The 72,089-nt window shown below is 33.7% G+C and overlaps 1 protein-coding gene across 1 annotated transcript; it reads right to left on the bottom strand.

Annotated features, from left to right (window-relative positions):
* Nucleotides 1-36,952: 36,952 nt before the first annotated feature.
* On the bottom strand, nucleotides 36,953-39,319 carry LOC123545595 (uncharacterized). The gene is made up of 2 exons (XM_045331919.2): nucleotides 39,159-39,319; nucleotides 36,953-38,015 (listed from the first exon to the last, which is right to left on the bottom strand). Exons 1-2 carry the CDS (start codon nucleotides 39,163-39,165, stop codon nucleotides 37,354-37,356), a joined length of 669 nt encoding a protein of 222 aa, XP_045187854.2. The 5' UTR covers nucleotides 39,166-39,319; the 3' UTR covers nucleotides 36,953-37,353.
* Between the last annotated feature and the right edge of the window lie 32,770 nt (nucleotides 39,320-72,089).

The raw sequence follows: 72,089 nt of genomic DNA on the forward strand, positions 1-72,089 counted from the left end.
ATTTTACTGGATTTTAAACCATGTTTAATGGTATGTGCATCCAGTAGTGTAATTTGCTTAGATATTGAAATAAATTATGCAACAAAACACCTGATTTTATATTTGAGCTTTACAAAAGACTCATTACATCTGTATAACGGATTTTTGTTATCATAGTTTGATAGTGTTTCACTGTCGTTTATCTTAAATCAAATGGAAAAAAATAATACTTGGTGTCAAGGTAATTACGTTAGCTTTACAATGACACTCTGATCATTAAGCTGATTTGATTGTATAAGCCATAGTGGCTTGTGGCCATGACACTTTTGATGAGCCCAGGTAGCAGATTTTAATAAATTATCTCAGTCATTGATATTTCATTCTCTATATGACGATAGTGTTAGTAAACATTTAAGAGTAATGAACTTATCACAATTTCTTGCAATTTATCATACTATGACTTTCTTGTGTGGGTAATATACAAATCATAATATCCGATTTTCTGTGTAATATCCAGGCATTTTAGAACTATCAGAAGTTCAAACAATAATTGACGTATATTATGCAACGGATCAATTCACCCGCTTCAGATACATGAAAATGAAATAATTTACCATACAAGGACATGCAAAACAATCTTTATATAGTGACGCATATTGCTGATTTTGAAGAATCAATCCCCAACTGAAATCGGCAAGCGCCAGTTTTCGTAGGTTTGGTCAATCCGGTTTATCCGAGATGTATTTCAAAGACACATACATCTTATTAGTTATTTACGATTGTAATATTTGTAAGTATTCAGTTGGATGAGCACATTTTAAAATGGTGAAAGAAATTAACTGTATGTGCAGAGATGGTCGAGGCTTAAATATTTTCCTGATAGCAGACGGTTTAAGTAGTAATACATTCGTCAGCTAAAACTTAAGAAAATAAATGAAATAAAGCTGCAATTTTGATTTGTGTAAATACAGAATGAAATGGAACACAAACAAACTAGTGTTACACATGCTGTATATAGACAAGCTCCTACAAGCAACGCTAAGGTGTCTGGAAATTTTTACATTTCGTATATTGACATTGAGAAGCATGTGTTCAGTTACAGTGTAAAGCTTAAATATGTAATTTGCAAGTTACTTGCTTAGATATTGAAGTGATTTGCGCAGCAAAACTTCTGGTTTTATATTTAAGCTTTACTAAAGACTAATGTACATCTGTCTTACGGATTATGTTTTAATCAAAATTTGTTGGTGTTGCACAGTCGCTTAACCTTACACAAATGGAAATATTAATACTGGTTAAAATGTGGTAACGTAAGCTTTACAATGACACCTTGCTCATGAAGCTGTTTGTTTTGTATAAGTTATAGTGACTTGTGGTCATGACACTGTTGATGAGCCCAGGTTGCAGAGTTTATCGAGTTATCCTACCTACATTGATATTTGATTCTCTATTTGACCATATTTTAGTAAACATTTAAGAGTAATGAATTAATTACAATATCTCTATAAGTCAATGACAAACAAGACAATCTGTATTTAGTAACGCAATCCCCAAACTAAAATTGGCAAGCGCAAATTTTCGTAGGTTTGGTCAATTTGTACAGGCGAGTGGATGACTTTTTTTTCAAAATATGAGGTTATTCGTAAGAACTGCAAATAACTTTGTCATGGCGTTATCAATGCAGCACAAGTAATACACTGAATACAACGAATGACGGCTCGCCTTGAAGACTAAAATGTGTTTTGCTTTACAAGGGGAAGTACATTGCTAAGAATATTTCTACTGGAAAATGTGTATCTTCATAGTGATTTATTTTATTGGTGACCTAATGAAAAGCAACATAACGATAGCTGCCCAATAATGTTGTAGCTATAATTGTACAAACTATATGCTCACGAAATCAGGCAAACGGAAATCAGCAAACAGACATTCAACGTAAAACCGTCGACTGGTGGACAGTCAGCAGACGACAATTGGCAGACGGACTGTTAAGCAGACGACAATTGGCAATCCTCGAACGAAAAACATTTGTGGTCTACCACCTAAGAAACATTTGTCTAGAAGTTAACGCAGCTAATGTTCTGCTGCTTTTAGAGAACTTCATAACTGGAATTAAGCTGAGATTAAACTGTGTATATAAACAACACAACCGTTGATCTTTTGACTTGTCTATTTTCTGGAATTAGATAAGACTGGTGGAATGCCGTGCCCTTATTTTTAGCTCACCTGAACACAAAGTGCTCAAGGTGAGCTTTTGTGATCGCCCTGCGTCCGTCGTCAACAATTTGACTGTTAACACTCTAGAGGTCACAATTTTAGCCCAATCTTAGTAAGACTTGGTCAGAATGTTACCCTCAATAAAGTCTTGGACGAGTTTGATTTTGGGTCATCTGGGGTCAAAAACTAGGTCACCAAGTCAAATTAAAGGAAAAGCTTGTTAACACTCTAGAGGCAACGTTTATGACAATACCACTATGAAACTTGGTCAGAAATCTTGATGATCTCTAGGTCAAGTTCAAATCTAGGTCATTTGGGGTAAAAAACTAGGTCACCAGGTCAAAAATTCAAAGGAAATGCTTTTTAACACCCTAGAGGCCACATTTATAAATGTATCTTCATGAAACTTGGTCAAAATATTTGTCTTGATGATATTTAGGTCAAGTTCTAATCTGGGTCAGGTGGGGTCAAAAACTAGCTAGTTAACACTCTAGAGGCCACATTTATGACCGCATCTTAATGAAACGTGGTCAGAATGATAATCTTGATAATCTTTATGTCAAATATAAATCTGTATCATGTGTATTCAAAAACTATGTCACCAGGTCAAATCAAAGGAAAAGCTAGTTAACACTCTAGAGACCACATTAATGACAATATCTTAATGAGACTTGGTCAGAATATTAATCTTGATGATTTTTAGGTCAAGTTCAAATCTGGGTTAGGTGTGTCAAAAGCTAAGTCATCAGGTCAAATCAAAGGAAAAGCTTGTTAACACTCTAGAGGCCACATTTATAAAAATATCTCTATGAATCTTGGTCAGAATGTTAATCTTGATGATCTTTAGTCAAGTTCAAATCTGGGTCAAGTGGGGTCAAACACAAGTCACCAGGTCAAAAAAATATCAAAGGAAAAGCCTATTAACACTCTAGAGGCCACATTTATGACTGTGTCTTCATGAAACTTGGTCAAAATGTTAACCTTGATGATCTTTAGGTCAAGTTCGAATCTCGAATCTTGGTCTTGTGGAATGTGACCTACTGCCATACTTTCTTGTTTTTTAAGATACAGCCTTGAAATTTGGATGACATGTACAGTTTTGCACATCGATCTTAAAACCGACTTTCTGTGACCATGAATGTGGCCTACTGACCAACATTCTTGTTTTCTTTTAAGATACAGCCTTGAAATTTGAATAACATGTACAGTTTTGCATACCGATCTTAAAACTGACTTTCAGTGACCATAAATCTGACCTACTGACCTACTTCTTAATATTTGAGAATCAGTTTGACATTTGAAACATGTAGCTCATATTACCCTGGTGAGCGATCCTCTATTTTTTTCTGTAGACATTTTAATATGCTCAAAGGGACATATGCCTTGTATCAAGCATAAGCTTCGGGCATATTTGTATATGCCTAAGCGGTATTCTTGTTTGGTTTAGGTTTGCTTCGGTCCAATTGCCTTGGATGATGGACTCGATGATATATTAAAAATAGATTCCATATATATATATATATACGATGTCATTTTGTAAACTTACATATCTTTCAGAAGCCAGAGAGATTCTGCATCTTTTGCAAAACGGTGGTTAAAAGGTTAAAGTTAAAGAGACACATCAAGAGGAAACACAAAACAAATACAGAGGTTAGCGAAGTCATGAAAAGTTCGAAACAGATACAGTAAACTGTCCTTGACAAAGGTTTTTGAGTTTAATGTAAAATTTAAAGGAGAAAATGAAAGTTGTGAAATGCGTGAACGTAGGCCAAAATCAGGTGATAGGCTTTGAATATGTTTGGACTGTAAGGGCTTCTTTTCTATTAATTACTTTTCCAAACACAAAAGTTGTTTTAAGCAGAAAGTGCCTATTAAGCCTGTGCTCATAAAAAAATTAAAAATTCAAATGGATCAAGATGAAGAGTTTAATGTTATTTTAAACCAATTCAGGGATGGACCTGTTGGCGATCTCTGCCGCACACACTTTTTCATTAAAATAGTAGGATACAGGCATTTTAATCTAAGAAAAATAAGTCTCCAGGATGAAGTCCGGAAAGAAGTGATGACCGAGGTGCGCACTTTGGGAAGACTCTTTTTTGAATTTAAGAGTGTACTGGACGTTGATGTTACTGTAGAATCCATGTTCACAAGGAACTTTTTGCAACAATTACGTGAAACGATTGATTGCTTGTCCAAAGCAGAGGATGGCCAGAGGGATGAGAAGCATGGTCTGAAACTTTCAATAGATTCAGTTTTGTTGCGTTCAATCAAAATTCAGAATTAAAACAAGATGAAAAGTACTACGAGTTGAAAATGTTTCCTAATAGTTACAAGCATAAGGGGCCAGAGATGTTGCGTAAGCCCGGTATCAGTGTAGAAAAAATTCAATGGAAAAATCTCGACATCCTAAAACCAAGGGATTGTGAATTGAAAAACTTTAAAAATTTCATATCCGTTTCTATTAAAAATAGTCACTGAAAACTTTGAAATAAAACACAACACAAGGTTACGTACTTTGCTTATTGGCAGGCTGACGTTGTTTAATGCCCGGAGAGTTGAAGACCCTTCGCGGATGTTGAAGTCGGAATTAGAAGATACCTTGCACGATGCCTGGTATACACAAGATCTGGTATCACCAAATATCTTGGTTTCTTTCGAAAACTGGCTAGACCCCATTGTGGATTCCCAAGGTATGGTCCATAAAACGTCAAAAATTTACAATTTCGGCTTTTGCAGCCATATAGAGACTTCATTTATGCTTGATTTGATACAAACCTCAAAAATCTTTTAAAAACAATAGATCTTGGATTCCATGATGGACTTTCAGATCCAATCATAGGATCCTGAGTTATGGCCCCTGACTGACCCCAGAAAGAGCCAAAATATGTTAATTTTTACCTTGTGAACTTGATAGAGGTGACATTTTACATTTGATCTTAACCAAACTGACAAACAACTTATATCACAATGAGATTTTGGTTCCTTTCGCAAACCGGCTAGATTCAATCACGGGTTATTACTGCTCCTGAATGACGTTTAATTTTCTGTTTTGGCCTTTTCAGCCATATTGAGGTTTCATTTATGCTTTGATTTGATGCAAACTTGCACAAAACTTTAATTTTTAATTTACGCAAATCATATTGCTCGATTTATTTTGTCAGATTACGAACACGCTACTTACTTATTGTAATCATTTCACAACAGCAAACATAATTTTTATTCAGCTAAAACTTAAGAAAATAAATGAAATAAAGCTGCAATGTTGATTTGTATAAATACAGAATGAAATGGAACACAAACAAACTAGAATGTTACACATGATGTATATAGACAAGCTTCTACAAGCAACGCTAAGGTGTCTAGAAATTTTTACATTTCGTATATTGACATTGAGAAGCATGTGTTCAGTCACAGTGTAAAGCTTAAATATGTATTTTGCAAGTTACTTGCTTAGATATTGAAGTGATTTGCGCAGCAAAACTTCTGATTTTATATTTGAGCTTTACTAAAGACTCATGTACATCTGTCTTACGGATTATGTTTTAATCAAAATGTGTTGGTACTTGACAGAGGTGACATTTTACATTCGATCTTAACCACACTGACAAACAACTTATATCACAATAAGATCCTGGTTCCTTTCGCAAACCGGCTAGATTCAATCACGGGTTCTTGAGTAACTGTTCCTGGAGACGTAAAATTTTCTATTTTGGCCTTTTCAACCATATTGAGGTTTCATTTATGTTTTGATTTGATGCAAACTTGCAAAAAACTTTAACAACAATAGATCTTTGATTCCAACAGCAAACATAATATGTCTTTTATTTATATTATTTAAGTCATTTGTGTAATCTTATAAATAATCTACAATCTTGGATAAAGTTGTAAAGTTCAGCTAGTTGCCTTATATTTTATTTCAGAAAAAAAACTTCTTTAAAAAGTTGTTTTCCTTTTAGATATTATTCTGCTATTTTCATAAGAAGTTTTGATAAATTATCTTTATATTTCCATATACATATATGTGCAAATAATCTACTGTTACTTGTAATGGAGTCGGTAAATTGTTAAGGTAAATCATGGAAGAGACAGGGGCCTATTGCTTAATCCTGAGGAACAGGTAGAAGGCATGTGGGACAGCCGTAAACAACGACACTTTGGGATCTGTCTTTGAGTAATGACTTTGTGCTCTCTGGTGCTAATGGATGGACTCCCAGTGGAGTTTATGTATTATTTTAAGGTGGCCAACCTTTTCGAAAGTACATTCCCATAGTTGTCAATTTGCTGGTCATTCTCTAGATTCTCGAAGTCCTCTTGTGTAAAAGGATAAGTTTTGTTTTAGAAATAAGCTCTGAAGCCAAACAATATTGGTTTGGGACTGAAGAGATTATTTCTATCAAAGCAGGACGTGATGTTAAAAGCTAGAATATGTTCCATTATTTCATAGGCAATGCATGTTAAGGATATATGCCGATGCCTATAGTTGCTAGCCTCGGACTTTTGGCTTTCCTTCTAACTGGATCAAAGAGACTGCATTCTTCCATCTACTGGGGCTTGATCAGTTTTAAACGATAATTTGAATAAATCTTGTTGCTTAACCCTGAAGCTTTATTAGGATTTCACCCCTTTAATGACTTAACCATGGTATTTCATATTATATTTTTTTGTAAATTGGGATTACGCACTTCGTTGTCATAAGATGAAAGTTAACCAAAGAAAAATGATATCTGAAAGAAGAGGACCCGGGTTGGGGCTTAATATTGTTATATCGTAATGTAAGTAGTTGGCCTTCTAGGACCATCCCAGTGTTGACTGCAAAGAAAAATTTTATGTCCCGAATTCGGGTAAGAACCGTTATCTTCTACGCATATATGCATAGAATGAAGTATAAGAAATATCCGTTTTGGCACTATAGTGAGCGTACTGCTGCTCCCCTTTTCAGTTATTAATAATTTAATATTGTCATGTCGTAATTGTGTAATTGTAATTACTTGTTTTGTTTACTTACAGGTAGTCTCTAGTACCCCATTTGGGTTGAACTTCACTGACCAGTCCTTTTCCTGTTCTAGGGAACGGAGATCATTTTACAGAACTTAACAACCCTGAGAAACTGGAGCGAGAACAGGTAGAGTGCATGTGGAACAGCTGTTAACAACGACACTTTGGGATCTGTCTTTGAGTAATGACTTTGTGCTCTCTGATGATAATGGATGGACGCCCAGTGGAGTTTATATATTATTTCAAGGTGGCCAACCTTTTCTTGTTTTGTTTACTTTCATGTAGTCTCTAATACCCTTTTTTATCTGGGATGAAATTCACTGACCAGTCCTTTTCCTTTGCTTCTAGGGAATGGAGATCGCTTTGCAGGATTTGTGTAACAAGTTAGGATTTCCGCAAATTAAGACACACAATGGTGGTATGTGCAAATAATCTACTGTTACTTGTAATCGAGTCGGTAAATTATTAAGGTAAATCAGGAAGAGACAGGGTCCTATTGCTTAACCCTGAGGAACTGCAGCGAGAATACTTGTTTTGTTTACTTTCAAGTAGTCTCTAGTACCCTATATTTATCTGGGTTGAACTTCACTGACCAGTCCTTTTCCTATGCTTCTAGAAAACGGAGAACATTTTGCAGAATCTGTGTAACAAGTTAGGATTTCCGCATATGAAAATGGTGTTATGTGCAAATAATCTACTGTTACTTGTAATTGATTCGGAAAATTGTTAAGGTAAGTCAGGAAGAGACAGGGGCTATTGCTTAACCCTGAGGAACTTCAGCGAGAACAGGTAGAGTGCATGTGGGACAGCCGTAAACAACGACACTTTGGGATCTGTCTTTGAGTAATGACTTTTTGCTCTCTGATGATAATGGATGGACGCCCAGTGGAGTTTATGTATTATTTTAAGGTGGCCAACCTTTTCGAAAGCACTAGCAAAGTGCATTACAATAATTGTTCGTTTGCTGGCCATTCTCTAGATTCTCGAAGTCATCTTGTGTAAAAGGATAACTTTCACAGATAAGCTCTGAAGCCAAACAGTATTGGTTTGGGACTGAAGGGATTATTTCTGTCAAAGCAAGACGTGATGTTGAAAGCTAGAATATGTTCCATGATTTCACAGGCAATACATGTTAAGGATGCAGCCCTATATTTGCACGCCTCGGACTTTTGGCCTTCCCGGTATACTGGATAGAAGAAGCGATTGCATTCTTTCATCTACTGGGGCTTTACCAGTTTTAAGTGATAATTTGAATATATCTTGTAATTACTAGAGCTGTCCTTTGGTGAATCTCCTTGAGTAGTCTCGCTGAGTTTTTATTAGGATTTCACCCCTTCAATGACTTAACCATGGTATTTCATACTATCTTTAAATTGGGATTACGCACTTCGTTGTACAGAAGATGAAATTTAACCAAAGAAAAATAAAATCTTAATAGAGGACCCGGGGCTTAATCTTGTAAGTAAATGAATGGTCTTCTAAGACCATCCCATTGTTGGTTGCAAAGGGACATCCCGCTTGCCGGATTCTGGTAAATATCGTTGTTTTCTATGCACATATGTAATTTACCGACTCCATTAAAAGTAACAGTAGATAATTTGCATAGATTCCGTATAGCAAATTTTTTAGATTCCTTATGGGTATGATATTATAATGATAAGTCCTTTTCCTAATTTGATAATTATGCTATGAAATAACTGTGTAATTGTAAATACTTGTTTTGTTTTCTTTCAAGTAGTCTCTAGTACCACATATTTATCTAGGTTGAACTTCACTGACCAGTCATTTTCCTATGCTTCTAGGGAATGGAAATCATTTTGCAGAATTTGTGTAACAAGTTAGGATTTCCGCATAAGACACACAATGTTGTTATATGCCAATAATCTAATGTAACAATAAGAGCTACAACTTTGAAACTTTGCACACGAATTTATCGTTATTAGGTGACTGTGTAGGCCAAGAACCTGAACTCAAATCTGCATATTGTCAGAGTGTTGACCCTTTTGGTACTTAGAAATTCTGAACTGTAACTCATTTCTTACATACTGTCCAGCACTTACAGACTAGCGATGACACCCGTAGGTGGTGCTCTTGTTTTACATAAGTAATTGTATAATAGGCAGGTCCGGATCCAGAGCTAGGTTCAGGGGTCCTCAGCCCTTCTGCCTCCCTCCCTTACACACCCTACCTATGCTCATCAAAGTTGCACCCAACTATTTTGGAAAAGGAATAATATTTTCTCATAATTCAGACCCACCATAATATTACCTATATTTCAAAACTTACAAGAGTGGATTTCCGCTGAGCCCAATAAAATGAGTGCGGTACCCCTTCCCGTACCTCAAATATATAACAAAAATGCACCAGAGGCCCCTATTTCATACTCATATTTCTACAATTACCCCTAAGCACGAGCGGAGGGCCCCTCCCGTACATTGTCGATGACACCTTTTTATCTCTAAATGTTCGTGCCCCCACCCCCGCCCATTCAAATATTTCTGGATCCGGGCCTGATAAGTTCGAGAGGAAAAGAGTGGTATAAATAATTACTTCAGTCAATATGTATGCAACGGTTACGGTTTAAAAATACAAATGGCAGTTTCTTAACTGTACTTGCGGGAAAGTTTATTTAAATTCCATTAAAAAATTCATGTAATTCAAAGGAGAGAAGATAATTTTTCATGCACATTGCACGTCATCTGAATAGCTAACGTTTCCGCAAGACCAATTCAATGGTTTTTGAGTTATGCTCTGGAGACAGTGAAGATGCATAAGGTCTTTCATGAGAATAAGTTATTGAAAGGTATTTCTAATTTTGCTCAGGTGGCACCTAAAGGGGCTAAGCGTCACCATTTGAACAACATTGGGAGAGGACATATACAACAAAATGTGTACAAATTGTACACAGTTTGATGAAGCTCTATAAAAATCATGAAAAATGTCATTTAAAGGTATTAATTTTATCAGCTCTAGCTGCCCTTAAAAGGGACCTTATGCACGCTTTTGAACAAATTTGGTAGTGGATTTACCGTGATGCTACAGACCAAACTTGATAAAGATCCATCATGCAGCTCATGAAAAGAAGTAATTTAAAGGTGGCCCCCTTAAAGAGACATTGAAAAATGAAAACTTGGCAGAGGACCTTACAGTGATACTTAAGAACAAGTTTGATAAGATAAACCAAGCGGTTCATGAGAAGAAGTCGTTTAAAGGTTGCACAATTGTTAGCTCCATTGGCCCCTTAAAAAGGGACAAGCGCCCATATTAGAATAAAACTTTGAAAGGGCCTTATAATGATGCTACAGATAAAGTTGGATGAAGATAAAAGAAGCGGTTCATGAGAAGACGTTGCTTGTTTAGCTCTAGTGGCCCTTAAAGGGACCAAGTCAACGCATTCGAACAAATGTTAGAGAGGACGTTATAATGATGTCACAGGTAATGTTTGATGAACATCACTTTAAACTTTCCTGAGAAGATGTTGTTTAGAGGTATTTTTATTTCTAGCTCTAGCAGCCCTTTAAAGGGTCCAAGTCAAGCATTTCTACAAAATTGGGAAAAGACCTTACATGTATATTGATGCTACAGACCAATTTGGTGAAGGTCATCAAGCAGATGATGAGATAATGAGTTAAAGCCGTTTAAATGTGTTTTTTTTTCTATTTTAGCTCTATTGGCCACAAAAAGGGGCCAAGTGCCTCAATTCGATCAAATATTGGTGAGGACCTTTTATTGATGCTACAGACAAAGTTTGATGAAGATCCAAGTCGTTCATAAGAAGAAGCCATTTAAATGCATTTCTGTTTTTAACTCCTACGGTCCCTAAACGAGGCAAGCTAAAACATTTGAACAAACTTGATAGAGGGCCTTGGTGTAATTCTGGTCAATATTTTCAGATGTGTGGACGGACGGACGATAGACGGATGGTGAGCGATAACAATAGCTCACGCACCGACCACTTCATAAGCTAAGTAATAACCAAGGCAGGCATATGAATTATCAAACATTTGTCGTTCAGTTTGTAATATAGTATGGAATGTATGTCTGAAAGGATATGTGAAGTTTTCAACTTAAAAGTGTAGTTACTAAAGAACTAACTTATAGTTCGTTAAAACAAGATACACAAAGGGACATAATTTCATTAAAATGATAATTAAAGTTCTGAAATTTATGTTTTGCAGCTGGTATGATCATGGGGGAAGCCACGTATGACGTTTCATCCAGTTGCGATGAGTAATGATCCAGATATTACCTTGTAGGGTATAGTAAACATAGCGTTGATACACGCCGCCGACGACGACGGACGTAAAGCTATAGGCCCACAGACGTACGTCATGTTGAGCATATGCGTTTAACTACAAAAAGAACACTTTTCTCAGTTGAGCAACGATATAGGGGAAAACTTTATTTCGTTTATTAATAATTGAATTCATACCTGTAGCTATTTAGATACTTAGCTTATCTTTAATTTTTCAATAAAAACATCCAAGTGCTAGAATGAGAATTATTTCATAAAATGATGACCTTGGCAATTCTCTTAGTAGTACCCTTGGGAAAGTATGTGTGAAGTTACATTCAGTTTTGACGAGTAATGACCCAGATATATTATTGTCGGGCATTTTAAACATGTTTTTACACGCGCCTGCGACGTTGAGAGATGTATAGCCATAGTTCTTCGTTGTTACTTCACGGCTATCAAAATTTCTATTGCAGGCAATTGAAAATTAGATAAACTTTAATACACTGCTTACTCATTAAGTGCATTACTTTTTGACGCTCCCCCATTTAGTCGCACTCACCTGCAATGAAAGTGTCATAGCTTAATCTTTTGTAGAAAATGCAAATCCGGCCTTCTCCCATTGTGTTAAACTGTGATTTTGAGATTATAGACTTTCATACACTTCGGACATTCTGAAGAGTGCCTCTTGTGAAAAGTATGGATATCTCGGAATGCTTTGGTCATTATTATGCTTAAAGATATCGATTTGAATTAAAACCACATTTATATTAAAATTATACATTTATTCATAATAACAAGTATTTTACATTATATCTATCACACCCTATAAACGACTGTACCCCCTCTTCCTCTTGCGACTGATCAAAACAATAAACAGACACGCGGAAAGTAAGAAATTGGCTTGAAATTATTTATTTTGCTTTACATTGTATGTATATTTAGGTTTAACAATAAATCTAACATAAATATATGTATATGGTGATATTATAGATAAAACTGACAGAAAATATTTACAAAATGCTTACAAAATGTTGCCTGATCACACTCATTGCATGAAAATTCACTCGACCAAGTCACGAAACTGGTAAATAACACGTCAAATTGATTTGTAATCCAGTAATCCATGATGTTTTCTGAAATAAGCATGCATATTCCATAAATATATGTAAATAAGATGTTGCGTATCTGTTGCGTTTTTGAAAGAAATTAATTTTTATCTAGTCGGTAAAAAAACATTCACTTGCCAATTTTGATATTTGATCTGAACGCATATTTGCGACTGACAATGTGCATTTTTGTATTCCATTTTGCGACTACAGTAGGTGATTTATTTCCTTTAAAGGCGTAAATAAAATAATAAATACGTCCCAAAAATTGTCTCTTTTGACAGTGTCTGTTTTGTTATATAAGTCAAACCCCCTCGTGCTAGCATTTACTATCCATGGGGGTGGGAGTGGAATTTTCTGTGACCGCTTCCATTTTTTTTATTGATAAATTGAATTTCAGTCGTTTACAGCAAGTTTCCTGTTGGTTTTACAGCTATCAAATCATAAATACAGAATTAAAATTGGGGATCTTTATTAAATTTTGTGTACCTTATGCCGTGTTAATTTTATATGAAAATCGATACAGAATCAATTATTTACTCTCAAAATTGAAAATTATTTTTTACTTTCATTGTCTCGTTTGGCTACCGGCTAGAAAACTTTTTTGTTTTATATTTCGACTTCATCTCTTTGCTCTGATTATCTTGTTTCGAAAAGGGAATAATTATAAAAAATTTAATTAGCCTCAGAATTACGTTGTGAACAAAAAACTTGGGTTAAATTTTTTAATGAACTTTCTTTTATTATTTTTTATTTGTGGATTACACAGATTTAAAAAATATTTGTTCCTCCCCCATTTCATAGGCCCAAAAGGGTATAACATTTGCACCAATATTGCATAAAATTACCCCCCCCCCCCCTTTTTATTTAGAATTTTGGGTTTAAAAGTTTTGGCGCACTTTCCTTTTCTCATTTTAACAAGTGGTGGGGAAGACATACGATTTTCTTTTGTGTGTCTGCCTAGGGGTGTGTGTGTTGTCTCAAAATGCTAAACGAACTTTTCTCTCCGATCTTCACTAACTTAAAAAAAATATGTTTAAAAAAAACCCCGGGCCAAATTTTCATAACTACCCAAATCGTCAAGACATTCGGTTATGGCCCTTTAAAATATTTTCCCACAACCAGCTTTGTTGGTTACTTCTCTAGTACCTCAAAAAGCCGTCGCACTCAAAGTCAAAAATTTCTGTCCGTTTCCATCAAACTTGAAAAAAGTGTCTGATTCAGACCTGGCCCAAGTCTAACTAGCCAATTGGCCAAGTTCTCAAAGGGCCCTTTTTAAAATTTAAAAAAAAAACCCCCGGGCGCAGCATTGCAGGGGTTACTCCATTCAGACGTGAGCGCACTCACACCGAAACACATTGTGAACGGTTATCAAACATTTCAATCCCAATGACCACAAACGTAACAAAGACAGACTACTTTTCGAGATTGAGTTGTGGGAGACGTGCGTTTTTTCTAAAAGGCACCGTATTTATAAATGGATTTATTCAAATTTAAAACCTGTTAAAACATATCACTCAATCATATTACCAAGGGCCATAACTCTTGCGCAAGAGTTTTGCTCATTTTCATGGTTTCCCATTTTTAAATAATTTGGGTTTAAAAAGTTTTGATGGCCTTTCACTCAAGTCAGTTTTATTTTAAAATAGTTGTTCCACCTTATCACCCCATCATATGGGTCAATAATTTGACCCCCAATTTTTCATGATTATCCCCCTTTTACTTAAAATTAAAGGTTATTTTTTTTCTTTTCCGCTATCCAATTTTTACAAATGGATTTGATTAAACATGTCAAAAGGTGCATCACTGTTGCCCAAAATTTCATAATAATGCCGTCTTTTTGCAAAGAATTATACTTAAATATTCATGTTAGTACACTTACCTTTTACCTCATTTACTTAATACCTTTGACACGACTCGAGTTGTTTTTCCAATGTTTCATCCCTTTGGAGCTTTTAACACTCCGTTTAAAAAAAAGGGCCCATTTCGCCTTTTAACCAAAATATCCGCGCGATGTTCTTGGACAGCTCTTTTTACCCCCGCAGGGGTTTTAAAATGTGTTAAAAATGAGGCAAAAAAATACAATATATTCAAAAAAAAATTTCTATTAATTCACCAATATTCAAATTTTGACAACGTTAAAGGAAAGTAATCAGAAATATCTTAAACAAGAAAATTAAATGTATTTCATGCCAAAATTTGGCAGAAACGCTTTAAAAAAAGGGCATTATGACTTTAAACATCAAAGAAGGTCGTTTATTCTGCCTAAAGGCCTGGTAATCCCGCAATTTTCAAAAAATTTGTTTGACGCTTTATTATTTCCCCCTAAGGATATCGTCGCAGGCTTTTGCTTCCCAAATCAATAAGGTGCCCCTAAAAACCCTGTCAATTTAAAAGATTTCTCAAAAGCTAGCAAACCCATATATCAATAGCAAAATAGTGACGCCCCTTTCCCATCCTTAAGAATAATTTATGTGCTGTGTTTAGGATATCGACCTTTGAAATATATATTATAACGATGAAAAATTAAAAAAGTGACTGGGAAATATCCAAAGTGTTTAGATACAGGCTCGATTATGCGCCTTGAAATGCTTTTGGAATTTTATTAATCAAATAAAAAAATTGCATCAGTTGTCCCTGCGAAAAAAAATATGATTTTTTGATAACATTGAATGTTTTGAGTAATGTTAGTACTTCTATCATTTAATGGACCTAAATATCAGTATCGTGTTTAAAAAGATTTTTTGTTTAAAAATTAAAAATGGGCTTATTATATTTAAATGAGGACTTTATTATATTTTCGGTCTTTTTTGGTTTTTTAAATGGGGAGACGTGTAAGTTTTTACATTTTTTTATGAAATAATTATGACGCTTTTTCTTTTAAAAATTTCATTCTTAACACTTCGAATTCCTTTTTTGGGCTTTCAAATTGTGTCGAGTTGACGAAGGTCATCTAGTAGATCGTTAAAGTGAAGTGAAATGAATAGCGAGTTTTAAAAAAGAAACACCCGAGCCTAACTACAAGTTAGCACTATAATGAAACTCTCGTAAAAACAAAAAAAACATGTTGATAGAAACTAACTGTTTTAAACACTAATTTTTTTTTTTTTTTTTTCCTATTTTAAAAACAGTTTTCGGGGAGTTATGGGGCATACGATAGATTGTTTATTGATGACAAATACTACGGACGTCCTTTCAGGGGCCCTACTAGGTGACTGTAACGTTACCAAAAAGGTTTCCCATATGACAAAGATACTTTTCTACTTTGATGAGTTTCACTTAGGCACGTGGAAAACAAATAATTGTCCGAAGACGTTCCTCACAGTGTACTATGGTCAAAATCCGGAGTTGCAAAGTGATTTGTTTTCATAGAAATAAAAAATATCACAGGCCAGATTTAAAAAACTTCATCAATCTTTTATGAAAAAATTTTTTTTATGAAAAATTTTTTTTTGTCATTTAAAACGGGAAAAAGCTAGTTTCCAATATGTGTTTTTTTTAAATTACACGCAGTTCGTAAAAATAAATTTAAGCAAAAAAAATTATAATAAAGATATTTTGGAAGGCCCACTACAATTCATGGTGTTTTCTTCTTTTCAATGCGAAAATATGCGAGAAATTTCTAGATAACCCGGTCTTGAAATTGATGTTTTGATGATGTTTAGTTTTTAAAACAAATGTAAACGGAAGGTTCATGGTTTTAACAACCCAGCAACAGAAAAAATTTTTCATTTCGATATTTCAACCCGAAAAACCCAAATAACAAAAACCCATTTTGATATTTTGTCACGCTTTCAACAAAAGTAGGATCAAATTGTTTTATGTTTTTTTTTGTTTTTTTTACTAAACCTTTAGTAATACATTGTGCTACACTTTAATTACAGCACTGCGGTCTTTAATAATTCTAAAATCTTTTATTATTCACAAAAAAGGCTTTTAAAAGCTTTTTTTTTTTTATTCCGTCGACTAAATTTTTTAAATTAAAATTTTATTGAAACGTTTTTTTTCTTCTTTTCTTTGTTTAGGTTTTGAAAAAAACTTTGAGGGACTCTCTGTGTTGACGGCTCGCACCGCAGTACCGGATACAGTTCTGATTCAGGAACTAATATATTTTATATTATAATAGGCTTAGTGTTCTTTTTTGTTGTCTTCTCATCTTTGCCATGTTTTATTTCAAAATGCATTAAGTACTTTTTTTAAACATCTTACTTAACCAGTGGATCATAGGTTGTAAATCGGTATTAATCATGCTGAAATTTGAATATATTGCAAAAACATTACCCCTATTTTTTTTTTAAATTTTTTTTTCATTCGTGTGAAAATTTTATTCAATAAAATAGTTGCAGACTTTCAAATGGGCCCGGATGGGGCTGATCATTAAAAATATGCGAAAAAAGCAACGTTTTATTCATTCTCTCTTTCAAAATTGTTGTGAAAGAAAACAAAAACCAGCCTGGGGGCCCTATTTTTCCCACCTGATTTTTAGCTGCTTGCTTGAACAGTAAAAAAAAAGTTTCAGTAAAAAAAAAGGGACCAAAAGCTAACATTTGACCTTTCGAAAAAAAATTTTTTAATTTTTTAAAAAGATTTCTCAGATTTTCGTTTTATCTAGCCATATATTGCCCCTGTCGGCGGGGCACTTCTTTACTTTTGTCTTTTAAAAATCAATTTGCATTTCCTAAGTTAATTCTTCCTAAAATTTCCCTTTTATCTTTAAGAAAATCATTTCACCATGACAGATGCATTCCAGGTCTATGACTAAAACATGATTTAAAATGCTTTTAAAAAAGTTTTCAGGTTTGTAAGTGCTTTTGAAGTATATTTTTTATCATATAATTACGTTAAACGTCTAGAACTCAAAACTTTTTTACAAAGGTTTTTCAACTAAAACTTTTTCGATTAATTTCGGACTATTTTTTCACTATCTTTTAAATTTTTTTGCGGAAGAACTTATTCCGGGCGAATTTGGGAAATATATATTTTTATAATTTTGAAAACCCGAAGTATAATTGTCCATAGTTTATTTTATGGTGGTGATTTCTGCAATTTAAACTTTTCGCTTTTTCGAGCGTTTTTTTAGTATTGACGCTTTGTCCCCTTTTTCACTTTCCCGCAGGCGAAAGAGCGAAAAAGGCGAGATTTGAACGATCTGCAAAACCAAAAGCAAAAAGGGCAAAATGCGAGTTTTTAACGAGCTGTCGACGGGGCTTTAAAAAGCTCGCTTTTGCCATTTTCCTTTGTGCTCGGGTACGCGAAAAAACGACAACCCACAATACCAGAAATCTATCCTTTGTCGCCTTCCTGTAGCGCATGCGCTTTATAAAATATATCTCATAACAATGGTGTGCAAATGTGCTACAGGAAGGCGACAGGGACACAAAATTAGATTTTTAAAAATCTCGCTTTTTCGCTTTGTCGCCTTGTTTTAGGTTGCGCTGCATGAAATATACATTCTGTCACATCTAAAAACATTTTAACGAAACAGTGCCATATGATTTCGAAATAATGAAAACCCTTGGGATTCAGCACCCCGTACAAAAAAAAGTCTTGTTTTGGATAGAAGCATGTTAAGTCGAATCAGAATAAGAACGTGAAAAAAAATTTTTGCTGTTTCAAATCAAAGGCTGACAAAAAAATTTCATTAATGTCATCCACGAACCACTAAAATTTCTGCTTCCCTTTTTTAAAATTTTATATAAAAAAATGTCTGTTGCGTCCGTCGGATTTGTTTGTCCGCACTAAACTTTGAAATGAGGGAAAAATTTTGGTTTTATTTAGCATAATTTTAAAACCATAGTAACATGGGCCAAAACCCAGGTTCCTATCCAAAAGCAAGGCCACAGTTGGAGGTCAAAAGCCATGTCAGATATTGTCCGGCCCATAACTTTGAAATACATTAAAGAACAGGCTTGTGCCTAATTAGAATTAGAATTTAATTTATTATAATTCATTAACAAAATTTGAAATAATTGAAAGTAATTGATAATTGAGACATAAGTCAATTTAAGTAATTGTAATAAATGAATTATTGACTCAGATATGACCAATAATTGTTAATTATTATGCTTCAACTGTGAGCGCTCAGGTGAAATTCCACACTGTAAAGCAGTTATAGTTTATACCTATTGTTCTCAAAATAACAAGGTATCAACACCTTTTGTATTTTTTCATCACTTACAGCTTTCAGGTGCATTTCTGGTCTGTAAAAAAAATTTTAAATTTGGTTGCTACACAAAAGTTTCATTTTGCTTTATTTTTTGAAAAAATATTGTATTGAAAAAATAACGTACAGATCTGAGGGTCTTTTGAAAAAAAACGGGAACAAGTTTTTTTTTTGTCTGGTACTGTTTCCCAATTAAAGATTTTTAGAACTGAAAAGTGATTTTGGAGAATACAGTGTTCCCCTCTATAGTCAAAGGCTAACTTGTGGAAAAACGCTTTATTAGTCTTTTTTCTTAGGCCACCATGAACGTGGGTGCATTGAACGTTTTTTTTTGCGGAAAGATGCCAGAAAATTTTTTTAAAGGGCATGATTTTAAAAATTTTATTTAATTGATAATTTCCTAAAAATTTTGTATTAAATTTGTTTTTTGTCAAAAAGTAATTAAATTTGTAATTTAATTGAAAGATTGTAAAAATAATTGTAATTTTTAATTTTTTTATAAAATTTTTTGGCAATCCCCGTTGTAAAATTTTTTCATTTTGGCAAATGTTAACCACGTGAGAACATGCGTAACCTCAGGTTCATCTAAAAAGTCAAGGTCACGGGGTTTGAAGCCCCAAAAAGTCTGTCGCTATTTTTAGGCACATAACTTTGACATGCTTTTCGGATTCATTTTAAATTTTAGCATAATGTTTAACACAATGAGGCGGAATGTCATGTGCAAATCTCAGGTTCCTCGTAGGTCAAGGTCATATTTATCGTTCAAAGGTCATCGTTTCATGAATGTTAATCCTTTTGACAGCTGGCGGGCTCGACATGTTGCCCGAGGGCATCTAGTTTTATAAAAAAAATCACTGTGAATTTACGCAAAAAATTTCTCGTATGAAAATTTACAATTTTGAGTCGGAATAAAACCCTCCCAAAAATTTGGTGCTTGCTGTCGATGAAATTTTTAAATCTTGCTTTTAAAAGGGTGAAATAAAAAATGTTCCTCTGGATATATAAATTGACGAAGCGCCACCGAAATCTTTGATCATATTTCGAGAGGTGAACATTTTCATATCACCCTCTCAGGAATGCAATATGTATTTCATCATATCGAAAATACATAAAGGTCGAATAACTACTGGAAAATAAAACATAATGATTTATGGGATACAACCTACTCCGACCTGTTTATTATGCTTGTTTTAAAAGTGTCACCCTTAACTACAAGTTACAAATTTTCATATAGATTGTACTGAATGATGCCGACAGAGGCAATTCTAGTAGAGCTGCGTATTTTCCCCCCTTTAATTTTAAAAAAAAATAAAAACCCAAAAAAATAAAAAATAAATAAATAAATAAAATTAATTAAAAAAGGAAGCTTGTCACAAAAATTCTTTTTGAACCATTTTCCCCCAATTTGTTTTAACTCGAAGTCAGTTGAAATTTGTTTTTAAGGATTAAATTTTCCCATCTCTCAAAAGTTTTATTCATTTAAAAAATTTAACGGGAAGATACTAATAATCAAATGAATTCTTGTCATTTTCTTTTTCGAAAAAAGGAAACAAAAAAAATTTTTTCCCTCGTCAAATTGAAATTGAACCAAAAAAAATTTCAGAAAGATTGTCCTAAAAAAAAAAACAAAAATATATAAATATTGACTAAACAAAACCCCTATTTTCCAAAAATTGATTAATGCATTTTTTTTATTTTTTGGGAAGAAAAAAGGAAAAACCTCTTTTTCTTTTACCTGCTAAAAAAACAAAATGAATTCGAAGTAGTTTTATGTAGGCTTTATTTCTACTGATAAAAATTACTTTTTAAAAACCATTATGTAAGAAAATAAATTTGGTTTTGTACGTTGAATTTTGCGTAATTCAAAGCGTTACGTGTAACAACACAACAGTACCCTTATAACACCAGTCGGTAAAATTTCGAATTCTCCGTACAAAAATACTTGTTTTAGTTTGGTTTGTGCGTTTTGGGGCGCCACCAAAAAAAATCTTTGAGATCTTTGACAAAAAAAAAGGTTAAAAAAGTGGAAAAAATTGTAATTTAAAAAACATAAATTATTTTATGAAAGTCAAAAACCCTGTAAAAAATGATCGTTGCTTTTAGATTTTTATTTTTTTTATAAATTACTTTTTTTTGTATTTTTTTTTTTAAAATATTTAACAAAAAACCCTTTACCCACAATGACAAAGGGCATATTCAAACATAAAAAACTTCCATTTGTTGAATAAATTAATAATCAATTTAAAATAAAATTTAAAAAATATTTGATATAATTTTTAATGCAAAAAACGTATTTTTTATTTAACTTTCTGGAGTGTTATAAGCAGGAAGTTTTATAAATGAAAGACTGGATAAGTGTTAAAATCGATTCCGAAACACTGTATCGAGTAAACGTTTTACTTCTATTTTTCCCGGAAATTGAAAAAGGGGGACAGCAACATTCTGAAACAAAAAAAAAGGCTTTCTTTTGTTTTGCATAAAAAAAACACTCTTAATCAATTTTTTGGATTTTTAGATTTCTACAAAAATTGAAAAGAAAATTAAAAATTCTGTAAATAAATAAAAATGGCTTTCATTTTTTTTTTTGCATAAAAATTTTTTACTAAAAACTATTTAAAACACCGAAAAAAGAGAACTTACAATGTCATAAAATTTCATATTTTCCTAGAAATTTTAAAATCAAACGTACCCTTTTCCCGTTTATTTTTTCAAAGCTTTTTTTGTTTTGTTGATATTAAGTGCATCCTGCTTCTACCTATTTTTCCCGCTATAATCAGGTTGCCGTGTCAACATGCGTTTACATATAGTGCTTTTATGTAACCAGTGAAAAAAAGGCCCAGATTTCACATGTTTTCGTTCTTGGAAACAGTTTACAGGGTCCACTGCAACTGTCTGGTAAAAAAAAGAATTTCAAATTATTCTTTCCACCTAAATAGGTTTTACGGTACGAATCTTTTATGGCTTAGCCAATAAAACCTTGACTTTATAAAATTTTTGGCGTTTAACATTGATATAATAGAATACTTAATTATTACCCGGGTTTTGATTTTGTAGCAAATTAGGCTACTCCAAACAGGGCCGGCCATTCGTTTTCTTCCCCGAATGTCGTTATAAAGCGCCCCCCCTTTGGATAAATTACGTCATCAAAGACTTCCTGCCATCGCTACTAAAAATCTCGGCGTTTCAATTTGCGTTTTCTGAATTTTGTTAGGGGGACGAATACAGCAGACAAAAACGCGGCCTGATTTATCAATTGCGATCCCCTTGGGGAATTATAGGGGAGTGGCTAAACGGAAGATTCGTCATGTTCCAAAACTTCCATTGGAAAACAGAAAAGTTCGTCTCCATTTTTTCGCCCCCCTGGGGGCGTTTTCAATCTTTTGTTAAAAAGGAAATGAAAAGGGTTTAGGGCCTTTTTAATTATCTCATAATGTCAAAACTGACAGACAATTGTTTTTCTTTATAAAAACTGTAATTCACTGTCATGATAGGGGCATTAAACACAAGCTTTTTAATTTGGTTTTTGTCTCTTTTTTTTGTAGATTTTTTTGACAGCAGATGTTTTATAAATTAAAATCCTTTCATTATGCAGAGATTTAGCACAGCATTTGTAGTTTTTCTTTTTTAAAAATGTTTTCTCTTAGAAAGAAAGTCTAAATCTTTTCTTTTCGGATTTCTTTTTGGACGTCACAATGTAACAAATTTTGACTGTAGTTTTTCTTTTCAACTTATCTTCGTGAACGGTCTAAATTCTGTTTTTTTTAAAGGTCAAAAAAGGGCAATTTTATTTAAAAAAGTGGTATTATCAAAAATTATTATTTAATTTCACCCCCATGAGAGTGTACTAAAAGTTTTCATGTTAATTTTTTTTTCATTTATTAGGCAGTCAGAAAAGTCTGCCTTTTTTACTTTCCCTTTTTGTTTCGCTTTGAGGATAAAACCTTTAAAATTAGCTCAAACATTTTATGGTTTTTGTTCTACTTTTTTGATGGGGTTTTTTTTTTTGCGCTTTTTCCTCTTACAGCTGCCCCTTTCCTTTATGAGTTCTAAAAAAGTTATTTAAATTACCCAAAAATTGTAAATACTTTCTTTCAGACAATTTTTGGGGGTAGGTCGTTTCTATGTAATAAAGTATGTTTGAATTTTATTTCTTGAAAGGGTCATGGACTTCGTCTTTTTTGGTACAAAATACGCGTAAATATTTTTTAAAAATACTTTTGCAGTAAGATGTTTCTATGTTTAGAATTTTCTTTTTTGTATTATTGTAGTTATGTGACTTTTTCTTTCTGCGCGAAGAGGGTGTCGTATTTGTTTCCGTTTTTACGAAATTAATAAAATTTTGTAATCTTGAAGGAGTCATGTATTTTTTTTCTGGCGCACAGAATTTTCGGAAATACTCTCACTTTTTTCAGTAAAGTTTTTGGGGCAGTATTTTGTATCTTGAAGAGTTTTGTGACTTTTCTTTCTGCGCGCAGAGGGTGTTTTGTTTTTTTTTTCGTTATTTTGAATTGGGAAAAAAAAAAAAACAAAAAAAAAACCAAAAAAAAACGTTAGATTTTTTTCATTCCTTTTTTTTAAGAAGATTTGTTGGATTAAAAAAGAAAAAAAAAATGCACTACCCCTTTCAGAGAAAACCTATATGATCTTATTTCTGGTATTTTTTTGGGTGGTTTTCTTTTTTTAAAAAAAAAAAATAATTTTGTCTAAACACTAGAAAGTAAAATAGAAACCTACAGGATTTGTTTTAGGATATTTTCGTGTTTTTTGTTTCCTTTGTTGAGGGAAAGAAAAAAAAAACCAAAATTATACCAAAAGTTTTTTTTTTTATAAACTTTATAAGACTGTTTCCCTTTTTTTGTTAAAAATTATGTCTAAAAATTGGCAATAAATTCTGAAAATTCATAACCAAAACCCAATGTTCTTAATTTTTTTAGGTATTTTTTGAACTTTTTTGCTTTTTTTGTTAAGGTAAAAAATCAAATTCAAATTTTTATGACGTCTTTATATTTATTTTTAAGGCTTATATCTAAATGTCTAAATTTTGGTACAAAATAAAAAATTTATGTTCTTTCCCTCAGTTTCACTTCAAAAACAGAACTACATTTTCGTATGTTCCTTTAAAAAATGAATTTTATTTTTTCTTTATTCAGGGTGCAGCACTGTGGATTGTTTGTTTGTTGTTTTTTTGTTTTGCTGTTACATAGAACGAGTATTTTTATTATTCTTTTTTTTCATCCCTGTTTGTTTAGTTTTTTTTTATGATTTAGAATATAACTTTCGTCTCAATGAATGTAAAGGCTAGGTACAGGGGAAAACGGAAGATGTTTTAAATTTCCCAAAGAGAAAAATTATAATATTTATTTTTCTCCAAGATACACTTTTACGATAGAAATTTAAAACTATTCCGCATAAAGGGGCTTGAATGTTTTTTTTCAACTTTAATAGTCGTCTAGGGGGGTAGCAATTTTATAAAACAAATTTAGCTATAAATTCTCTGTATTAAAATGACCCGAATGGCAACCCTTTTTATTTATGCTTTTATTGCGAGTTAATCTTTCGATGTTTTTTTTATGGCCCAAATAAAAATGCCTGATTTTTATAAAAATTTTTAAAGAAAAGTGGGAGAAATGAAAAAACATTGTTTAAAAATTTTTGGAGTTTAATTGTGTTTAAACCCAGACATGATTTTTTTTTAATTATAAAAAAATGTAAATAATCCTAAAACAAAAGAAACAGGCTTCAAATGATGATCGAAATTAAAATTTAATTTATGCATGGGGAGAACAAAAATTGAAGAAAAAAAGTATCAGGGGTTTAAGAAATCTGTTAAAAGCAAGACTAGATTTTTTTTTTAAATTTCCCGTAAATTTTTCACGACTTGTTAATGCGCAATTTTTTCCAGGTTATAGAACGACCATTAAAGATTTTTTAGTTTTGAATTCGGAAAGTTTAAGAAAGGTACCCCATAGGAAATTCAACAACTCTTTGTTTAAAGGGGTATTCAATTTGTTGAAAAAACTAAGCAATTTAAAGCAGATTAAACGACAAAACCTTAAAGAACAAACTTCCAAGACCAAAAAAAATAAGTAATGAAGAATTTAAAATTGACCATAAAAGATAAACTGTTTTTAGGTTCTTTTAAAGGGAGATTAGGGAAATGTTTAGCTTTCTCCCCTTTAAGAAAAAACAAAAGTAATAAACATAAAATTTTAATGAATTGTACCCTTGAAAAACAAATAATATTAAATTTGATCTATTAGATAAAAAAAAAAAAACAGAAAATTTGGTGTTTGAGTAAAAAAAAAAAGCGGGTGCCTTTAAGGTTAGAGTAAGTGGATCGCTGGGGCGAAAAACCCCCAAAAAATTTTTTTGGGCTAGAAAAAAAAGGGTTTTGTTTCTAATTAATGAACTCTTTGTATCGACATCGGAGCCCTCTGCAAAAACAAAAGGGGAAATTTTTATGAGGTTTTTTTAAAAAATTATAAAACTTTTTCATAAAACAAAAAGGAAAAATGAAATTGACTTATATTCAAAATGGTGATCCCAAATTAAAATGAAAAGGAAAAAAGGTTTAGAAGGCTCTTACATACAGTGAGATGCTGAACAGTCTAAAAATATGTCAAATGACACAGCGCCGGCAGTAGTGGGTTTACCGCTGCCTTTTAAAAAATTTCTGGTCGGATATTGGAATTTCTTTGAAGTCAAATTTTCTATGCCCTTTGATTTTGGGGATCTGTCGGGTTTTTTTAAAAAATGGGTTATAACCTGTATCCCCAAAGGGGGAAAAAGGTAAACGTTACATTAAAATTGGGTCCCCTTTCCTTTTGAAAGTTTCGTACAAAATCGCTTCTTCTCATTGTCAAAAATTAAAAATGTCTTACCAATCTGATTATCCAGACCAAAAAGGGTTTTTTTCCTGGACATTTTTGCGATAATTAAACTAGTGTTGATGTAAAGTTTCACACAGAAGAACAACAAATACCAGGAATGTTATTGTGGGTTTTTCAACGCTTTTTATTCCCCTTTTAGGTCCTTTGTAAAGGGGAACGTATTGTAATTTTGGTGAAAAATTTATAAAACTGGGTTTTTAAATTTTTTTAAAGTATACAATCTTGGTCAAAAAAATGGGGCACCTGCAAGGGGGTCAGGGGGGCCCCTTTCCCCTTATCCCTTATATCTTTATTCTGTTGCGGAAGTATAGCGGCAATATTGAAACAAAACAAAAAAATTTTAAGGGGTAAAAATAAAAAATAAAAAATTTCTCCTTCACTATGGGTGACACACTTTTTATTGAGGAACTGAAAAGTCCTTAAAAAACACAATACAAACATTTTCTTCTTTGCAAAGAAAATTAGGATTACAAAAAAACATAGTAAAACAAAAGCTGTTTGATTGAATCTTTAAAAATAGCAGTTTTTACCTTTCCAGAATGGATTCATGGGAGCCCATGTTTTTTAAATTACTGGGACTTTTACAATACCTCAAAAATAGGGGAATATACTATTTACCAAAATTGAAGAAATTATAAAGGGTCTTCGCTCATGGAAAAAAAGGGATCAGTCCCAAAAGGTGAAAAATTTGTTAAAAACAAGTTTACCAAAAAACAATCCATTTTTTATGAGTTTTCCAAATCAAATATGACATCTAAAAAATTACAAAAACTTTTTTATACATTTTTATAAAGGCCAGGATAAAAAGGGAAAAAAAAATACTTTATTCACCCACGAAATGGAGGTATAAAATGTAGATTGATACTTTCAATTTCCCCTTTAAAATGACTTGGGTTCGCAAATATAGATATAATACTACATTTTTGAATTATTACAGATACTACCCTTTTCTTTAAACCTATAGTAAAAATTTAATGAATTTATGTAAAAATGAAACCTGTTGGAAATTCTTTTGGAAAAGTGTCTTTAAAGGAATATCAAAATGATCAAAACCCAAAAGCTGGAGTGATTTTTTTGCCTGCAGTTGGCACAGCAGTATGTTAAAATTTGGGGGTGTTAGTTTTCACCATCCCTGTTTATAGGAAAGGAGTTTTATTATCACGTTTTTCTAGATGAATGGAAATTTTTTTTGTATAAAAGATTTTATTGATAAATATGAAATCGAACAAAAGTTTTAAATCCAAAAGTTTTCGCATCAAAAAGAGATTTCTTGAAAGGTTAGATTTCCAATTATGCAAGAAGGCTCACCCTTTCAACCTTTGCGTAAAAAAAAATTAAAAGTCAAAAAAAGGGTTTGTAGAAAAATCTATGCTTCCCTACTTGCCGGCCAAAAATAATCCTTCTTCAAAGAGAAAAAGGGGTGATAAATTAAATTTTAAAAGCGGGGTTTTTAACTGGGAAATATATATTTAAATTCCCTTTCTTTTAAATAAAGTCAAAATTTCATTGGTTTTAATTAGGGCGATCATGAATCATTGAACAAATTTCTCTCTCCAAAAAAAAAGGTTTAAAAAAATGTTTGTTATGTTTTTTCTGTAAAACGAACACTGAAACTTTACAAATTTATTTTTTGATTCCGTTATAGTAAATTTATGGGCTGGGTCAAAAGAGGTAAAAGAAAATTGTCCAATTTTTTCCCCGAAAGGAAAGATAGATATTCTTCTAGGTAAAAGAAAAAATTTAGCATTGCATTGATGAAATATTACTAAAAACGAATTTTTTTTTTACGAGGGGAGTTAATGTAATGTTACTTTTTTTGTATTCCGTAAAAGTGGTTTTTTTAAAAGCGGTTTTCGGCACTTTAGAGGGAAAGTATTGGAAAAAACAAAGCTATGAATTAAAAAATCGGTAGATTCAAAAATAAAAATATAATCATTTTAAATGAGGTGTATCCGGTATTGGGCCATTTTACGTCTAAAAAATTTAGCTTTAAAAACAATTTCCTTTTTTTCACTTAAAAATTCAATAATAAACTATGTTCAAATTTTCAGTTCAAAAAGAGGGAAAAAAAATCGATCTTCACAAAAACGTATGAAAAACAATCAAAGTTTTACATTTAAATTGATGTGTATTCTTTTTTACTCGAAAAAAGATCAGGGATACATAAGCATCTGCAATTTTTTCAGGGCCCATAATCTCGTTTAAAAAATTTTTGTATTTTTGGTGATACTATATCTTATTCTCGATTGTTAAAAATAGTTTTACACTTCAGTTAAACGCTCTCGCACCCATTCCAGATGGAATCAACTGGAGGGGTTTTGATTTTTTTTTGTTGTGGGTTTTAAAATTAAAAAGCAAAAATGTTTAAACAAACCAAAATCATCCAAATTTCGTACCTCGTTAAAAAAAGATTTTAATTTTGGATTTTTCAAGTTACTTATTTTTCGGGCTCTGGATCCCAGAACAAAATTAAATTAAATTATTTTCCGTATACCTGAGACACCTCACTAAATGATTTTTTTTAATTTGAACCTGTTTTATTTTTATAATTTATAAGCTTTGGTTTTTCCCAAAATTGCTTTATAATGTGCCAAAACCCCAAATTTTAAAAAAAACCACGGTTTTTGGAACTAAACAGAGAACAAACATATTGAACGCCCCTGTATATATGTAACTTAAAAAAAATTTTCCAAAACTTTCGTTTTTCAAAAAAACAAAAGAAAAATGTATTGAAAATTGAACCTTTAACGCTAAGAAAAAAAACAAATTTTAAAAAAATTCAATGTAAACTGGAAATGATGTCTATCTTGCTTTTTATTTTGACAAAATAAAACTTTTTTTTGTACAGCTCATTTTGAATTCCCCGTGCTGCACCCGACCCCTACTTTGTTTTGTCCCTTCTCCCCTCCCCCCCCCCCCCCCCCCCCCCCCCCCCCCCTTTTTTTTCCATTTTTTTTGCATGCCTTCATGGATCTGGATCTTTTTTTTTGTTCTTTATTAAGGTTTTTAAGATAGGTATTACAAAAAAGAAAGAAGAATAACTGTGTTTGATTAGCTTATTATGCTTGTAGGAAAATTTTTTCCATTATTGCTCAAAAATACTTATTATCTATGGTTTGCTTTGACCCTTCTTTTTTTAACCAATTGGTTTTTTTTCCTGGATCTTTTTTACTCCTGCAGTGCAGTTTGTCAAGATCTGCGCTGTTTTTTACGCCATTGGTCAGTATTTTTTTCGGAAACATTTTTAAAATTCCATAGTACGTTCGAAATTTAAGGGAAAACAATTTCTTTAAAGAAAACTAAAATGGCAAGGGTCGGGGTTTATACAAGTTTTAGATAATAAAACTTTTTTTAAAAACTCATATTTCCCTACTTATAAATATTTCTTTACATATTTTGCTGTAAACCCATTTGACAAAAAAAAAAAAAGTTTGTCCCCATCACCCTAGAAAAAAGTCCATTTTTCCCTCGGACATTAAAAACCCCCCCCCTGTCGCCTTTGGGGATTGTCATGGCCCTGCATCGCCCGATTTTTTCAGGACAACAATTGACTTTGTGTGGGGCACAAAGGTGTTCTTTTTCAAGGGCAACAAAAGCCCTGTCCTGTCCTCCTTTTTCTTTAAAATTGTTTTTAGGTGATCTCTTGCTTTTTAAATTAACTGTATACAAACCCCCAAGAGAAAACTTTTTCCGGTATGGTTATCAGAAGTTGGTCGTCGTTAAAGCCGTTATTGACAAACCGGGGGTTAACGTTCCTTTTGGCGAAAATTCGGTTTTTGGGAATTTCTGTTTGCTTTTTCGCCATGAGCAGAGACATACCAACGGTTCGACTGCCCTCCTCGCTTTTGAAAAGCTCTTTTTAAAAACCCTTTTTTGGGTTTTCCCCTTTCTCCGAACACTTTTGTTCGAACAGAATTTTTAATGTCAACCTCCCGAAAACTTTCTCATCGGTTTTTTTTAAGAAGCACGTGTTCTTGCGGTTAATCAGTGCGACACGACCATCTTTAAGGTGTGTTCCTGTGACAATTAGCCCTCTTGTTGCCTTTTTTGCACCACCCGGGAATCCCAAAGTTTTCACAGGGACCTGTTTAAAGAAAAAAATTTTAAATCGTTTAAGGGCTGGGCCAATTTTACAGATAAATTTCTTTTTGGGTTATCTAAAATTTGGGAAACCCTTTTCTGCGCGAAAAAATCATTTGGTTTAATTTTGGTTACAATGTTTAGTATTGAGACGTGTTATTTCAATTTGATAATTACTTTTGATGTTGTGTTTTGATAAATTTTGTTTTTAAAAAAATATTGAGGTTTTAGGTTGTTTTTTAAAAAATTTTTAAGGGCGTGTATTTGTAATTAATATCATGCCTTTTTTTTTCCCTTACTTTTTTTAGGAACCCCCTGACGCGATATTTTTACACTCTTGTGACTTTGGAACTTGTTTGGGGTTCAAATTTTTGATCGGCACCCATAATCCGTTTTAAAATCAATGGGTTGTTTTTCACTGACCGTTCCCCAAAAAAACCAAAAAAAGTAAGGGAACCCCCTGGACGATATCTTTTTTTACACTTTTGTGACTTTTGGGAAAATGGTTGGGGTTTTAAGTATTTTGATCGGGACTATAAACCCATTTAAACTCAATGGGTTGTTTTTCAATTTACCCTTCCCAAGGGGGTGCCCTACCGTGTTGATTTTTTTTTTATATTTTGCTCTTGGTGTCTCCTGTTTTACTTTGTCTATATATCTTGTGTGAAAATCTCTACCCTGCTAAGTTTCTATAAATGAACTTGCCCATCTTTCAGTTTAGACAGTACCATTTCTGTTCAAAGGGATGCTTCCAAAAACGATATGGGGTTTATGCGAAAAGTGTGCCACGAACGATTGCCTGTGGAGGTGTCTTAGTTACACAGTCGCAAAGGCAAATTTCCCTTCTGCCCCCAGGGTTTAAAAATTAAAGAAATCCTTACACATGTTAAAAATGCTTTAGGGTTTTCCTTTCGGTAAAGGGCCCCTTCTTTGAAATGGCTGTTCTTTTAAATTTTGTCCTATTGTGTTATTTTACTGTCTTTATTATACATGGTTCTCTGTTGGCGAGTAAGTTTTTTATTTAACTTATTTTTTTAAAAACTAAATCTTTTTAAAATGAAACATTGGGAATTCTGCCCCTGTCGGCATCCAATGTTTAAATTTAAAATGTTTATTACTTCGTATTGGCTTAACGGATTTTTTTTTCAATATCTAGAAGAACTAAATACGTTTCAAATTTATTTTATCTTATTTGGGCTATAACTGGATAAATTTTGTACCAGAAATATTTTAAAGATAAAATTTTACCTGTCTTTTTCTATTTCTTTCTTGTGATGCATATTATTTGCTGATTTTTAGAATCGTACCAAACTAAAATTTGGGAGCCCATCTTTTGAATTTTTGGGAATTTAAATTTAAACCGAAGTGTTTCAAAGACCATCATTACAATTTATTAAAATTTATGATGGTAATATTAATTTTGTAAGTATTCATTTGAATAAGCACATTTTGTTTTTGGAACATTAAAATGGTGAAATATATACTGTATACACAGAGATGGTCCTGGCTTAAATTCTTACTTGAAGGCCGAATACTAAATGTCGATGTAAATAGTAATACATTCGTCAGCTAACACTTCCAAAATATAAATCTGAAAAGTCGATTTGTGATCTCAAGACACAATGAAATGGAACACAAACAAATACGAATTTTAAACATGTTTTACGTAGCCAAGCTCCTATTTGCTACGATAATGTGTCAAGAATGTATATTGACATTGTGCAGCATATGTTTAGTCGCAATGTAAAGCTTCCACATGTATTTTCCAAGTTACTTGCTTAGATATTGAAGTGAAATACGCAGCAAAACTTTTGACTTTATATCTAAGCTTTAAAAAGGACTTATGTACGTCTGTCTAACGGATTTTTATTTTTAATCATCAAGGTTTGTTGGTGTTTCGCAGTCGCTTAGCTGTAATTTAATGAAAAATATAAATACTGGAGTCAAGGTCGTTACATTAGCTTTACAATGAGACCCTGATCTTAAAGCTCAGCTGCTTGTTAAAGTCGTAGTGGCTTGTGGTCATGACATTTACCATGCAATGGAATGAAAGACAATCTGTATTTAGTGACGCATATCATATTACTTATTTTGAAGAAGCAATCCCGCACTAAAATTTGCAAACGTCAGTTTCCATAGTTTTGGACAATCCGATTTATTCGAGATGAATTACAAAAACACATACATCTTCTTAGTTATTGATGAATGTAACATTAGTAAGTATTTATTTGGATGAGCACATTTTACTTTGGAGCAGTAAAATGGTCAAATATGTTTTATGTATGCAAACAGATATAGACAAGCTCCTATATGCGATGATAATGTGTTTAGAATATCACACATCCCGTATAATGACAGAGTGGAGAATAGATTTAGCCACAGTGTACAGCTCATACATACAGTTTGTAAATTACTTCCATAGATACTGAAATATTTTATATTTCAACTTCACAAAAGACTCCTGCATATCTTTCTAACGGATTTTTAATCATAATATTGTGTTCTTTCAATGTCGCTTATCTTAAATTAAATGGAAAATATTCATACTTGTGTCAAGGTCGTAACGCTAGCTTTACAATAACACCTTAATTATAAAGATGATTTGTTTGTTTAAATCATAGTAGCTTGTGGTCATGACACTGTTAATGAGCCTAGGTAGCAGATTTCATCGAGTTATCCTACCTACATTGATTTGATTCTCTATTTGACCATATAAGTAGTAAACATTGAAGGGTAATGAACTAATTACAATAACTTTCCATTCATGACATGACTTTCTTGTATGGGTATTATTCCACCTATAATATGCAGCTTCTTGTGTATTATCCAATAATTTTAGAACTAAAGGTTTGTTAACTTTCCAGAATTTCACTCATTTATTGACGTATATTGTTCACCACATCAATTCACCCGCTTCATATACCTGGAAATCAAATATAATTACTTTACCATGCAATGAAATGCCAGACGATCTGTATTTAGTGGCGCATATTATATGCATTGCTGATTTTGAAGAATCAATTCCCAAGAAAAAATGGTAACGCCAGTTTTCGTAGTTTTGGTTAAACCGATTTGTCCGAGATGTATTTCAAAGACACATACATCTGCTTAAATATTTATGGTTGTTATATTTGAAGGTATTCATTTGAAATATGCACATTTTATTTTGGAGTATTCAAATGGTGAAATATATTTACTGTTTGCACAGACATAGTTGTGGCTAAAACATTTACCTCAATGCCTGGTAGTAATAAACAATATATTATAAATAGTAATACATTCATTCGTCAGCTAAAATTTGCAAGAAAAAAATAAAGCTGCAAAATAGATTTGTGACCTCAAAATACTATGATATAGAACACACAAAAATTGGAATGTTACACATGTTGTATATAGACAAGCTTCTTTAGAATGTTACACATTACGTATATTGACATTTTGCAGCATTTGTTCAGTCGCAGTGCAAAGCTTCCACATGTATTTTTCAAGTTTCTTGCATAGATATCGATTTGAAATACACAGCAAAACTTCTGACTTTAGATCTGAGCTTTACAAAAGATTCATGTACATCTGCCTAATGGGTTTTATTCTTTATCAAAGTTTGTTCGTGTTTCACAGTGTTTATCTTTAATCAAATGGAAAATATCAATACTGATGTCAAGGTTGTAACGTTAGATTTACAATGACACCCTAATCATCAAGCTAATTTGTTTGTATAAGTCGTAGTGGCTTATGGTTATCATAATGCTTGTCTAACTAATTACAATATCTTGCGATTTATAATTCTATGAATGTCTTGTATGAGTAATATATTATAATATTTAGTCTAAAAGTTACGGCTCATGCAAGGGCCTACTTTTGGCTATTTTGCGTAATACCAGTTTCATTTATGACCGGATTTTAACCAAAATTGCACAAAGTTGTATCACCATAAGATCTCGATTTCTTTCTAGAACCAGTCATATTCCACTATGGTTTCCAGAATTAATGGTCATTGAAAGGGTCAAATTTGTCTATTTTGGTGATCTGCATATTCATATAGAACATAGCACCATATACTTACTGAATATAATATTAGCTTTGATATTTGGACCATGTTCAGTTTTCAACTTTACCTTCTGACCTACCTCTTGTTATTGATGACATGTAGGCAATATCACTCAGGTGAGTGATCCAGGGTCATCATGACCATCTTCTTGTTGTAGCTTATATCAGTTTGCTATTACATATAAATTATATAGTGAGATCTCGTCAAATAAATAATGATTAAACCCGCCCGCTTAGCTCAGTAGGGAGAGCGTTGGTCTACAGATCGCGGGGTCGCGAGTTCGATCCCCGGGGCGTACGTTCTCCGTGATGATTTGATAAAAGACATTGTGTTTGAAATCATTTGTCCTCCACCTCTGATAATTCATGTGGGGAAGTTGGCAGTTACTTGCGGAGAACAGTTTGTACTGGTACAGAGTCCAGGAACACTGGTTAGGCTAACTGCCCGTCGTTACTCATTGTTATATGACATGTAGAAATACTAGTGAGTATCCAGGGTATATGACCATCCTTTTGTACTTATATCATTTGCTATACATATAATTATAGTGAGATCTTCAATAAATAATGATCAAATCCCGCCCTTACCAGTATTTGGACGTTGTACAGATCGCTCGGAGTGAATCGATAACCCGGGCGTAGTTCTCCGTGATGATGATAAAAGACATGTTTGAAAATCATTTGTCCTCCACTTGATACAATTCATGTGGGGAAGTTGCATTACTGGGAGAAAGTTTGTATGGTACATTCCAGGAAACTGGATTAGCTAACTCCCGCCGTTACATACATTTTAATGAAATACTGTTGAAAAACGCCGTTAAACCCGAAACAAACAAACAAACAATCTGATCAGGAAGATACATAATAGATATTCAAAAGAATACATGTTCTTTGATTTTGAAAAAAGGAAACAAATAAAATCTTATTCATCGTCATATTGTTCTTGAACCAAAACGAGTTTCAGAAAAAGATTTGTCCTAACACAAAAACAAACAAAAAAGTATACTGACTAAATATAAACCTATTTTCCGAAAATCTGATAAACGGTTGAGAGATAAAGAGATAAACGGTAAAACGCCCGATTCATATTACCTATAACAAATAAAATCGTAACTAAATATTGCCCATACTAGCTTTATGTAGGCATACCATACGAGATGCCCTATATCACAGCCAGTCCGGTAAATTTTCCAAATATCTCGCGTACAGAAATACTTGTTTCATGTTTGGTCTTGTAGCGTAAAAACACCACCATAAAAGCTTTTTGAGATACTTCTGACAATGATTTTATGAATGTACATGTATGTTGTAGATTTTTAACTGCATGATTAACAACAAGCTTTACGCACACAAGTTACAAAGGTCATGATACAAGTAGAACAAAAGATACTACCATATTAGCTAAATTAAATTAATAATACTAAATGAAAATCAAAGCATTTACTATGATATAATTGCAATGAACGTATGTTATATCTAAACTTTCTTGAGTGCCTGTTTTTATAAATTGTATAAGTTTTATAAATGACAGACTGGGTAAGTGTTATAATCGATGCCGAAACACTGTATTGAATAAACGTTTTTACTTTATATTTCTAGGAAATATGATAAAGAAGACAGAAGATATCTGTAACAAAAAAGGCTTTCATTTTGTTTTGCATAGAATGCAATTTCTAATCACTGTCTGGACTTTATATTTATAGTGAAAATGGTAGAGAAAATATAAGAATTCTGTAATGAAAATGGCTTTCATGTTATTTTGCATAGAATACATTTTCTAAAAGTAGTAAAAACACTGCAAAAGAGAAACCTACAATGCCATATAATTGAATATATATTCCTAGTATCATTAAATCACAACGAATACACATTTCTATATTGATAAAGGTACAGAATGACATCCTCACATCTCTCGATCAAAATTCTGTAACAGTCCTCGTGCTACTCGATCTTCTGCGGCTTCGACACGATTGGATCACCAAACACGTTACACCGGCTCGAACATCTTTTGGAGTCACAGACAATGCACTTGCATGGATGTTCATCATATCTTAGTGACCGCTATCAAACGTATGCGTGATGTGAGTTGTCGACGCCTACGTGATGAAATACATGTGCCAGGGATCGTGCTTGTCCAAAGAACTATATCATGTACACTAAACCCGTGGGTGCCATATGCAGACGTCATGGACTTCTTCATCATTTCTACGCTGATGACTCTCAATTATACCTATCTTTTAAGCCGATAGAGGCTGTGGCCAGAAGTGAAGCCTTGCGCCGCATTGAGAGCTGTCTGACTGAAATTGTCTCGTGGATGAATTCCAACATGCTGAAGCTCAATGCTGACAAAACTGAGGTAATGCTATTGACATCAAAGCGTAACTCCAAGTACATTGATGACGTTTCTGTGAAGGTCGGTGATTCTGTGATAAAATCCACGAAATGTGTTAGGAATCTTGGAGCAGTATTTGACAGCGGTATGGATATGGAACAACAAGTCAACTCGGTGTGCCGGGCTGGATATGCACAACTTCGCAGAATAGGTCACATCAGACGGTATCTTACCAGTGATGCCACAAAAACCCTTATAAACAGCCTGGTTACTTCACGGTTAGACTACTGTAATGCCTTGTTAAGTGGTATACCAAACAGCACACTTAACAAGTTGCAACATGTCCAGAACACTGCAGCTCGCGTAATCACTAAGACGCCCCGTCGCAATCATATAACACCGGTTCTGAAGGAGCTTCACTGGTTGCCAGTGAAATACAGGGTGCAGTACAAGGTTCTGACCCACACCTTTAAGGCGTTACACAATCAGTCCCCTGCCTATATTAGGGATATGCTAGAAGTGTATAAACCGGTCAGGACCCTAAGATCGCAAGACACGCTGTCACTGGTTATGCCAAAATCTAATACCATGATGTATGGCAATCGCAGCTTTTCGTGCACTGCTCCAAAGCTTTGGAACTCTCTTCCTGTCAAGATCAGGGAAGCTGACACGCTAGCTGCTTTCAAAAGCCTGCTCAAAACCCACTTCTTTGTACAATATTTTGTTAACTGACCGATACATTTATTTTTTTATCTTGTTTTTTTAAATTATACTTGTTTTCATTCATGATTTTTTGTTAATGTGGAATGCATTATCTTTGTATACGTATTTGTTTGTATTTTTGCAATTTATTCTGTAAAGCACTTTTGAACGTGTACAAGTGCATGAAAAGAGTGCTATATAAATGTGGTATAATAATAATAATAATAATAATAATTTCCCGTTTAATGATTCTAAGCTTTCCTTGTTATGTTGATAAACTATGGTTTGACTTTGTAGCAAATTAGGCTCTAACTCCAAAGAGGACCGGCCATTCGTTTTCTTCCCAGAATGTCGTTATAAAGCTCCCTCCATCTGGATGAAAGTCTACGTCACCAAAAGACTTCCTGCCATCGCTAGCAATAATCTCGGACTGTTGTCCATTGCTTGATATTCTGAATATGTTATGGGACGAATCGCAGCAGACAACAACGCGGCCTGACTTATCAATTGCAGATCCCCTTGGGAACTTCATACGAGAGTGGCTAAATCGGAAGATCTCGTTCATGTTCCTACCATTCCATTGGCAACAGACAAATTCGTCCCCATCACCGTCCATTTCCGTCGGACATTAATAAACCGCCTCTGTCGCGCTTTGAGCGATTGTGCATGGCCATGCAATCGCCAGATTTGTTCAGGACAACAATCTGATTTTGTGTGGTAGCACAAAGGTGTTCTTTATCAAGGGCAACAACAGACCGTGTCCTGTCCATCACTTTTACGTTTAAAACTTGTTGTAGGATGATCTCTTGCTTTTCAAATCTTAACTGATATACAACACCGAGAGAGAAATCTTTTCCGGTATAGGTTATCAGAAGTTGGTCGTCGTTAAAGCCGTTATTGACATCCGAGGGCTTAACGTCTTCCTTCTGCGAATACTTCGGTTTTGGTAATTTCATGTTTGCTTTTTCAGACCATGATGCAGAGGCATACCCGACGGTTCGACTGCCGTCCTCGCTTTTCAAATGCTCTTTATAAAACCCTTTTGGTTTGTTCCCACTTTCTCCAGAAGCATCATTTTGTTCGAACAGAGGTTTTATAAGGTCAACCTCCTGGATACTTTCATCATCTGTGTTTGTTATTAGAAGCACAGTGTTCTTGCGGTCAATCAATGCGACACGACCATCTTTAAGGTGTGTTCCTGCGACAATTAGCCGTCTTGTTGCCTTTTTTGCACCACCTAGGTAATCCAATGTTTTCACAGGTACAGCTGTTTAAAAGAAAGAATAGTAAGTCGTAGAACGGTCTGGACAACATATTTCTACAGATAATATTTACATAGTAGAGGGTTAAATTATCTAGAGATAACTAATTGAGAACACATTTCTGCGAAACAAAATCATTTAGGATTTAATTTATGGTTACAATGATATGTAGAATTCTGAAAGGATTCATTTAATATTTGAATAATTACTTGTGATGTTTGTGTTCCGAGTAAATTTTGTTTGAAACAATTATTGAGATTATGTAGGTTAGTTTTTTAACAAATTTTACAGGAGCGTTTATTTGTATATTACATATCATGCCTTTTTGTTTCCCTTACTTTTGTTATGGAACCACCTGACGACGATATCTTTACACTCTCTTGTGACTTTGGAACATGGTTGGGGTTCAAGTATTTTGATCGGCACCATAATCCGATTTAAACTCAATGGTGTTGTTTTTCACTGACCGTTCCAAGGCGGTGCCCTACCGTGTTGATTTTTTGTTATATTTTGTCTACTTGTTTTACTTTGTCTATAAATCTTGTGTGAAAATCTTTAACCTGCTAAGTTTCTATAATGAACTTGTCCATCTTTCAATTTAGACGGTACCATTAACTGTTCAAAGGAGTGCTTACCAAAAATATACTGACTGAATAGCGAATAGTGCAGGCTGATCTTAGTCTACACAGTCGCAAAGGCAGAATCACTTGCTGCCCGCAGGTTAAGAATTAAATGAAAATCCTTACACATGTTTTGTGCACTGCTTTAGGGATTCCTTTCGGTAAGGCCGTCTTCTTTGAAAGTGTCTGTTCTTTTTTGAAATTTTGTCCATATTTTTGTTTATTTTACTGTCACTTATTATATATGGATTCTCTTGTTGGCGAGTAAGCTTTATTTATTAAATCATTATTTCTTAAAAACTAAATAATTATTAACAATGAAGCAATTAGTCAAATTCTGCCATGTCAGCATCCAATGTTAATTCAAAATGTTTATTACTTCTTACTTGGCTTAACAGAGAGCTTATCTTTACAACTATCTGGAAGAACACTAAATACGTTATCAAATTTAATATTTATCTTTATATTATTCTATGATTGGATAAATTTTATCGTAAGGAGAAGGAACTTTAAAGAATAAAATTGTACCTGTCATTTTCTCTACTCCCTACTTCTTTCGAAAATGAAGACACAAACAAATTTAAAGCTTATCCATCTCCCTATCGTTCTTTGAACCAAAACAAAAAGTACATTTTTTTAAATGTGTCATATATACGGTATAGAATAAAACTATTTTCCGAAAATCTTTTAAACAGCAAGGTATTTTGGCCTTGGAGAGATAATAGGTAATAGATAAAGCGCCCGTCTTACACATACGTTTCATATACGTTTGATTACAGAAACGTTATCTAATTACAAGTATTTTATAAATTATCATTTCATTCACAAGGTATCAGTGCATAGTTCGCATTTTAACAATAAGATAATGAGAACAACATACTTGCATTACATACCGAGCTGTGGTGGCCTTATGGATAAAGCACATGCCCTGCAATCGGGAGGTCGAAGGTTCGAGCACTGTCAGAGGCGGGTTTTGTTACTGAAGAGAGACCGGTTGGTGAGCCGCCAGCTAGTTAAATAATGGTTACCGATTGCCTACCTGCCTGGTGCCTGACATTAAATTAAAACAGGAGCTCGTAGAACACGAAATGCCCCCTTGATGCATTCAGTAATTGCACAATGAACATAAATTATTTAGTGACTGTACACAAAAGTTTTACTGTTCTGGATCAATGTGACCTTGACCTTTGACTTACTGATCTCAAAATCAATAGGGGTCATCTACTGGTCATGATTAACCTCTCTATCAACTTTCAAGATCCTAGGCTCAAGCATTCTCAAGTTATCTTCAAGAAACGGTTTAACTGTTCTGGGTCAATGTGACCTTGACCTCTGGTCTCAAAATCAATAGGGATTATCTGCTGGTCATGACCAAACCCCCTGTCAACTTTCATGATCCTAGGCCCAAGCGTTCTTGAGTTATCCTCTGGAAATAGTTTAACTGTTCCGGGTCACTGTGATCTTGACCTTTGACCTACTGAACTCAAAATCAATAGGGGTCATCTGCTGATCATGATCAACTTCCCTATCAAGTTTTGTGATCCTAGGCCCAAGCGTTCTCAAATTATCGTCAAGAAACTGTTTAACTGTTCTGTGTCACTGTGACCTTGACCTTTGACTGATCTCAAAATTATTAGGGGTTGTCTGCTGGTCATGATAAATCTCACTATCAACTTTAATGATCCTAGGCCCAAGCGTTCTTGAGTTATCATCTGGATATCATTTAACTGTTCCGGGTCACTGTTACCTTGACCTTTGACCTACTGACCTCAAAATCAATAGGGGTCATCTGCTGGTTATGATCTACCTCCCTATCAACTTACATGATCCTAGGCCCAAGCATTCTTGAGTTATCATCCGGAAACGGGTTATTTGTTCTGGGTCACTGTGATCTTGACCTTTGACCTACTGATCTCAAAATCAATAGGGGTCATCTGCTTGTCATGACCAACCTCTTTATCAACTTTCATGATCCTAGGCCTAAGCGTTCTTGAGTTATCATCCGGAAACTGTTTAACTGTTCCGGGTCACTGTGACCTTGACCTTTGACCTACTGATCTCAAAATCAATAGAGGACATCTGCTGATTATTACCAACCTCCCTATCAACTTTCATGATCCTAGGCACAAGCGTTCTTGAGTTATCATCCGGAAACGGATTGGTCTACATAACGACCGACAGACCGACATCTGCAAAACAATATACCCCTCCTTCTTCGAAGTGGGGCATAAAAATAGGAATCGGGAAGTAATGCTGTTCAATGTATGAAGATTTCTCATGTCTGGCCCTTTCAGTAGAGATGACTCTATAATAAACGAACACTTTAGTTTTATTTTTACATATTTGACTCGCTGTAAAGCTAATGCTTGACGATTTCTGTTTTGAGCTAATGCAGATCAAATTATTTTGTATACACTTTGTATATTCGTATTAGATCAGGACAGACATTAAATGAACATGTTACATACCTTAAAAATTGTTATATCTGGTCGAAAGTCGAAATTTCAAGTGTTAGATGAAATTGGTTTAGAAATGAAACAAATTTTCGGTGTACTTTTTAAAAACGGCAACAATGGATAGTGGTGACTTTCGGAAGGAAATAAAAAGTGCATGAATAACAATTCCCGCAATAATCAGGATTTTAGAAATTGTACAGTAATATTGAATTTTGAAAAAAACAACAAATATTGTAAAAGCTAGGAAGTCAATTTAAAAGTTATTAAAATTACAAAGCTTATTCTACCAAATGATTGACTGGTTTGTTTCTATCAACAAAGTAAGTCTAAACTGTGATCACAACGAATGATAACTCTTGCGCGTCAGGTAGATACAGACTTGTTTCACGAAGCCTACTTAGGACATAGTTAGAACTTAGGTACAATGTGTTTCACAAAAATAATTTTAAGTAGATTCATTTTAATTGTTCGGCTAAACCTATAGAATCGTAAGTTAGCGTTGAAGGTATAATGGCATAATCGTATTAAAGGTCGGAGAACTAGGCCTGCTCAAAGCTAAGCAATTAAATTCTTGTGCACATTTTTCCAAATATGAAACGGAAATGCATGTTTTACTCAAATGTCCAATGTATGTGCTAGATAGACAATTGCTAAAGGCTAACTCTGACAGTGCTAGTTTTCATACTTTATGTGATACTGATAAGTTACAGTTTATATTCACCCACCCAGATATGATAAGGATTTTAGCAAAAACCTGTTATAACATTTTAAGACTCAGAAATAATCAACTGTATAGTAAAGATAATAGTTGATTGTATAGATATATAATAGTTGCAACATTATTATTGTTTTAAAATGAAGAATTTTTATACACAGTATTACTGATAATTGTAGTGTTGCGACGCGGGCTGATTGTATCCTCCCGTTGACTGATGGGAGATTGTGCGTATGGTTGTTGTGATGGCCTTCTGTTGCGTTGTAAGGGTACAATTATCTATGTGTATACATGTAAAATATTTTTGCTAATCCAACTACGGATGATCTAATCATATGTAGATTCATTATTTTAGCTCCATTTCTTATTTTGAAGTGCATTTATTTAGTACCCTAATACAATTTTCAGTATCTTAATATCTTCTTCTCTTATGGCAGATTTTAGAATATATATGTAAAAACAATCTATAAATTATGTGGGTACTAATTATACCAATCTGAAACTTAATTGATTAATGGCATTCAGATACTTTTTGAAATAGATCCAATATCTGAGTATTTAAGGCGGAATGATAATTATTATAACATTTACTGTATTCAGTATAATGCAGAAACGCTCTATATATTCATGTGAGTGGTTATTTATTATCGTTTCCCAATACCACTTTTACTGCATTACATAAAAATAAAGTTGACCATCTTTAGGATAAGTTCCAACAACAATGAGACATGCAGGTATTCCAATATTTCCGGTTTCTGCTATAATTTCAAAGAAAGAATATCTAATGATGCAACGAACTAGACAATACTTTCCGACATGAAAATTTCTAATCTAAAGTAGTTTTGTGCACCGTCGTACATTTGTATTAATAAATCCGCTAATGTCTTTAAATTGCATTCTGGTATTTATAACAGCTGTTGATTTTGAGTTCTGCTCAACCCGGAGCTAGAGGGTGTTGATGGTAGCTTGCACTTCCACTACCGTCCATGAGTAGACTCACTAAAACGAGCCTGCAACATTTTCGTTTATGTCGTGTTGGGCGACCTGTGGTAATTCCAACTACATCATTGTGGATCTTGTGTTTGGTTCACATAGCAGCTGGTACTTTGAAAAATGATTAGTTTCCTTTCGGAATGATTTTAGGTGTTTAGCTGACTGGTTGTTCAATGTAGATTTCGTTTGAAACAATAACTGACTAATGACAATGAAGATATGTCAGAATTATTTTGTAAAGTATAAAACGTCTATGTTTGAAGATTTAATTTCTGATTATTTACTTAGCACAGAATCTCTCAATATACGAATCCAAAATTTACTTGCAGACGAATATTTCAATTACTGCATGCTAAATTTATCAATCATTTCCTGCAATCCTAAACTGGCATACTGCCCAGGCAGAACTCGTAAAAGTTTAGTTTACATAAATTTATCTTTAATATGTCGATTGTGAAACAAGTTGTACAATTTATATTAATCACTCTCGACATCTCATTTCTGATGGAATCCATTGGCACGAGGGTATGAGAGAAAAGAGCAGTTTCTCTTTGCTTAGCACCAAGCAAGGGAGCTACTGATACAAAATTTTTCGCGTCAGCTCTTTGGTATGACGCGGTCGGTGATCGAACCCATGACCTCCCGCACTCGAAGCGGACGCTCTGCCACTAGGCTTTCGAGGCGGTAAAAGTTTGTATCCTATTTAAATGCAAGAAGGTTAATTCTTTCAACCTTAACACAACTAGGTTTTTAAAAGGAAGTGTGACATAAAAGAAAACCAAAAACATTATAAACTATTTTCCGAAAATTGATTATTGTCAAGTTGCAATATGTTTAAAAAGCTGAAAGATACAACAGCTCTCGGACTCTTAATATTACGATTTATAATATCGGAACGGGAAGATACCATGCATGTCATTTTTCTCTTTGTCGTTCGAAAATAAAGAAACAAACAAGACGTTATTCATTATCATATTGATCTTTGAACCAAAACAAATTTCAGAAAAAGATTTGTCCTAAAACAAAAACAAAACATGTATTGACTAATTTTAAAATATAAAACTATTTTCCGAAAATCTGATTAGCGGTCGATAAAAGGTAAAGCGCTCGTTTCATATTACATATTTAATTATCAAAACTAAATATTGCCCACACTAGCTTTATGTTGGGATATTTCTACTGATAAAAATATACTGAACAGCAAAAGAAACTATCCAGATGTATAACTGGTATATTTTGAAATAAAAAAATCAGTTTTTCAAATTTGAATTGTTTCTTCATACCAAAATGACAGTGAAGATCTTTACGTGATAAATTTTTAAAAACCAATCCACCGTGAAGTCAGTAGTCCAACAATAGCCGTTTGAAAGGTTATATCTTCTGCGCGTCAGTTGCATTGTAACATCCCAATTGGTCGCTCGAGCTAAATTTGATTCAGTCATGCGATGCAACCAACAATATTTTTTTAAACTTTATGCTGTTTTTCGAGTTAGTCAATTATTTCCAATGACAATAAAATTTCACAAAGAAAATTGTTAATTACAGGCGCACGTGAATTTCGTGCAAAACGGCTATTGTTGGACTACTGACTTCACGGTTGATTGATTTTTTAAAAAAAATACACGTGAAGTTCTTCAAGTGTAATGTGATATGAAAAACACAAGTGATTTATAAATTAAAGTTTTCTAATAAAAAAATACCCCAGTTATTAAACTGGATAGTTTCTTTTACTGTTCAGTATATTTACATTATTAAACCCATATATATGAAAGAAAATAATTTTGAATTGTACGTTTCCGAGTGGTTTCTTAGGTGATATTGGCGTAATTCAAAGCGTTGACGTACTGATACCATACGAGATGCCCTATATCACAGCCAGTCCGGTTACTTTTCGATTATCTCGCGTACAGAAATACCTGTTTTATGTTTGGTCTTGTAGCTTATTTGAGATACTTCTGATAATAATGAAAAATTTGATAGTGAGTAAAACTCATGTACATGTATTTTGTACAACAAGCTTTACGCACACAAGTAACAAAGATCATGATTCAAAGAGCAAAAAAAGATTAAATAAATTAAATTAATAATACTAAATGAAAATCAGAATATTAACTTTGTTATAATAGCAATTAATGTATGTTATATTTTAACTTTCTTGAGTGTTTGAGCAGGAACTTTTATAAATGACAGACTGGATAAGTGTTATCATCGATGCCAAAACACTGCCTTGAATAAACGTTTTGACTTTTATATTTTAAGTAAAAATGATAATTTAAAAGTAAACAGAAGATTCTGTAACGAAAATGGTTTTCATTTTGTTTTGCATAGAATACACTTTCTGAACACTGCCTTGAATAAACGTTTCTACTAAAATGGTAAAGAAAATAGAAGACAGAAGATTCTGTAACGAAATGGGTTTTCATTTTGTTTGCATAGAATACACTTTCTACAGATAATAAAAACACCGCAAAAGAAAACCTTACAATGTTATATACAATTGAATATATATTCCTAATATCATTTTATCACAACAAATACACACTTCCCGTCTTTCCTTGTTTTGTTGTTATTAAGATTTATTCTGTTACTACCCCTATATTTTGCTATAAACAGGTTGCCGTCTCAACATGCCTTTACATGGCAGGTCCTGTACATGCACAGCAGGTGTAAATAGGTGTGATGATTTTTCAAACCGTTCATTATGCACCCACTGCGACTATCAAGGTAGAATGACAAATTATTCATTTCTCTTCTTTTCTATTCCACGTAAATACGGTACGATACGAAGACAGTTTATAAGCCTAAGCCAATCGACATTGACTTTGTCAAATTTGGCGTTTCGGAGCGTACTAGTATATAATAAGTCTTCTTTATCGTGAAACTGAAATTTTTATCCTGTTTTAAGCCGTTATTTGTCGTACTTATTGGATCTAAGACATTTGTTGTATACGGACTTTCACTGAAGTCTCATTTCATGCCTTAAATACAGCAGTTTAAGGTAGAGACTGCGGGTATTTGATTTCAATTCAAGAATCGTTTTCAGCTGTATTTTGTCCAACTTGAAACTTCATTTACTTGTTTTGTAAATGAATGCCCGGTTAGCACCTATGATTTAAAACATACAGAAGTCGATTTGTAAGGTAAGGATTAATGTTTTTGTTTTAATATTTAATTGAAGCAAGCAATGGGGGGCGGAAAAATTAATATATCAGTAAAATGTGAATGGATTATTTTTGTATCGGAAATCAATTTTTTGTTCCAAAACCTTTTTTTCCAAAACGTGCATGTAGCAGGGTTTTGGTATAATTATGACATTTTTATAACTGGATAAATATCTGAATTTCAACTTCAAAAGTAAATATTTGCACTTCAGATTTCAATTTATAAAATAGTCCTTTCAAAGATCCTAAAATGCGACATCTTGGGGTTATATGCTTCTATTAATATCAGTGTCTATCTTGATAAGGCTACGGTATTTACAGACACCAGGGTAAGATCATCCAGCTAGACGGTTTCATAAGATGGCCAAAAGCATTGAGTGTCAAGTGATTAAAAATGAACGGTCTTAATAGTTTGGTGACTAAGTTCAAACTGTCTTTGGTAGATACAATAATTATTTGTATTATATTGTCAATGAGTACAGTTTCAGTCAGCTGACATTTTACACGCGATGCTTTTATACTACAGTATATTATATTTTGGCATAATCAAACTTTAACAAAAATTAAAGTAAAATCAATATTCTACTCTAAAAGAATGCTTAAAGAGCATGTATGTCACGCACTAGAAAATAATAAAAAGAACTTACCTGACATTTTGCTTAATGTTTATGCTTACGGACTTATTTTTCAACACAATTGATTGATTTACAAACCGAAAGTCAGCGTCCTATTTTCAGAAAACCGTTCTGAATTTTCAGTTATTTGTTATATAAAGGTGTACTTTTTATTTGTTCTAAAATATTCATGAGCACAATCATTGTACATGTCTATAAAAATATGACTGAAAATGTGCGCCCGTTTCGAAGTAAAACACATAGACTTACCCATCTTATATGTAATCGTGTCGATCCAAATTGCTTCAGGACAGAAGATTTCCTATTAGAAATATGTTTAGAACTAAACGAGTTAAGATATTGTATCACAAACTTAAGGTGTTTGAATGTAAATCAGCGCGAGTATAGATCAAACTTTAGCTGAATGTTCCTTACAATGGAGTGAAATTCCGATCGCATTAAATTTTCCCCCTGTTATGTCCATGAATTACTAACAATAATTCATATTTCTAATTTTAATCAACCATTGTAGAATGCAGTAAATAAAACAAATGACGTTGACGACGTTACCCAGTAACGACGTCATTTACAATAAAAGACGTTCTAAAAATAGATTATCACACCCCCAAACTTTCATTTAAAAGTGACAGTGTTTTGCTTTCTGTCCGTAACCTATCTTAGACTATGTTTTCTTAGACTTCTGTTTATTTTGTTCATAGTGTAACCACTTCCCTTACAGTGCCACTTTTTGATTGTCTCGCTTAGAAATAACGAAAAGTGAAAGGATATTTCCTACAATATTCAGGATTGTTGAAATTGAACCACAGTGTTGAGTTTTGCAGAAAATAAAAGAGAAACTAGAAATGTGTCCACGGGACACAGATGCCCCCACTACATGACAAAGTGTAGGTAAAATATTTTCGGAGCTACGCGCGACAAAACATTAAAATGACAATTTTTTCCTAGGTGAGGGGCCATAACTCCTACAATACTGAATGAATCCGGACGCGAAACCCCATGTGTACAACTGCACATGCTGACCAACATTCCTGTAAACTTTGGTGACTCTAGGTCAAATACTGTTGGAGCTATGCGCGACACAACATTATTATGACTAAGTTTTACTAAGTCAGGGGCCATAACTCCTACACGACCGAATGAATCCGGACGCGAAACCCCAGGTGCACAACTGCACATACTGACCAATATTCCTGTAAAGTTTTGTGACTCTATGTCAAATACTTTTGGAGCTAGGCGCGACAAAACATTAAAATGACCAATTGTTTACTAAGTAAGGGGCCATAACTCCTACAAGACTGAATGAATCCGAACGCGAAACCCCAGGTGCACAACCACACATGCTGACCAACATTCCTGTAAAAATGTGTGACTCTACGTTAAATACTTTTGGAGCTAGGCGCGACACAACATTCAAGGACGGACGGACGGACAAGGGCAAATCTATATGCCCCCACCCAAAGTGGGGGCATAAAAAACAAAAACAAACGAACATAATACTATAAAGGCTTTGAAATCAATTGCAAAGTGCGTACAATTATAAAACATCTACCAATTAGTACAACGAACTTTGTTAGCATCGTCAAAGAAGTTCTTAAAATAACTGTTTCAAATGTGATCAAAACGAAGGAGAACTCATGCATCAAGTAAGATATCAGTCAAACATAAGGGGCCCGCTTCACAAAGCCTACTTAGGACAAAGTTAGAATTTGGATTTAAAGGAGTTCATCACAATATTTTGTGCGCAGCTCAATCGCGCAGCAAGCGATATCCACTGTAAAGTTCAGAATTCGCCGCCGAAAGTGCATAATTGTCGGATATGCAGCGCACTCGCGGAAAATATATCGTATGTACTGACAATATAGGTCGTGCATCCATATTTTACCTTTAAAAGTGATGGTGTTTTACTGGAGGAGTAGTTGTAGGAAGTGCTCGAATCGAATACATTGTGGACAGCCAATTTGAAAGTAAACTTTTTCGTCCAGTAATGATGCAGCCGACTCCAAGTCAAATAAAATTCCAGAAAATCTTAACGTAGATATATCTCCTTTAAGTTCAAATGTGACTTCCTAAAAATGTTGTTATACTTTTTGTGCCCTATCCCGCATTTCACGTAGTAAGACCAGAGTTATGGCCCTTGATAGTCAAATTATACATAAAGGGTCTAAACATTTGTGTCGCATGTACCTCAAAATTATGTGCGCCAAGAGTCATGAAACCACACAAGAATTAAATTCAGCATGCGAAGTTGTGCACCAGTGCTTTTATTTGAGGTTTCACTCAATAAAAACAGATTTATGTCCCTTGACGTGGTCAAATATATACGTAAATGGGATGTGAAAGCTTGTGTAGCACGTATCTCAAAAAGTATTTGACCTAGAGGCATGCAACCTTAAAGGAGCATTATTCCGCATGTGAGTAAGAATATTGGTTAAGGAACTGATAATAACATTGTGCAATTTGTTTTGTAAGAAAAAAAATGTTCATAATTTTTAGGTGGGTGGGGTAATGAAAAAATACTTTTGTGGGTGGAGTGAATATTTTTAATTTTTCTTGAAAACAAGCACGGGTTGATATTTTTTTTTTGGTTTAGATTGTTTTGTCTTAGTTCTAGCTTACATAATATAAAATTTGGAAAAATTCTGTCCGCTAGATTTTTCATATTATTAAGAATTACTTCGTGTTTTTCTCAGTTTCAGATACTTTCGACATCTGTCAAGAGTAATTTTTCTGAGTTAATATATCTATATGTTGACATTTTATGCATAGTTATAGTGGTGTTATTAGTTCGGATGCATAAACAGTAACATCAGAGTGAAACTTCGAATAAATAATTGTTTGCAGTAGTTTTATAATGACATGTATGTACTGTTTCTTCAGACAAAAATACCGATTTGGTGTTCTTAATAAACTTTGAATATTGAAAAAAGAAGCACGGGTACCTATTATTTTTATTTTTTATTTTAACTTGTCATACATCAATCTATAAATATGCAAAGTTACAAAAAATTCTGTCCGCTAGAAATAATTGTGAAAAACATCTTTAAGGTGATTCAACTAGAATCTGAGCGAACAAAATTGAATAAACATTTTTAGAATGAATTTAGCAATAACGATAACACTAAAATGTTTGTTTTAAAGTGCACACTTGGGAGTAAGGAACCCTGCTTCTGTCATTACCTTTTCGACCTGACAGAGACGAGGCAACTTGAAATTAAGCAATAGATGGTCCTGCCGGAATTTTATAGTACCGTGACAAGTTGACGCTAAGCGCACTGTCGCGCAAACAAGATCTGACACGATAAGTAGAAGTTAGACTTCTCTACTTTTGGCCCTACAATAAACTCCAACTTTTAAACATTTCGAGGGAATATCTTAGTGCGAGAAGTTAAATTAGCTCTTTAAAATTTCTACTCTTCTTTCACAATTTTGGGTAGAAAAGATGAAATTTGCGCGACGATTATAATGTCAAAAACTTCAAGTTTCATTACATTAACAGCACGACAAGTTGAAATTTAATGCTTAATTTCAAGTCTAGCCGAAAAGTCGATGCCAGAAACGGGATTCCGCATGGAAGTGAACTTAGGATCAACTTTCTTGAAACAATCCCATATGTCTATCAGTTTAAGGTGAATGGAAAATAACAAACATGATAAATTAAAAGAAACGTTAACTTGTTGTTTAAATATCAGTTTTTGTTTCAAGCTTATATAACTTAGATATACATGTATTAATCCGAGTATGAATATTAGTGTAACACTGAGACCTTGTGTTGCTACGATCAACGTCTAGGCTATTGATTTTAAATTTTCGCATTAAACTAATTCCTTCATAAAATGTTTTTCGATTAAATGTAAGTTTAAACCTGTATGTCTAACCTAAAAAAGTCCTCAAAGACAACCCTTGCCAATTCCCAGTCAGTCGTGTTTGAAAATTGCAAAAAACATATTTTGTAAGGAGTCATCTTTTGTACACCATACCAAGGAATTATTTGACTCGTTGTAACTTCCGGTTGTTGTTCGTGTGATGTAAACAAAATATACACGGACAATCTTTAAACATTTTGAAGACAGATGTAAATTTTGAAAATAGGTATGTATTCCTTTTTTAATTATGCAATGTATATGCATGATCTCGTGTGATGAGTATGTTATTTATAGCTGAAAACGCACGAACAGAGAAATCGACTTGCAGATGACAAAATGTGTAACCCGTTTTCGCGGTTCGATGTCTTAAATTCTGTGTATTTACTATCAATTTATCTTCTAACTTTGGTGATGGAAAAGTATTTTAAAATATATCCAGTTAGAGATAAAATGTATTCAGTAATAGATACATTTTCGGTCAGTATCTGAAAAATTATTGACCCGGTGGCACGTCAATTTTTTTAACTACGGAAGCGAATTAGGGATTACATTTTAGAAAAATCGGGGTTTTTTTTTATAAAAACTGTTTTTCTTATTTAAAATGATTTTTCTTAGGTTTTTTTTGTCACAACATATTTTTTTTCATCAAATCGTGTAACATGTGACCTCTACTATATTCATACTGCCTCTTTTAATTAGTAAATACATAGAGGATATTTGTTTGTTTTGAGTGAATATGGAATATATCTCACTTCGAAGTGAGAAAATTTCTAACATTTTCACGAGCGCGTATTTTATGCTCAATTACGTTGAGATGTGCATTTTGCAACTGTTTTAATCTCAGCGCGGGAAACAGACGCGCGTAAACAGACATGACGTCAGACGTGCTGTGACGTTAGAAAGACGCATGCAACATAAAGTTCCATTTTGTTTTATCTTTTGCTGCATAACGGTATGAAATTCTCTTTAAGTAAAATAATTTGAATCGAGAAATATACTATAAAGAACAAAGTGCGACTACATCTTTCATCCTGTTTTAAGCAAATAATTTAAAATTCATACACAATGTAATGAGGGGGCGGAGCTATATCTCTCACAGTGTGAAAATATAGATTTCATATTTTCACAGTGTGAGTGATGAGATATGAAAATATTTAACTGATAAAATACAGTATTTCATTAGTTAGCATAAAATAAACTGTTCTTTTTTAATTAATGTATTTATACAATGTTTTTTTTTATTTCAGATAAAGGTCTTTGAATACAGACAGGCAGAATAAACATGAATTATTACAGTATGGCGAACTACTTGTTTAAAGAGTAATGAGGTAATTAGATTTGTTTTCTAAATGAATGACAACTGTTTAATAAGAAAATTTTGAAGAGTCCTGTAATATTTCTAGCTTTTATATATTTTTTTCTTTTACTATGTTTCCATTTATTTTCATGATCTTTTCAGTGAAGCAACCTCAAGATGTGTCATTTGTATGACTTCGGATGATCAACCTACAGCAGAACTTGGAGAAAAGGGGTGCCAGGGACTAATTAAAGTCAGTCAAAACAAATGAATGAATTAATTGTATAATTGATATTATTTTTAAAGAATACCTATAACAAAAATCAATGCAACTACTGAAATTATTTTGTTTCATAATATGACATGTTTATAAGTTATTATTGTATAATATATAGCGCTTTGTTCAATAATTAATGTAAAAAGTGTTATTTCTTTTGTTTATTTTGTAGGTAATCAGCTGTGTGTTAAAGTAATTGTTCCTGGAAATGTTGTGCATCTAGAATGCAGACGGATCTACTGTCACCCAAACCAAAATAGACAAACCAGAACTGTAATTGAAATACCTCCCAGTCCCAGAACAAGACAGAAAAGTGAAAACAAATTTGACTTTGAAAAGAACTGTTTATTTTGCGGGACTTACGCGAAAGTCGCCATGAGCAATAAACGCGGACTTGACGTTTACCCCGTCAGAACTCTTGAGTTTCAAAATACCTTAAAAGAAGTGTGTAACACAAGAAAGGATGCAAGGGGAAATACAGTGCTATGGAGGATTGAATACGCACAAGATCTTCCAGCCATTGAGGCACGATACCACCAATTATGTAGTTCAAACTTCAGATCTGGGTACAACATTCCTAAACAGTATCAAACTTCTGAATTCGAGCACAGCAAAGCAAAAATGGGTAGACCGACCAAAAGTTTTGCTGAAAGTGCTTTCTGGGAAATTATCCAGGATTTTGAAACTAATGTGACAGATCAGGTTACTATCTCAGACCTTGTAACAAAACTGACAGAAATGTGTGGAGACGATGCTTACAGTGCTGTCTATATGAAGAAGAAAGTCATTGATCATTTCGGTGGAAGGGTTATAATATCTGAATTAAATGGAAAGCATAACGTTATCACATTTAAAAGTACTGCTGATGCTATTTTACATTCATTTTACAAAAGGAATGGAAAGGATGACAATGAATCAGAAAAAGAGCCATAATAAAAACAGCTGCGAAACTAATTTTCAGTGATATAAAATCAAATGAATATGATAAGGATGTATACCCCGATTCAACAGACGTAATGTCAGAGGAAATAAATATGGACTTTTTACCAGATAGTCTTCAGCTGTTTCTAATGGAGTTGATTAACAGCAAAAAATCAGAAAGGAAAGTTTCTTCCATAGGCCAAGCTATTATACAGGCTACAATGCCAAGAGGAGTAATTGCACCCTTGCAATTAGGTGTGGGCGTTCAAATGCATCACCAGTTCGGGTCAAAGTTTCTCGTAGAAATTCTGAACAGTCTAGGATTCTGTTCACCATAACATGGAATTCAAAGATTCGAAACGAGCGCAGCTTCTTCCCAAGGAATTCAAATTAAAAAAGTCTAGTGATCAGTTTATGCAATTTGTTGCCGATAATGTTGATCACAACACAGGAACAATTGATGGCTACAACACCTTTCACGGTATGGGCATTATTGCAGCTGTAACACTATTAATTGAACAGAAACGTGTCATTCCTAGAATACATGCTACAAATGAGGACCTTGTTTCTGTTGGAAAAATAAACATCAGTCATTACAAAGCAACGCAGAACAATCTGTAGTTATTGAAGTTCAAGAAGTTAGCAGATATTGAAGATATGAATAAGGCTTATGAGGAATTAGACTTTCTCATTAAGGTAGCACGTCCATTATGCCATCAGTCACCTGGGTGGTCTGGTATTATGCAAATGGTTCATTGTGGTAGTCACCCTGGAACATCTTCCGTAGTGTTTATGCCGAAGATCGAAATGAATCCGAGTGATATGTCTTGCATATACTTAACCCTGAAATTTGTGGCACTTCAGTGCCGCCATCACAGTGCAATACCAATAATCACATTTGGCCAACCATTGTACTAGAAAGCAATAAATATTATAATAAACGAACCACAGGGAAGTGAAATTAAGAGTATTGTTAGGCTGGGAGGGTTTCATACTGAAAAGAGCTATTTGGGAAGCATTGGAAGACTAATGGAAAATTCTGGACTTGCTAAGTTGCTTGGGACTGTTTATGCTGCAAACACAGTTGGACACATGCTTACCGGGAAAGCGGTAGGCAGAGCATTCAGAGGACACTTTCTTGTACATGACGTTTTGAACTCATTTCTGATAGAAAAAGCATTCCCAAACCTTCTAGAACAAAAAAACAGGTTTTCGTTTTTGTCGTGTTGAGTGACCTGTGAAGTTTTCACTTTTCTCTATTTTGATAAAAATAATAACGTATAACGTGGTGAATTTAGCATAAATGCTGAGTCTGTGAATATAGACAATAATCGAGAAACTGTGAAAGAACTGTTTCAAAAGGTAATGTCAAAACAGTTACTGCCCGACCAACTACACAATAACAGTTTTATTAAAGACCTGCTCATGTAGTATGAAAATGCAAAGAAAACATTTAACGACTGTAGAACGGCACAGCTCTGGTTGCAGTATGTAGAAATGGTCGACATTCTGAAACGATTTATAGCAGCTGAAAGAATGGGAAACTGGAATGACCATCTGACTGCAATGCGGCAAATGCTACCATATTTTGCAGCAGCTGGCCACAATCTTTATCTGAAATCTGGCTATATATATCTTCAGCAGATGTCTGAAATCACAGAGAAAAATCCAGATGTTCACCAGGCTTTTAGTGCAGGAAACCATGTTGTCCGACATAGCGATAGATACTGGGCTGGTCTTTCTACCGATTTAATCATAGAACAGGTTCTGATGCGAAGTGTCAAATCTGTTGGAGGAATGATCCGTGGTCGTGGAATGTCGGAGGCTCAGAGGGCTCAGTGGCTCCTATCAATGCCGGCGTGTGCTGATATGACCAATGCTATTCAGGAGTTCACAGGACAGAAATTTGAAGGCAGTGAACAACATAAAGAGTCTTCAGAATCTAGAATTGCGAGGGATAACACAGACCGTCTCACTATATCTGATTTCCTCCGCGAGCGAAATCCGTTCTCTGATGAGTCCAGTTTAAAGAATATTGAAACTGGTGCTGTTGCCGAGTCTAACGTGAATGTGGACAAAGCGAAATTGATCGGTCAAGCAATTGTGAATGAAATGGAAAACCACAAAGTCCTTGAATACAGTTTCAAACGTACAAACCAAGCAGTTACACTTGGTACAAAAAGCAGTTTGAAAGTTGATGGCGAAAAACTCCACATTGATCCTCAATTACTTTTTCAACGTTTAGTAGCCGTCTCAGACAGCTCCTTAGAAAATACTGAAGAACTGTTTGAATATGAACTTTGTGCTAATCCGTCTGCTTTGTTCGATTCGTCTGGGCTCTTGAAGGAAGCACAGAAACCTTCATTAGCAAATGCAATATGGGAAAGTGGTCCTTGTGGCGTTGAAAGCATTCAAGAGGATAATCCACAATATGTTTTAGATGGCGAGTCTCTTTTTCATAGAATACCTTGGAATTATGGAGAATCTTTTGAGCAAATATGTTCTAGATATGTGAGTCTTGTAGAGAACAATTATGGTCAAGCTTATATCATTTTCGACGGGTACAGCAATGGTCCTTCGATAAAAGATGTTACACATGCACGGCGGACAAAAGGAGTTATTGGTACGAAGATAAATTTTGACAGTAGAACCCCATTCAAGACTAAAAAAGAAACCTTCCTGTCAAATAATGAGAACAAGCAAAACTTCATTGACTTACTTGGCAATTACCTTAAACCAAAAAATTGCGAGATACGTAATGCTACTGATGATGCAGATTTTCTGGTAGCTCTGACTGCAGTAGATTTAGCTACTGAAAACCCCGCTGTTGTTGTTGGTGAGGACACTGATATTCTCGTTCTTCTCTGCTACCATGCAGTTCAAGATAGTCAGAGGATATTATAAATCCGACACAAAGAACATATTAAAACAGAAAAAGATATGGGATATATTAAAAACAAAAGCAGTTTTTGGACTCGATAATTGTCGCTATATATCATTCGTACATGCTTTCACGGGTTGTGATACATCTTCAAGAGTATATAATATTGGGAAAGGCGTTGTCTTGAAAAAACTTATCAATAATGTTGAATTAAAACAACAAGCTGAAGTATTTTGTCGTGAATCGTCACACTCTGCTATTGAGGCTGCTGGAGAAAATGTTTTGGCTAGTTTATATAATGGTACAGAAAATGAAGGATTAGACAAGCTAAGATATAAGAAATTTGTGCACAAGGTAGCTAGCAGTACAACTGTAGTACAGGTGCAGACTGCCTCCTACGAAAGCAGCTGAGAAGTACCATAGTTTCAGAGTATACACGCAAGTTCGGGCTTGGATGGGCAAAAGTATTAACCCACTAGAATGGGTTGGATAAAAAATGACGGTAAATTTTCACCAATCAAAACGTCTTTATCTGCAGCACCTGAACGACTTTTAAAGATAATAAGGTGCAGCTGTAAAGCAAACTGCAATACGAAACGTTGTACATGTCGTAAACATGGACTGTTATGCTCTGCTGTCTGTGGCGACTGCAGAGGGACGAGCTGTAGCAATGTGGGGACATCTGAAGAAGATTTAAATGAGTAATGGTACATTTAAGCGTAAAAAGATACTGCAATATGTCTTCTGTCGTTGGTTGTATCTTAACAATTTATGTCACAAAAGAAGAATGAATAGTGATATTCGTAAAAGTTAACAATAAGGTGTTGAATACAGATATTAAATATTTCATTGCACATGCTATGGACGGATCAAACAATATTGCGGTGTAGAATGTTACTTAGTTAAGTATTTTGCAAAGAATATCATATAACCCTTATCTCTATTACTTTTTAATTGGGACACTCACTTCTTTATGCAAAGAGTTAAATAATAAGCAGACTGCACAATTATTGCCTGTTAGAAAGGTTTATTACATTTTCTAATATGCTTGTTTCTGTTAAAACATTCTTACGCTAGAATGACGTCACGTTAACGTACGGTGACGGAAACATTTTTGTTGCGACCAAGAAAGAGCGCTTCTATATTTTATCTATTGACTTGTTTCAGATTAAGTACATACAAGAATCAAAATAATTTGTAGCAAAACCGTGTATTAACACTGTTTATACACTCGGGCGGTAATACGTCGTACAAATAATTTCACCCGGGCTGCGCCCTCTTTTACTCTTAATATTTCGATAATTCACTGAAAAACATGTAGTAAGTTTAACATTTTGAACATCTTTGTTACTGCACCAACGTATTGTTTTTGCTAACAGTTTTAACAGAGAGATACTTTGTTAATGTAAACTACATACAATTTTCAATGTGTTATGTTGCTGGAGAAAAATAATTTCTGGATTACACCTCAAATTTCTTCAATCAAAGACAAATATTTTCCTTGTAAAACTCTTCTCAAACTATTTTATGATTCTAAAACAGTTATTTTCCTTTACTTACAACTAACATTATTACAATTATTATATGATCTATATTTGCTAACGTTTACAAGAATGTTAAAAAGCACACTTGATAATTGTATATATAGTTGCAATTCCTGAAATAAATGTTACATATTAAGTAACATGTCATAACATTGAACAATGCTATCGTACAATTTTATTCCATTGTTAGCCAAAATAAATTTCAAAAAAAAAAAGCGGAAAACCTTAGTTAGCTCAATAAAAGTCTAGATAGATGAAGACAAAAAAGTAGATCTGCCTATATCTCCATTAATGGTCTTACAGTAATTCTTTTTTACGCACTACATAAGCAGGGAATTGTTTACAATTTAACGTAAACTTTATACATTTTTAAGTAATGATATATGTCCCCGTGTGAGGTGAACACTTTCCCACCTTAGAAGGTCATTGTGCTGGGTTAACATTTTCCAACTTCAGAAGGTCATTGTGCGAGGCGAACAGTTTCCCGCTTTAGACGGTCATCGTGCGATGTGAACATTTTCCCGCCTCGGTAGGTCATGCAGAAATGTGTCACGTGCTGAGTACAACTCAAGATGGACATTGACCCTGTTAAAATTGCGTGTGCCATACCTATAGCGGATACGAAAGAAGAGAACATATTTGCAACAATTTAACAACATGCCAAGCAAAAACAGCATTTTCCTGCTGTATAATTCATATGATTGTTCACTCTCCTCGCTATTGAAAGATGCTTCTAGCTAGAATCTACAAAACAATTACGGATGAAATATTGTCACATCTCACTTGAAACAAAACGCACCCTGAAGAGTTGCAAGTGTTGTCATACACCCAAGTCTAAAGTAACGTAACCAAACCAGTTTTAAGTTTTGTCCAACTCTTCCAGCTGTCAAAATGTCAGAATTATTGACGTCGTTGTTAGTTCCACATAACCGCAGATGCAGGGTCAGCTACTGGTATGGACGGATAATTCGGTGTCAGTTGTCCGTCGTTAGTATGTTTACTTAGACATTGTCTCCTGTGAAACTGCTAGTCTGAATTATACCAAAAGCATCTAAAGCATCCCGATATCATTTTTCAGTGTCATATAATTATATATTCTATGCCTAACTTAGTAAACAAACTACTATTTGATATATCGGTTCGATACATACTTTTATAAAGACGATATATATAACTGCATTAAGTAATTACCAAATATTTAATAAAGGAAATAGTTTTAAATGTCAGTATAATATACTCTTGATAACAAGGAATCCAACCTGTCTTGCTACAAGTAACGTAAAAAGATTCAAAAACGTGTAATTCTATTTTTTTCTGTCTTCTGTAAACATACCTAATCAATTCAACATTTCTATAGACAGCTTGTGTTTATTTACTGCAACAATGTAATACTTGAAAAAATGTATGAACCTCCATTGGTTCTATTCGCAAGCACGGTACTTGTTAAATTACCATATCGCTTGCTATATTTCCATATCACCTCTAATGTAAATGCTTCAAAAAAGCTGCAAACGTAAAGTGGATTTTGTATTAAGACACATTTGTAACTGACACTGTTGCGTGATTGTGTTGTTGCCAAACCTTAAGGCACGAGTATCTATTCAGATAAGGTAGACAGAAGAGCCATTAAACTCTTAAATAACAGATAGCATCATTTCCGGAATACAACAGCATAGAGACAGTAGTAATGTGTTGTATCACATGTAGCTCTTTCAAGTTAAGCTGTGACAGACTTTCAGACGATTCTCTGTATTTTCAAATGATCGCTCTTTTGTTGCTGCAAAATGAATCAATTCGCATAAGTATAGCTATTTTGCGTCATAACTGTTCTCAGAAAATAAATATAGAACTTTTATATTGTACGAGTTATCACCTCTCACGGAACATACTCGGTGATACCCAGTCTGCTATGCTTTTGCTTGGTTGCGTTCTATGCTTCCACAGGATCTTCTTGTAGATTTTATTTCTTGATGTCACCTTTTGTAGACTGTCGTTTAAATATGACTGAAAAACTGTTGAAAAAAACGTTAAACCCGAACACACACACACACACCTTTTGTAGAATAAGGCAATTATTCAATGAATATGCATAATCAAAATAAAGTAATTCAGACCTACGTACACTAGTTGCTGGCTTGTGAACTTTTGAAATGATATACAATATATACTGAGAGATACGGATTAGCTTATCCCCTTTTCAGTCCAATTTATTTCTACAACATGCTTGTGAAATCTGTTTTGGACTGGCTGCGGAATGGTTCTAATTTGTTACAATTACTGTAAGCAGTTTGTTAAAAAATCTTCGTTCTGACGGAGAGAATCGTCCAGGAAATCGCAACAGAGGATTAAAACAATACACGAAATGCGACACATGAATAATTCAGAGTTTAAACAAAATGCAACATTGGAATATTGTGAAATAATAATACCAAATTCGCAAAATAAATTATCAGCTTATGACATTTTCCTCCGTCCTTCCGTGTGTAATTCTCAATTATGCACATTAAAACACATCTTTCAATCAGAAAGCCAGTCACTTCCTGCTCAGTGCAGTGAGTAGTTTATTTCGATCTACATTCTAATTACTACAGCTGTCATTATTAAATTTAATGAGAATCTAAGTGGTTCCTATTACTTTAAGCTTAAAACAAATTTATTTTTACCATATTATTAACTTATTTTTACCATATTATATCAGTTATATGTCTGTTCTGTACGTAACGTTGTATTCGGCTAAAATGATTATCAGCTGCTTTAACGATTTAATCATCTTCCGAAATTAAGGTTTAAGCACTGTTAGAACATCTTTAATCTACGAAAATGCTTTTATGTATATTTAAGTGGTAGAAGTTGGTCATTTAGGTCTACGTGATCGTACCGCGTTAATTACTTGAGAATAGGTCAAGGAGACAATGTACGTTCGGATAGACCTGGACAAATAAAATGAATGTTTTGCGTTACATCTTAAAAAGAGGAAAGCACAAGCAAAGCTCAGTTGGGTATTGTATAATCACCCCTTGGATATGGTGCCTGCTTTTTAATTTTCTCTTTTGACAGTTCCTGTGATACGCAGGCTCCATAACCTCAGATCCCCTTCCTAAATTCCAGTTTGTTTAGTTCTGCCCATTGTTTTCTCGTTTGGGGCAAACCCTTTTCTTTATCTGGGGACCAAACGCCGCTCTTCATGGAATTACACGCCTCAACACGTGTATCATTGAAGGTTCCATGTTCACCGCCGTTTGAATACATCTGCGGATGTCTCTAAATTGCTTTTTATACTTTTAGCATGTGTAAATGTTGAGTTCTGCTCAACCCGGGGCTAGAGGGCGTGGACGGTAGCATGCATTTCCACTACCGTCCATGAACAAGCTCAATCAAACCGAGCCTGCAACATTTTCGTTTTTGTCGTGTTGAGCGACCTGTGAAGTTTCCACTTTTCTCTATTTCAATACTGCTGACGAGAATAATCAAATTGTGTCTAGAATTTGTGGAATGAGAATGGTGAATATATACTGTAGTACAAAGGAAAGAATTAAATAAAATTTAAATATATATAAATCTGTCTCCTTAACGACTGTCTGAATCCGGACAAATCAACGATGAATAAGACAGAATGCTAAAAACCATTAACATATTATTGTTTTAGACACATTACAATAGGATAATGGAAGCGTTAACGATTATGAATGTAGATAATACGTGCAAACATACGCATAGATTATACAAAGACACAACAGCGGGATTACTCTAAACAGCGTTAAATATAATTTATAGACAGGCTAATTACTTGTACATGCCAATGACATATTCGCCAACTACGTTTCTGATACGTATGCCAGATAATCATTAAGACATTGCCCAAAATTGTTTCCTTATTATTGAAAAGTGTTTGGTTTTACATTAACGGACGCCTTTTGGGCAAAGAAGTAAAAAACTGTCAGGAGTTAATCGGTAAGTTTGACCTGTAAGATAAAGTTTTGAGCATATAATTATGCATTCCAGCTTTTAAATGTATCTAATTTCAAAATAAAAAAGTAGAAACAGATAGTTGTTATATTTGATAACTTATAGTTTCAGAGATGCTGTAACAGACTATATATATGCCCGTAAAAAGTAACAACATTTCTAAATTCGTAAATGCGTACAAAAGAAAACTGTTTTACCCTTGTAGATGAAGTATCATTACTTTAAATACACCAGCCTCGCATTTGGGAGGTCGAAGGTTCGAGCCCTGTCAGAAGCGGGTCTGGTTACTGAAGAGAGACTGATTGGTGAGCCGCCAGCTAGTTAAATAATGGTTACCGATTGCCTACCTGTCTGGTGCCTGGCATTAAAAATTAGGAATCGGGAAGTAATGCTGTTCAATGTATGAAGGTGTCTCATAAGCCAATATGGCTACCCTTTCTGTAGGGGTAACACTATAATAATAAACAAAGACTTTACTTTACTTACACTTGTATTATGATATCTGAAAAAAAAACGAAATTAGAGATACAGATAATTTCTGTCGTCATGATGTTATCTAGACTTTGTGCAATCAATATATAGAATTAAAAAAAAAATAACTAAAGTTAATTGGAACGAATACAATTTAAAGACAACTATCAACTGTTCCTCAAGGACCAGAACCAAGTAAAAGTTAGAGATTCACCTGGAGGGGATTACTTTTATTTACACTGTTCCATGTCTTTGGAACATGGTGGGGGTAAGAGTGAGGTTGGGTGCGCACCATAAACTGGTTTAAGCTCCCCAGTAGTGTTTTTGCCACTGACCTTTCCATGGCGGTGCCCCACTGTGTTCCTTTGTTTGTTCGTTTTGTCCTCGTGCGTTGGCTTTGTGTGCGAGTGTGTGTGTGTTTGTGGTGTGCACGTCTGCGTGCTGTGAGTTTCGTTTTGGGGAGGCTGCGTTTTTGGTACGTGGCATTCCCTGTTTGATATTTGTCTTTGTTATTTTTTTACGAAAATTGCAAAATCTTTTACTCAAATATCGTTCAACAAAGACATAAGTAATAGTCTAAGCAGCGTGTTGATTATTCACGTAAAAATGCGACAAAACCTTATCCTGCCAAGGCAACAATGCCTCTTAAATATCAACCTTTACCCTGCTAAATGTCTATAATGAACTTGTCCATCTTTCATTTTGGACAATACCATTAACTGTCAAAAGGGGTGTCAAAAGGCTGATCATGATCTACACTGGTCGCTGAGGCAGTATCAGTCGTGCCCAGCATGATAAAGGTTAAGGTCATTCAAATACTAATTGTTAAAGACTTTTAAGTAATCTGTGGACATGCCTTATGCTTACGTTTGCACATGATAGAGGTTTCTGATAATTTGTTGTAATGATTATTTCAGATATGTCTCAGCCTATACCACACTTCATCTAATGAGCTGTTTGTTAATTAATTTCAAAGGTTATCTGAGATATTTCGTTTTATCTAGTCTAAATGTTCCTGTCGGTGGTGTCGTTTGATGTTGAACTTTTGTCGTTGGAACCCAATTTGCATTTCCTGATTTTAATACTGCATAGAAATTTTCTTACTCGTTAAGCTTCTATGTGATTCCAAATTAATGTCACTATGACAAATGTCTTACATGTGTTCTATGATTTAACATGTCCAGTTAAATGCATTTTAGAATTAGATTATGTAGGTTTCATAAGTGCTTTCTGAAGTACATTTCTTAAAATATGTTGCGCGTCATAGAACATCAGAACGTTTTACAAATGTTTTTCAACTATAACAATTTTGTGAGTAATTTCGGACTAAGTTTTCACTGTCGGTTGCATATTCTATCAAAGAGACATATACTGTACAAAATGAAATTAAGGATACTCAATTAATTTGAATAACAATTTTCTGTTGACAATAAATGATGTTAATTGCGAAACAATGTATTCTTTGTAAATCGTAATGCAGACTGCATATTTTTAGCAATGTAGTGGGGTTTTGTTAATACTTCACATTAAAATGAAACTAATATATTTTTATCCCTTGGAGTTACAGAAGAAATCATTTATTCTGATATCCGCTAGAGACTTTAATATAAAATTCATTTAATATTATTGTTTCAGAAAAGATTCAAAATCTATGCGTCAAAACACATTTTGCTAGGTATTTCATGTTTAATGCACATTTCATTTCTTCCCATGAAACTTTTTATTGATTTTTATCAATAGAGCAATAAAAAAAATATTTGTCTGGATACTAAAACGAACGAAATATATTTTATGTGGAGGCACAACGGACGTAGTATGACATTAGGTAATTAGTCTTGATTCTCTAAAGAAGGAGAAAAGCCAGCTTCCTTATCAAATAGTTTTATTGAAGCCAGAAACTGACGTTTCGTCATTTTGAAATAAGTTCTATTAGATTTAAAAGAAAAGAGGGAATTCCTATAATTGTAAAACATTTTGTTTTCTGCGGCTTTGATGCTTGGCATCAAAATTCTACCTGTCTAATGTATTTGTTTTCATTTGTAATTGTAATAAAGCACCCAGTAGAAAGGGTATAGATTATGAATTGAATAAGCCAATCCTATCTTATGTGGCATTTATTTATTGGAATCTCTTGCAGTGGTAGCCGTTTTTCTTTGGTTATGAAGCAATGATAAAGCCGAAATCAGAATAAGATCAGTGACATAAAAATGTTTACATGTTTCAATTAAAGTGCTGTACGTACCAATATTCATATCATGTCGTCACATAGACTTTGCATTGGAACCAGCTTCCCTGTATAATATTATCATAAATATTTGGTAGAGACACATAAATATGACTTTTTTTTGTTAAAGTATCACTGTGAATTTACGCAGAAAATTTTCATCAGTATGAAAATTACAAGTTTCTGAGATGAAAAGGTTAACAATATTTAGGTATAATTGTGAAACGAAAAGAAAGCCGATCTTATACGTATTAACACACGAAAAGAATTCCATCATGTTACACGCAGTCGCTATCACCCTGTCTTTATCTACTTTGTCTTTAGAAATTGTGAAGCACACGTGTACATGTATAATGAAAATAAAAGATTTATGAATATATGAACTTGCCATTATATCGGCTATTGAAACTTTAGGGTTACAATTGGTGACTGTGTTTACCACCTACCAGCAATCGGTTACTGATTCGCATTAATCAAACAAAACTTTAATCCCAATATACTTTAACATCCCTTTTCTGATCAGAAACAATTCCTATATTCTTATGATATTTCCTTGAAATGTCAAAACATTACAGGCTTCATTTCATTTGCTTTAATGTACTTCTGCCCTGCCTGTTCGAACTTTATAGAAAATAATTAATTAGCCTATGTTTCACTTACAATATACGGGAGATGTTCAACTTAAAACTGAACATTTTGAAATTAAATTTTCCCGCAGACGTGCATGAGTATCTCGAAATTTGCACATTTCATTGTTTTTATTATTACAATACGTTATATATACAAATACTTTTATGTTGTACGCGCCAAGGCGGATGACTGACTAGAGAGTATAGTGTTTGTAGTCCTGAAGACTATGGTATAAATTGTTGTAGTGAATGAGCTCAGACATAACATTAACAGTATAAAAGATATAGCCTCATTGCAGGTCAAGGAACGTTTCTTCAACAATCTACTACGACTGCACGTGCTGTAAAAAAGTAATTCGCTATTATGATATCAGATGTCAGTTTACCAACATAAAGGCAGATACCAGGTATGTAAGATTTTTCTCCCTGAAAAGTTAAGCCCGTTTTGTTCTGAAATTAGGGAGCAAAGACTTAAGCCGGTGCTAGGGGGCGTGAAGGGTGTTGCACATTTCATTACATCTCATGAACAGACTCAATCAAACCGAGTCTGATATGTTTCGTTTTTGGTTGCATTCTATGCTTCCAAAGGATCTTTTTACAGATTTTATTAACGTAAAAATGCAATTTTCATCAATTCAAAACTGTACAAAAGACATAAGAGCACGTTTCTATGAGCTTTATAAGAAATGTACATTCGGATATAGGAACACATTATTTTTAATGAAGCAATGTTCTATTTAGGCGGAACCTGTGGACTTAGGAGTTAGTGCAACATCGGAAAAAGTGACAATGATCGCAAGTAACCGATTGTCGTTAATCGTGATGAGTTATTGCTATTGCTGAAGTATCGTTTCAAGCCAATATTGAAATTCAAATTGTCAACAAATCAATTAAAACAAACACTTACTTTTAAACAGAAAAATAAGTTCTTGATTAATTTAGATCTTTTTTAAACAGTTTAAAGACACAAATTTGCGTAATATGTTTCTGGATGATTTCTCTTAATATTTGACGTTTCATCAATACACCGTATCTAGACATACATCTCTTTAGACATTGGACTATCTTAAGTTAAAACAAATCGATCATATATACAACTTTGCCGTCTTGGTCTTAGCTTTGCAGAGTGATTTATTATTGTAACGAATCTCAAATCAAACATTTGTTGCAAGGAACTACAGATTATTGAAGATCTATGTTTGAAATGTGTTTAGATATAATCTGAACATCTCTCGTATGATTATTTGATTCACCAATTCCACGAAAGCAATATCCCCTAGGTCTTTATTTCAATTTTTGCAAGAGCGAAAATAGTTGTTATACGTCATTGTAAAAAAATGTCAGGATTGGCAGAAGGAAGGAAATTATGGAGATGTTTGTAGTCTTTAGAATAGTTCTTTCACAAATACATTGTACTTTATTTTTGAAAGGCAAATCATCCTGTGAAGCTATTTTTATTTTTGTAATGACTTACATCGTTTTGGTACGAGCTTTGACACTATGAGAGTTAGGTAATAAAATTAGCAAATGGAATCAAAAATGCAATTTTAAAACCGTTGCGTTCCCAAACAGCTGAAAATAGCATGATATGAAAGTACAGAATCAAATGTTCTTTTGAACTGGATATTTATGATTGAGTCAATTTGCTGAAATTTTAAGAAATATTTATGACTATCCTTAAAAGACTAGTGCATTCAATTATCTGATTCTACTGATATGTGCTGTCTAAATAAAATTTATCATGATTGAAAATTGAGATGAAACGGATAGCCATTTTTTAAAGGGTCATACTGCCTGTGATTACGATGTGGCTGCCACATTGTTTATGAACATAAGATATATAATGTTCTTGTTAAATCCAAGTTTTGATAATTGTTCTATCATGTATTTGTCAGAGGTGTGACTATATGAAATTATAAAATTAAAAGCCTTATGGAACTATATAGCTTGATCCTTCAACAGGAACTTGAAGTGCTATTGGGTGACAGAGATTTCCTCATATTTCATGGACAGACTCAGTCATTAGTTTGCTTGGTCGCGTTCGACGCCTCGAAAGTCAACTATCATAACAACATTATTGAAGAAAAGTGTGGCGTATTTAACAAAACAAGTCTTCCCGTACTTGGATTTAGTGTTATTGTATTTTCCAGACCTTCTGGATCATGAATTCTATTCCTTTTGAATAAAACAGGGTCCCCATTTAGCCGGTGCTTTGGGCCGAGAAGGTTGTTGCACTTGAACAACTATGACAACTACATCATGTTAAGGATATGTGACGGCTGTAAAATATCTCCTAATTTGGACTCGATGTTGATATTTTCGGATCATAGAGTTCAGTCAATCCTTGCTGATGATAGAGTTCTGCCTCAGCCGTTCTAGGATGCGTGAGAGGTGTTGCACTTTTTATTACCTCTCCTCATACTGAGTCTACTTTTAATTTTCTTGCTTGCGTTCTATAACTCCTAAGAATCTTAAATGAGAACAAACATATAGATCTAATTGAGAGTAATCTTGTCATAACAGACCTGTATAGATGTGGGCACCCTTATGCATTCGACAAAGAAATATCACTTCCACGCGTGCCGAAATCTGTATCAGTCAAATTTAATTGTTAATATATCTCCTATCGTCAGTTCTACGTCATATTTGCAGTTTTAGTACTGGAACCCGTACACTTACTGTTACAAATTAGATATATTTTCGATTTCTCTTAGATTACATATACCGGTATCTTCTAGAATTAAATTAGATTGAAAGATAGGAGCTTTTGTATTATCTCAGTATAGTGTGCTTGTAAATCATTAAACAATATACATTTTAAAACCCGTGACGGTTTTATTTTGTTTTCCATTTTTTTCTGTTAAGATGGAATCTTAATGGCAGTTTGGTAATTTCCGTCCTTTGTATCAGTGAATGCTTTGCAAGCATCCCTCCGATGAAACAAAAAATCCTTAAAAACACGGAGAAGGCCAAACTCGCATTCGGAAATACATAATTGAATGGAAAAATTAATATCCATTGTCCACTACATTAATATACTCCATTAACGTTCACTGCTTTAAATCCTTCATTTCCTTAAGATATATTTTTTTTTCATATATTTTCTGGTTACGATGGGAAAGATTAAGGTATCAGAATGGGTGATTGTTGATTCAAATCCTGCTAGGATAGACAGTGTGCAAATATATATTAAGTTTTGATTGAAGTTCTTTGTTTCTTTTACCAGACATATGCTTTTGAATGATTAAGTGCGCTTCATGCTGTATTATATATGAAACAAGAGAAAGAAGAATAAACGAAATGTTTTAGTATCATCTTAATATCATGTTTACTACATTTGTGCAAGATGTATTATCCTACATGATACATCTACATTTAAATATAACTCAGCAACTCTGAGCATACCATCCGAGGTAGTGCGGCGACAGCCACAAAAGTAAGATGATATTCTGGTAAATGCTGATACGGATTTTGGTCTGGTCTTCAACAGTTCCTGTAAGACAATCATCTAATTGCTTTCAGCAATGACTACCCAAGGATGCATGGAAAAGCCTGAATAGGGAACAAACGTCTTTGCCAAAAGGTAAAAAATTATTTCAATGAGTATTTTACTATTTATTAAGTACATAATACCATATTATAACCTAATGTTTGTGGCTTAAAAGACAAAAGTCTCGAATCCTACTTGGAGAGGTTGTCAAGGTAATGTGTCTAATACCTCTAAAATGACTGGGCCTTCGAAAAGGGATTATGTTATATTGATAATAATTTGCCCTTCATCATGTATATTTATAAAATATTTTCGGTATTTTATGCATGTTTATATTCACGGCTTTTACAGTAATGTAAGATAATTACTATACCTAATGAAACGACGTACTTGATTATTTCAGTCACATGTAATTTATTGTTATCCATTATTTCTAGTCACATGTAATTTATTGTAATTCATTGCTTCTACTTAAAACTGAAAATATGCTAGAACTGATACAGAACTTGCATGCATATGAAAAATATGTCGCTTTTCGACCATCTGGCAAAATCTATCTACCAAGACGTTATTTTATATATTGGTAGGGCAGTAACATAAACATTTTGAGTTTGTTTGCAAATTTCAGGGATACTACTACAGAAGTGTCCTCAAACACTTACAACATCTGCGAGGACATGTCTTCTATGACAGTTATTTTGTTCAAGATATCAACACCTTATGTTTGTAGCACTTTAAAATACCATAACGTTGACAAAATTTATATTTTGTCAAGTAAATAAACAAGCTAATTTGTTTTGCGGAAATATTGTGGTTCCACCCAGAAGTCGGAACGTTGAGGAAATGTCTTCCTGGACCATAAACGTTTGAAAGTTGCCTCCTGTCCCTGAAGTCCCTGTTGCTTTCAAACAGGCATGCTAAAATGCAAACTAATGATCACTTATTGTTTCATATTTCAGTCTTTTAAACTAATAATATACAAAATGGCCATATTGGATATAAAATTACAGTCAAACATTTCAATTCAAGTAGAATGTATTTGAAACATTTAGTGTTACTGTGATGATTTTCTTTATTTTGATTTACCCCTCTGGATCAACAGCCTCTTCAAAACAAACACATTTTAAGACTTTCCCTTGAAGGCTTGTACTGTATAAACATGTTTGTCTTCGTCATGTTGACACAGTAACATGACTGTTAACAGATTCGCAGATATTATTTATCTATAACGTATACAGGTTTCAATAAAACTGATGAAATTCATAACAATTTCACGCCCAGGAAAAAAGTATCTGTAACAGACACACAAACAAAATAATTTACACATATTTTGTAAATTTATTTTCATGATATTCCTTATATAATAAGTTGAACCACGCACAAAATAGAAACATATTGCTTTTTTCATACTAAGAAATTAGATTCTTCTGAAGTTAACATAATCGCCAGACATTCCACATCGCCATGTACGAATGCTGGGGAAACTAATTTCCGCCTATTGAGCTTTATCAAATTACGATTTGATGAAAGGAAGAAGATTTGTTGTGACTCTGCTCTCACGCTAGCAAAGTAATAGACTATCACTTCGTCATTGCTTACAAAAAGGTGATTTACTGCTTCTTATTTGATCGACGGTAAAATCTGTTAAAAGTTAATGTAAGATTAATATAATAGGATAACATAAAAGAAACTTCTTTGTCTTTAATACGACCGCGAAAGATGATATCTTGATTGATTCGTTTAGATTTGAAAGCGCAATCAATAAAATAGATCAAGGTATATTTTGGTACATAAATTAGCATACACGATTAAGAAGGATAAAGTTGATATCAATTAAGCAATGTCACGGATTGTGCATCTAACAGAATCGAATTAAATTTCTCGTAAAATTGTATTAAATTTAAGCATTGCACTGAAATAATGCAATTCTCACTCAAATGTGAGGACTGGTCAATTTCATGATAACTGATGAAGCAACAATTTACATTTTATAAGCTAATATATTTGGCAAGTAAATATCCTTATTTCGTTAATTCTATTTTCCAAGTTGCTGTGGGAAAATAGCTTAAAAGAGTAAAATGCAGGTATGCTCAAAGAAACAGATCAATTCTTTCGTTGTAGGCTCGAGTCCCTATACAGATATTTTCCAGGTAATTCTATTTCTTTTCCCCATCCATTTCCATTTGGTCCAATGTTTTTATCATTTTTATTTACATAGTCTATATGTTTCCGGATTCAACATATATCTATAAACTTCTTCCTATTCATATGTTGATCGGTGTGTATTCAATTAATATAATTTCTCTTGAGCTAATCCTATGACTCCTCATCTGTCACATTTGTTTCCAAAATTTTCCCTTAAGACCTGAATTCTATTTCAAGAAACATCAAAACTTGGGGCAAAAATACTTAGAAATCTAATCATCATCCCTGAGATACAAACCCACACATTTAACACGGAGCAGAACGTTGTTTTATTTGCCTTTTCTTTGAGCTTATCTGTTATTGTTTAACACTTACGACAAAATGTTTAGTTTCTGGCAAATGTCAGAAGAATTGACTACATTTTTTTTTTAATCTATTTATGGTTATGCATATTATAATATATGTAACATCACATAATCGTTTGAGAGTAACATATCTACTAATTGTATTCATAGAGCGAACAACGACCATAACAGAACAATTACCGTAAATGTAACACCAGAACGCGGCGAACGATAGCGAGAATTGCCAAAGACGTGACCCACCTTGACAAAAGTGTCCAATGTTATTGAAACAAATGAAGGTTTGCAAACGGCTGCATATATATCATATTTTAATCGCCATTCAGAAATCTCGGGGAAAATCTTTGGTTTTAAGAAAATTACATCAAAATCATGACTGGCGAACCGCTCTGTCTTCCTTATTGTAATTAACGAAATACCCCATAGATAACCATGACTGTTTGTAAACAAGGACAAAAGTCTGTAAATACAATATTTTACAATTTCCAAGCAGATATATAAATCAATATAAAATTTGGCTGGTTTGTATTCTGTAGCTGCTATAGTATGACACGGATGTCATACCGTGCTGCTTCATGAAAAGTAACCTTTTTGTGCTATATGTTATTATGGAAAGAAATTGAATCTAATCACCGTATTATTTTAGATACATCATAGTCAACCATGATCTATAATTCAATTTTCATAACTATCTCGCCTGTTGCATATACATTTAAACAACTTTCAATGAATGAAGGAAACTATGGAATAATCACCAGGGCTAAAACACGTGCCATCTCTCAGACGATTACCATCACTGATCAAATTGCTGTAATTGCATCTTGTCATTTAGGAAGCAACGAACAATTTTCATTTTCAGACGTAAACAGGTCTTTAGAAGAAACTGTCTCTACAATTACAAGATCGTCGGGCAATAACGTAATTAAGCAAGGCGTTCATTGAGAATGGTAAATAATTGATTGGAATGTCGATGGTGGCATCTCTATATTCAATTTATGGTTAGATGTGCCGAATAATACATGAGAGGAAATAACTGAATTTGATATGTTATTTCACTAAATTATCTTAAGGGAATACATGGTGGATCAAGCATGTACATATATATATGTTCAAAAAAGAATATTTACATTCTCCCTTTTCTTTTCCATTGAAAATGATGACGTTCCTTTCGTATGAACAGCAAATGGAAAGGCGCGAAAGTTACTTCAACGCTGCATAGAGATAACGGACCGCTGTTTTGAAGACGTCCGCATATAGTCAGGGATGATGTCGCAGTTGTTCCGTCTGGTGAACAGAATGGCAGGAAAACTCATTTTAATGTTAAATGCAACAAAATGTGTGAACTTTATAATATAATCTTCTTTACAAATGGAAATGAAATATGATGTAAATATATACTGAAATGAAACTTTTTTTCGGCAAATTAAAC

Source organism: Mercenaria mercenaria, chromosome 1 (assembly GCF_021730395.1).
Source record: "Mercenaria mercenaria strain notata chromosome 1, MADL_Memer_1, whole genome shotgun sequence".
Classification (NCBI taxonomy): Eukaryota; Metazoa; Mollusca; class Bivalvia; order Venerida; family Veneridae; genus Mercenaria; species Mercenaria mercenaria.